This window comes from Mirounga leonina, unplaced genomic scaffold, assembly GCF_011800145.1.
Source record: "Mirounga leonina isolate KUSES-001 unplaced genomic scaffold, KU_Mleo_1.0 Mir_114, whole genome shotgun sequence".
NCBI lineage: Eukaryota > Metazoa > Chordata > Mammalia > Carnivora > Phocidae > Mirounga > Mirounga leonina.
In genome coordinates, this window is record NW_023270265.1 from 42,473,224 (window position 1) to 42,535,638 (window position 62,415).

The following is a 62,415-nucleotide window of genomic DNA, read 5'->3' on the forward strand; positions in this document are numbered from 1 at the left end:
CTTTGCTGATGTACTGTCATGACGTGAGATGCAGCCGTTGGGGGAAACTGAGTAAAGGCTGCAAGAGACCCCTCCATACTGTCTTTACCACTTGCTCTGAATCTATAAGTATTACAAAATTCAAAGTTTTTATTTAATGTGTAGGAAAATGTAAACTAAAGGAGGGAGGAAGTATGGGCATTTTGCAGGGGAACCATGTGGAAATTTTGGGTAGGGCATACGAACACATAACTACTGCAGAGGGCGGGTGGGTGGTGTCAGTGAGCTCAAACGTAAATCCAGAATGCAGCAAATAGTAAATGTTAGCTTATTATTTTTATTAGAGAATGTAGTGTTAGGTTTTAAAAACTCTGTTCTTGGGGTGCCTGGGTGGCTTGGTTGGTTAAGCGTCTGCCTTCAGCTCAGGTCATGATCCTAAGGTCTTGGGATCGAGTCCTGCATCGGGTTCTTTGCTCAGCGGGGAGCCTGCTTCTCCCTCTGCCTGCAGCTCCCCCTGCTTGTGCTCTCTCTCTCTCAAATAAAATCTTTAAAAAAAATAAATAAAAATATAAAAACTCTTGCGTGTGTGTGTGGTTTGGGGCTGGGGTGGGCTATGGAGACAGTGACGCTGCCCCTTGAATTCGGTCACGAAGTCACAGCAGCCCCCCTTCCCAGACAGAAGCCAAGCACAGTGGGAGCCATTTCTCCCCACGTCCCTGAGGTCAGGACCACACTCCTGTTTCTGGCTCCCGGTTGTTACAATGGTGTGTGCCTTGCTATCCCTGTGTGTAGGGGGTCTGTAGGAGTAGATCAGAAAGGGCCCTCTTTCTCCTTTTCCAGCTGAGGCCATTCCCTGTTTTGCTCTTTGGAACTCGTAGGTTTCATCCCTGTTTTCGGTTTTAATGATCTGTTCCCTAGGAAGCCAGGGTGTGAGGAGAGGCAGGAGAGCATGAACCTGTGGTTTCCCCAAACTTGTTCTAGCAACAGAGTCTTTCTCCCCCAGAACAAATCCTTATGAGTCACCCAAAGGCCTGAAAACAGACAACCTTTCAATATTTTTGCTATGTTATCTTGGGGAAAGCGCTTCCTCTGGGCTCCAGTGTCTTTTGCAAAGCGCTTCACAGTTTGGCTCCAGCTTTAAAGAACTGCTCCGCTCCAGGGGGTGGGCAGGCTAGGAGGTCACTGCTGTCTTGGAGCCTAGGAAACTGGGCACAGAGGGTGTGTTTTTCGCTCTGAGCCGCACGCTGGGTGATGGATGAGCCGCTTTCCTCGCTGTGTCCTCCATCGTGCTTACCGCATGGAGGGTGGGTGGGTGGTCTTGTCCCTGCGGCCCCAGAGGGCGAGCCCAGTGATGTGTGTGGGTGTCCCACCTCAAGGCAGTCAGAGCCCGACAGCCCCGAGATGGAGAGAACCACCTGGTTTCAGACTTGTCTGCCCACTGACCACCCAGGGAACGGTGGCCTGTGTGAGGGGTCTTTATTAATAAAGATAAACAATACTGAGGGTGTCATGTACTTAATGCATTTCTTACTCAATTCTCCCAACCACCCACCTCCCTATCATTATGATTATTATCCCTACTTCACCGAAGGGGACACTGAGGTTTGGAGAGGTAAAAGAATCTACCCGAAATCATCCAGCCAGGACTCAAAACCCAGGTCTGTCGGATTCCATGGGCCTCACTGTTTCTTTTTCCTTTCTTTAAGATTTTATTCATTTATTTGATAGAGACACAGCAAGAGAGGGAACACAAGCAGGGGGAGTGGGAGAGGGAGAAGCAGGCTTCCCGCGGAGCAGGGAGCCCGACGTGGGGCTCCATCCCAGGACCCTGGGACCATGACCTGAGCCGAAGGCAGATGCTTAACCGACTGAGCCACCCAGGCGCCCTTTGTCTTTTCTTTTGTGTTTTGTTTTTGTTTTGTAAAAACTATCCCCTTTACCAGTGGAAGAGAGTTTTTATTTCCTGTGACGTTCTCTGGAGATATTCTCTGCACATATATATTCCTTTCTGTCTTACTCAAAATGAGGTCTATATAGACTACTTTCCACCTCTTCTCCCTGGGCCCAGTGTCCAAAAGTCCTTCTGGTCCTCACTACAGCCGGGCATCCTTCCGGGGGAGAAGGGCGAGTGCGTGTTCTCAGTCCCCCCAGGAAGGCAGGAGGGCAGTAGGGGGCCAGCTGGTCCCTTTGCCCCCCTCCTCCGGACGGGGCTCTGTGCAGACCTCCCGGAGGAGACCCGCTTGCTCCCTTGGAAGAAGGAACACACTTGGCATAGGCAGACGGGCCCTGTGCCCTCATCACCCTCCCCTGCCCCTTCCACCTGGGCCGGAGCCTCTCACATCCACTCTTCCTGCTTTGTAATGTCAGGTCCACTTTCCTTCCTTCTGTTCCCTCCGCAGAGGGCTGACGCTGTCACAGGACGGAGCAGATGGCGATCAGTTTTCCAGGGTCAGCACTGCCTCTCCTGGGAGGTGGCCCTCGGGTAGCCTGGGGACTCTGCAGCAGTAGGCAGCCAGCCTGGGGCCTGAGACCTGAGCCGCCTGGGCACAAAGCTGTGGCTGGACAACAAGGCCACGGGAAGGTTGGCGAGTCACCCCAAACCCAGAAGCGCCCCCTCGCCCTAACCAAATCAAACCAAGCACTCACTGAAGCCCGCCGAAGCTCTCCGTAGTCTCCCCCTGTTCCTACAAAGCTTGAGAAGCAGGAAGGGGAAGAGAGAAGAAGCATCTTTCTCAGTGTGGTGCTAAAGAGCATGCACCTTGGGGGTAGAGAGAACTGGCCTTGAGTCCTGGCTCTGGAACCCACCAGCGACATGACCTGGAATTAGTTACCCACTCTAGGCCTCAGTTTTATCAGCTGTAAAGTGGGCGTAAGAATCCCAACCTCATGAATTGCTGTGACAAGGTGTATAAAGCATCTGTCACGGTGCCTCGCACCAAGGAAATACTCGATACATTTAGTACTGTTGTGGTTTGGCTTCTCGAAGTGGAAGAAGCTGGGCGAAGATGTGCTTTCAGGAGCCGTTCAGCCTCAGCCCGGCGCCGCGGGGCCAGGGGCGAACATTGCAGCGTGGAGGTGGTGCTGGTGCTGGACCGTGGCAGGCCTGCGTCAGTCAGCCGTTGGCCATGGGGGCCGGGAGGGAGAGCTGCAAACCTCCCAGGCACCCCCAGATGAGGCTGGGGGGCACCCCTCCCGAGAAGAGGCACCTGCGAGTCCTCACTGGCCAAGGCCTGCAGCACCTGGAGGGTGGACCCGGCCACCAACAGCATCGCGACGTTGCCATCGTCCCTAGCAGTGGCGGCTAGAGCGCTGTGTGGAGGCAGACTGCCAGGCTGAACGCTGGCTCCGTGAGAAAGAATGGCTCGATCGATTAGTGATGTCTGCAGTGGGCACAGGACGGGAAATCATGGCATATTTGCTCCTGAACCTGAGGGCCACCCCGCCCTTTCCAGCACTCTCTCTCTCTCTCTCTGTCTTGAATTCTAGAACCAGGCACTTGTTCACTCACCACGTAGTGATTGAGGAGCTACCAAGTGTAAAGTACTGGACCTTTGCAGGCCTTGTGGGAGCTTACTGTCCAGGAGAGAAGAGGGAAAGAGCCCAATCACAGGGCTAGTGAGCACACGAGAATAAAAATGTAACCCAATCCATCCCCGACAGCCATTCGATAAGGTCAGTCAGGAAGGGCTGTGTTTTCCAGCAATACAAACCCTTCTCAAATCTCAGCCTAAACAATCAAGTCCTGGGTTTTGCTCACTTCCTCTGAATATGTGTTCAACTCTTCGGGCCTCTCCCATTGTTCTCCAGGTGGTGTACCACATGTTTGGTACGAGATCCGGCTTTGGACGCAGAGAGAGATGGGATGGGGAGGGCTGGGATTGGGGGGCTGCCACTTACTAGCTGTGTGACCTTGGGCAAGTTACTTAATCTCTCTGAGTCTGTTCCTCGTCTGTTGAACTGATCCAACAACAGCAGCTGCCCCGTACGGCCAATGTCCCCTGCGCTGAGGTAGGAACCGTCCAGCCCCGAGGACCGTGCTTGGCAAGGAGGATGTGTCCCGAGTGGAGGAACTGTTTTGCAGCAGTGGGGACCTCCCAGCTCACTAAGGAGAGTACAGGAGGAAGAGCGGCAGGTGGGATGGTCCCCAGGGCCTGGGAAAGGGGGGCCACCTCAGCTAACGGCTTGTCTCGTCCCTTTGCTGGCAGTCAGGTGTCCACACGTGAGCGCCCCTGGGATTTAGGAGCCCAGCCCGCAGCAGGCCATGATCTTCATCACTCAGCGGTCAGGTGGGTCTCTGTGCCTGTTTCCTCGGTGCTGACAGGCTCCTGAACCCTGAGGGAGGTTCTCCAGGTAATCCCAGACCTGCAGGGGCCTTCGAGAACCCGGTAGGGCCTGGAGGGTCGCGCAACCCTGCTGACCCTGTGAGAGGGACTAGGGTGGCGGCCCAGATTTGCTTCCCTCTGGGGAGCCCCGGGGAGTGGGAGAGAGGGAGTGATTGTGGTGGGGGGCGTGCAGCTGGGCTGGAGGTGATCTGGGCTCCCCTGAGCCTCTAGGTGCCCTACACGTCTCCCGGTGGCCCTGGGAGAAGGGGTGGCTTTGTTCATTCTCCAAACTGTCTCCAACCCCCAGGGGACACGCCAGGGTCAGCGACTCCAGAGACCCCACCTGTCCCCCTGCCAGTTGCTGGGAGGGCCACTGTGAAGAGGGGCAGGACGGGTCTGAGAAAAGCCTCAGCGCCTCCTTCCTTCTCCATCCTGCAGTCTGTCTGTCCTGCTCGCCTTGTCTCTGTGTGTCCATCCCTGTCTCTGCTCCGTTCTCTCGTGTCCGCGTGGTTCTTCGGATTGTGTCACTGGCTGGGGTTCTCATCCATCTGTCACTCCCTGTCTCTGGACCCATCTCCCAAGGTCCCTGTGTGTCTGTCTTTCTGGCCCATGCTCTCTTCCCACCCCACCTCCCCTCAGCCCTCCCCTCACTCCTCTCTCTGAAAGGAAGCCCATTCCCTATGCGCCAAAACCCCAACCCTCTGAGGTTTCAGGAAGGTGGGGTTTGTGGACTCAGGCCAGGCCCCCTGAAGCCAAGCAGGGAAGCAGTCGACAGCTCCCCCAGAGCAGCGGTTTTGGCCACCCCTTCATCTGATCTATTGAACTTATTTCTTTCTAACACGTCCCTCATGGAGTAACAAACAACCAGTGAGTCCTCTCCCCCCAGGGCCCCTTCCTTGCAAGGCATTTTGTCATCCAAGAGCTGCTTGTCGCCAGAGCAGGGAGGGATAAAGCAGCCTGATCCCAGCCAGCAGGGTCTGGGGGCTGCGAGCCGGGCTTTCTGGGTGTTTCCCACAGGCCATCCAGCCCACCTTGGTTTGGGATTGGCCGAGTTGGCCACACGCTGGGCGAGAATGGCGTACTTTGTGCTGAAAATGCCCAGGGGCCAGGAGGCTGAGTTGGCAGGAGACCCTCGTCATCTGCAGAAACGTACCTGACACCCTGGCTTTCACTGGGAACGGGGACAGAGGTGATGCCCCCCGATTCAGTGGGCAGGACCGGGTCATGTCCATGGCTTCTGCGCCACCCTGTGGTATCTGGCGCCACCTGGCACAGCGGCCCCGTGCCCCAGGCACCTCTCCGCTGCTGGCCGAGATCTTCCAAGCTCGCTCCTTCGCCATGTCCAGGCCTCCAGCTGTCCAGCCCCATTTTAACTGGAAGGACGTTGGCACAGAGCAAACTGAGTGCCCTCTGCCGACCTCCTCACCACCTAGCTTTTGATCCTCTAGCCATCTTCATGCGAGCCGCACAAAAGGGAGTCCAAGCCAGCAGCAACAAAGAGGGCAAAACAGCAATAAAAGGGTGAGGGACTCCGTGGATTTTTACACCAGGTTTCTGGGGGTTCAGAGAGGTCCTTCTGTGCAGCCCGGCCTGAGCATCTGGGCTGAGTCACTGGCCCAGCTACAAAGGCCACCCTTCCCAGTGGCCCCAGGCCTCCCTGAGGATGCCAAAAACAACAAGTGGGTTTGAGGTTGGAAAGTGTAGTTCAGGGATTTGGCGTGTGTTTTTGTAAATGATAGCCGAGTATTCAGGCGAGTGAATGGGAAAAGCTTAGGTGATTTAAATATAATGTAGCAAGCTAGGGCAAGGTGGTGGTGAGGCTGGTGGGCTCGGTCCCGCCCGGGGCCCAGGCTGTGGGCGGTGTTTTCAGAAAAGGCTTTGTCCTCTCTGCGGCTGGCCTGGAAGTTGGGTGTTGGGGCCCTTTCTGGAGGACTGGGATGGATCAGGGACGTCACACCTCTCTGCAACCTAACTTGTGGAACAGTCTTAAAAGCTGAAGGACTGAGTTTTAAGAAAAATCTTTTTATTTTCTAAAGAAGAATCCATCTGAACTTTATCTCTGTCCTCCTAAATCTGCTTCATAGCTGTTTCTCTGTTCATGTCCCCCTAGATTCACGTGTTTGGCTCTCCTGAGAGCATTTGGTGCATCCAAACACCACATGGGAGATCATCGTGGGGTGGACACAAATGGCCTCTTGGGCTGGAAGTCCCCCTGATTCCCTCCAAGCCCCCAGGGTTTGGAGACACTTTCCCCTCGGCCAGTTTTACCCTTCCCCCCCACCAACCCCGATTCCCATTCCACCTTATGCCCCCTCCCCCTTCGAGGACAAACCAGAGGTTCAACAATCCTCATCAGACTGGGGACGGCAGCCAGCCAGAATAACAAGCCTTTATTTGTTTAAAAACAGAACTATAAACCAAACCAAATAAATGTATTATTTTTTTCCAGATACATAAAAGAAAATACATTCTTGTTATTGCAAGTGAAGAGTGAGGGAGAGGAAATGGGTGGTGGTCACTGAAGGAACAGACACCCCACTGAAGTGTCTGGGGTGGTGTTTGCTGGAGGGGCCCCAGCCCCAGAAGGTCATGGCCTCTCACTGTGCAGTCTGTGGTTCATGGGGTGGGGATGGCCTCGGGAAAGGAGGGAGGCATATCTGGGCTGAAGCAGGTCAACTCCGAGCCCTAGGAGGTGGCAGGCAGAAAAGGCAATAGATGTACGCAGGTGAAGGCTCAGGGACAGGGGCCTTGACACCATCTGAGAGCCTCCGAGTCCAAGAAGGTCACATGATTTAATGTAGAGATTCAACTCTACCGACCCGAGGGTGAGAAATGACCATTTGAATCGTTGAGGCAATCCCACGCCCTGTGCCATGCGGGGAGACTGTCCCTCCTGAGTAAGCACGAGGGATATGCATGGGTCTGATCAGCTGGTCCCTGCCCAACTCGGCTAGGTCATCTTGCCCCTGAGTGTAATTCCAGAGTGTAAGGAGGCCTATTTTTCACCAGGCTGGGCCCTCTTTCAGGCCGACCACTGGGCTAGGTGTTTGTCCTCTAGACCTGGGCATCTGTTCCACCCTGGTCTTCAACTTAGTGCCTTCTCAAGGGGCTTCCACGGGAAATTCTGACCAAGCATGATTTTCACCTGACGCAAAGGAGAGGGGAGACAGGGACAATGAGGCTCATGGAACTGAAGAAGGGTGGATTTAGGGGTCTGTTGGGTCTCGGGAACTTGAGAGAATAAAGCTCCATCCCTGCTGACCCAAAGTGGCCTCGGATGGACCTCACCTTGTCCATAGGGGGCTGGGCAACTCTGGCTACCAGCAGGCCCCCTTGGGGATTCTGGGATGAACCTTGGGCATTTCCAGGGGTGACCCCCCCCACTCCACCTCACCCTCACTGAGGCCTTAGCCCCTCCCCACTTTATGGCCTTAATTAAGCCTCTGGTGAAATGGGATAAAAAGATCCCCCCCAGAAAATGGGGACCCCTGAATTAGATGTCCACCGCTCCCGCAACAGATGAGACGCTCTTGGGTGGTGTTCAGACCCCGAGTTAAATAATGTAAATTGGCATCTGAGATAAAGAATTTCCTTGCTATTTATTTTTAAGTTCTTCTGGTTACAAGGAAAGCCTGTCTGCCAGGGCGACCACAAAGTCCCGTGGAACAGGGGCTTAAACAACAGATTTCTTTTCTCACAGTTCTGGAGGCTTAAGTGTTGGCAGGACTAGTTTCTTCTGAGGCCTCTTCCCGACTTGAAGATGGCCATCTTGCCCCTCTGTCCGCACACGGTCTTCCCTCTCTGCCGTGCCGTGTCCTCGTCCCCCCTTTTCAGAGGGACCCCAGTCAGACTGGATTAGGTCACTCTCATGACCTCATCTGCACTGAATCACCTCTTTAAAGGCCCTGTCTCCAAATACGGTCACATGCTGAGGCACTGGGGGTTGGGACTTCACCCTCTGAATTTTCAGGGGAGACACAAACCTTCAGACCATAACATTTCAAGAGCAGGGTCCAGCGAGCCCGGGCCCCACTATGTCCAGGCTGCGGCACGCCGGGCACGTTGTCTGAATTCCGTGTGCCTACGTCTGTATCTCACAGGGAGTGCTAAGGACCAAGCAAGCTAACCCACGCAGAGTGCTTAGCTTAGTAGGAGGTCCACAGTGAGTCCTTGATTCGTATTAGCTATTGTAACGACCAGAAAAAGAATCCTGAAAGAGCTGAATCCCATGTGTGTGTATTTATTTATTGTGTGTGTGCGTGAACGCATGCACAATGTGGGTATTTATTTTTTAAAGGAGAGAATCTAGGAACCAACAACCCATATAACTCCAGCACAGGTAGGTACTCACTCTGGGGAAGGAAAGGAACCGGCAAATAGTCGATGAGCACGCGGCCTCCATGGGCTCCTCCTGGGGCCAAGTTCAAATGCAGGTTCCTGGGCCCATCCTAAAGGGACTCTTTAGGGGGCGCCTGGGTGGCTCAGTTGGTTAAGCGACTGCCTTTGGCTCAGGTCATGATCCTGGAGTCCCGGGATCGAGTCCCGCATCGAGTCCCGCATCGGGCTCCCTGCTCGGCAGGGAGTCTGCTTCTCCCTCTGACCCTCCTCCCTCTCATGCTCTCTGTCTCTCATTCTCTCTGTCTCAAATAAATAAATAAAATCTTTAAAAAACAACAACAAAAAAGGGACTCTTTAGGATGGGGGCTTGGGCATCTGCTTTAACAAGTGCTCTGAGTAATTCTGATGTACTCTACGTGTTAGAACCACTGACCTGGAGCCAAGCTTGGCTCCCTAAGGGGCCTTTCTCAGGAATGTCCATTGTTAGGAGTATCCCCCCATACTGACTGGAATATAGAAATGCAGGGGGTTTTGTTGCTGCTTTGTTCTGTTTGGTTTTTAAGTCAACTTTTAAATTTTGAGATCATTGCAGATTCCTATGCAGTGGTAAGATATCAGAGTGAGGTCCCATGTACCCCTCACCTGTTTCCCCCAACGGTGACATCTCAGACACACGAATATAGGAGCACAAGCAGGATGTTGACGTGGATCCAGCTGCCAGAGCACATCCATCAGCACAAGGGGCCCTAATGCTGCCGTTCTGGAACCAGCCCCTTCCTCCTGCCCCACAGCCTCCTCAACCCCTGGCAGCCCCCGTAGACGTGGCAGGAAGGGAGCCCACAGCAGAGCGCACATGCTCCAAGCAGAACGACCAGTCTGGCAGTAGAAGAGCCCCAGGGCTCGGCAGCATGAGCCAAAGGGGCTCGTTGTTTTAGGAAAATACTCCAGAGACAAATCTGTTCAACAGAGCAGTGCGGATTTAGGGAAGTCCCAAGTGCGGTGCGCACGAACTTGAAGTCTACAAAAACCCAGAGGTAGAGTGGAAAGGACGCAGGACGTTGGAGGCCCCACGCTCTCTGCCGGCCTCTGTTAGGGGGCTGGGGGCACAGTCCGCAGGAGGTCATGGCATTCCTGCCTCTCGGCGTCTGAACTGAAGGAATAAAGATGCCGCTCAGCCCCGTCCCACTCTAGACCTCTGTGATACTTGAAGTAAGCTTCGTAGAGTGAAGAGCATCTTGGAACCTGTTTTTTCTCCATGAAAATAAAAACTATGCCAGTGAACTGGTTCTACCCCTAAAGAAACCGCGTGGTTTCTACAGCCTGAACTTGAGCAATGCTGGAACGTCAGGAAATTCTTTCCTTCTGTTGCATCTCGTAAAATCTTCTGATGTGGTGCCTGCTCTATTATCCCCCCTTCGATTTCACGTAGAAGCTGGGCAAATGAGTTGTCTCAAAAAATGCATTTTATTGTCCCTCGTTCTCACCCCTCTGCCCCCTTCCGGCACCCTTGCCTCCTTGGGGACCCACCAAAGGAGGTTCTTCCCAGAGGAGAGGCGTGCAGAGAGTCCTCTGAGATGAGCTGCCAAGGGGTTTGTTTGCTTTTCCTTTTCATCCAAATTCCAAATGCCTCCGATCCAGCACCTGCAAATTTTCCTGACGTATCTTTTGAACTTGCTGCGCGTGAAACGGTGGACGGGTTCATCTCTCAGTGGCCATGTATGTGGCCTTCCCCTACCCCATCTGTGTCGGAGAGACGCCCTGTTCCCCCTTTCCTACCCCACCCCGCAACAGCAACAACAAAATGGAAATGAGAAGTTCGACAGCAGGCGTGGCTCCCTGTAAACACCCGGGAGAAAATAAAGCCCCCGGCTCCCTGGGCCTGCTCCCTTTCATGGCTGAGCTGAGAACACCATCAACAGTCCCCGTGCTGAGGGGCACATCCAGGCGGGACAGATGTAATTCAGCAGCAGTGTTTCTTTGTGTGTGCAGAATAGATAGTACGTTTGCTGAAGCATTATGTGGGATTTTGCTGTCACTCATTTTCACAAACAATTCGATGAGTTTTTAAAAAGTGCCTACAACCAGCAAAGAAAGGCCCGGGGGAAAAAAAAAAAAGTGACAATTCAGCCTCGTGTTCCAAAGTTACTTGAGATTTGTTCTGGGGACAGAGAAGCCAAACCAACTTGGTGACTCTTTAGGCCAAAGTTTGGATAGATAGCCAGGTGCTCAAAGGGCAGGCGGCAGGAGAAGCACCAGATTCACGGTGAGAAAAGGAAGCTTAAATACCTGGTGTTCCTTGCAGCTGTGATATATGCCTCTGAGTCTTACTTTTGCCATCTGCTTAATGGGCACAGTGATGCCTGTGTGTTCTCCACAGACTTGCAGCGAGGCTCAAAGGACATCACTTGGAGGAGTGAGTGCTTTGTGATCGATGGGGTGGGGATTGTTGTTTAGGGAACTCGAAAGACAGTGCCATTGCCAAGGTAAATCAAGTGAGCAGAGCCTCCCTAACCACACCCCATAACCCCTCCATCATGGCAGTCCCACTTGCCTCTCCTCGTAAAGCCCAGGGATTAATAAAGTAACCCTTATAAAACCCAGAATCTACATGGTCCAGTCTCAGAGGACTGAAGAAGCACAGCCCAACGTGTTTTCTTTTCCCCCCAAACCCTGAAGGAGATCAAAATGCTGAGTTCCAGGAACTTATTAAAATCCCTGTTTCTCTCCCACGCCCTTCCCTCACCCCCTCCCCCAGTCGCCGGGCACCTCCCCCCTGCTTCTCCCTCCCTCCCGCTCCACCTTTCTGGGTTATGTGGCTCCATCTAACCTCTCTGGGCCTGAAAGAACCCTTCTTCTTTGTGTGTGGGATGGTGACCCAGCTTTTTGGCAAGGATGGGATTCTTGCAGGCAGCTGGTAACAGTGGAAGACTCCTGGGTTAATATTTATTATCTCACTGAAATTGTTCCGTTTGATGGTGTCCTCCAAGCTCTCCGGGGCCCAAACTTAAGAGCTTGTAGAAATGTTGAAATAGATCTTGCCTCTCGGGAATATTCTTTCTGTCGTAAATCTCCCCTAAGCTCACTTCCTGCTTTCCCTCAGGGTGAAAATGAAGATGTGAGCTCATGTCTGTTGAGAAGCATCTTCCAGAACATAAACCCGCAGCCTCTCAGAGTTGCCAGAGGCTCAAGGGTCAGCTAGTCGAATCATCAGTGACATGTGCACATGGCCTGGCAGGCCACATTCCACCAATACGTGCCAGGCCTCTGCCTGAGTGTCTCCAGAGACGGGGGGGCGGGGGGGCCTCTCCTGCCTCCTGAGGCCGAGCACGTGCTGCTTGGCTTCTTCCCGAGCAAATCCTCCTGAAGGGCCCCCTGGCCTTCACTGCCCAGGCTCTGCACCTTCCCACCCCACAGAGCCGGCTCCCTGTGGGGGATTGGAGGAAGTCGAAAGAGATGACCCAGAAGTGTCCACGCAGTGCCTAGTGAAACAGACGTGCCCAAAATGTTTGAGCAGATGAATGTTTTTAAGGCACATGATTGAACCTTGACCAATCAGAATTCCGATGGCTTCTTGTCGGATATGCAGCTGCAACTGTTCGTGAGCAGGGGACTGGGAAGTCGCCGCAGTGCAGAGGGTGAAGGAACAAGGGCCCCAGCTGTAGCCGAGGGCAGGTGCCGGGCCCAGCCGGCCACTTACCGCGGGGCCGCGGGGCTCCTCGTCTGTAGGATGGGGTTAACGCTCGCTGCACAGCCAGCCTTTTAATTTCAGGGGACATGATGTAGGTGTGAGCTGGAAAGAACTGTGTAAACTTATGGGATATAAACTTACTAAGGAATGAGGAAAGAAACCCTAGAAAGACCCCCCCCCCAACCTTTCCATTTAGAATTTTAAATCATTCACTCCAGGAATGTCGATAATTGCTCAGAAAAAGAGCCCCCAGATCCTCCCCCCACCAAGATTTGGGGGAAATGGCCTTATTTGCTATGGAATGGGAAGGAGAAAAATACAAGGTAGCATCAGTCAATAGCCCTGGAAAACTGTGCCAACACCATTAAGTTAAATCTCCCCTGACCCTAAGTGGTGCCTTGAAGATACATTATTTGCACCCCTCTCCCCTTACCCCACTGGGGGAACTCAAGAGCCAGGCCGGGCCTCTTCATCTCCGGGTCCCACACACCGCAGAGCTCAGGGACTGTCACGTGAGCTGTGTTTACCCTGTGTTGGGCTCGAGAGAAAAGGGGAGTGAGAAGCGTCACAAGGCCACCAAACTCACTCCCTTGGCTGGAGCAGGACCCAGGCTCTGTTGGAGGAGACTCTATTTTCCCATCTTTCCCCATTTTCTTCTCTGTGAGTGGACTCTGTGTCAGAGATGAACTAGAAGGCTTGTCCTAACACAGGGTCTTTGGATTATGGGGGGGGGGGGGCCGTGAGCTCAAGAGTGTTCATTTAAATTTTTTTTTAAGATTATATTTTATTTGACAGAGAGGTAGAGAGAGAACACAAGTAGGCAGAGAGGCAGGCAGAGGGAGAGGGAGAAGCAGGCTCCCCGCTGAGCAGGGAGCCCAACACAGGGCTCGATCCCAGGACCCTGGGATCATGACCTGAACCAAAAGCAGCCGTTCAACCAACTGAGCCACCCAGGCATCTCCAAGAGTGTTCATTTTAATACGCTTCCCAGATGTTTCTGGAGCAAAGCAGACAGGAAGCGCAGCTCTAGGTTAGAAGGCAGTGTTTCTGTTCACCTACCTGAGACACACCTGTCCTTGTTCACGTAGCCTTCAAACAACTTGGAACACTTGCAGAGGAAGTTACCCGAGACTATATTCATCCCATAGTTCCCACAGATGCCACAGCAAACCAACAGGAGTACCCTAGAACGTTCTACATTTTCAGGGAAAATACAGTGGCAGTGGATGCCGTGAATTAGCTCAAGTTAATGCACAGTTTCAACATTAGATCACGCTACATTCCTTTCCATGGAGTCCTATCTTCGCAAAGCTGGGTTTTTGGGGGTCGCTGTGACAAAAAGTCCCATACGAAAACCACTGTGGGACAGGACTAGGGGCGTCAATCTGATTCCAAGATCTGAGAAACTGGGGGGGGGGTTCTGAACAGGTGCACACATTCCGTTAGTAAGTATTCTTGGTTATTTTTGAATGAAACAGAACTATACTTGTAAATGTTCCATTTGTGTTAGGTTTTCTTTTTTTTTTTTCCAATCAGCTGCTAAGTTGTGAGACAAAAATGCTTATGAAGTTGTTTGGACCTGTTTAATAAATGGAATAAATTTTTGTTTGTGTAACTTTGGGACACTGTGAAATTTCCTGAGACCCCAGTGCCATCGTGAACTGAGAAAATTCAGGAGCCTCTGGGCTCACGGGAAAGGTCAGGAGAAGTGGTGTTCTCTCCTCCTCAGAAGCAAAGGAAATATAAGTTAGATGACACCAGGAAGAGACAAGAAATGAAAAAAAAATGTAGGGCATTTTACACTACACTTAGCCTGGTTTCTTCATTATATAAAAACTTAAAAAGATGGGGAGACCGGTCTAACTGAGAGACATTACAATGCCTCCTCCTCGATTGGATCCTGGTTTGGAAAAAGGACATTTCCAAGTATGCTTTAGCTCGGGAAGTTTGAATATGGAGTAGGTATTAGAGGATCTTGGGAATAACTGTTCATTTTATTAGGTGTAATAAATACTCTTTTAGGTGAACCATCCTGTCTAATTTTTTAAAAATCTTTCAGGGAAAAATATGAACAGATAGAGGAAACATGGCAGAGTGCAATAATAAGTACAGACGATAATTCTATTATAATCATAATTAAACTTTTACAAATATTCTGAAATTATTCCTATAAAACATTTTTTTAAAGTCCTGGTTTAGTGATAAGCTGAGCGAAACAATTTGTCAGCACTGAAGAAGCTGGGATGTAAAGACATGGACAAGTGCCCTGAAAATCCCTCCCAAATTTGCCACAAAATTGTACAAAGGTAAAATGGCACCTTGGCTGCTAAAGGTTTTGCCATGTGACTGATTTCCCTAATGGCAAAGAATCAGAAGAAAGTCTGAAAGAGCTCTGTGCATGGAGGAGAGGCCACTTGGTTCTCTGCGCAGCTAGACAAGGAGTTGGGGACAGGGCATGGACACTCTCCATCTGCTGAGAGCCATAAAATATGGAAGGTAGGAAGGAGGAGAAGCAAGGTGGGAGCTCTGGCTTCCTCGATGCCCCCCTGGTTTCAGGGCTCAGGTCAATGTTCCTGTGGGTTCCTGGGCATCTTAAGAAGATGCCCCTTAAAAACTATACCCCAGGGGCACCTGGGTGGCTTAGATGGTTGGGTGTCTGCCTTTGGCTCAGGTCATGATCCCGGGGTCCTGGGATCAAGCCCCACATCTGGCTCCCTGCTCAGCGGGAAGCCTGCTTCTCCCTCTCCCTCTGCCTCTCCCCTCCTCATGCTCTCTCTCTCTCTGTATCTTTATGTTTCAAATGAATAAATAAAATCATAAAAAAACTATACCCCAGATGCTGGTGGTGCTTCCATATTCCCTGAGCTGCCCACTTAAGATTTGTCTACTTTACTGAACATTAGTTTTATCTCAATTTAAAAAAAGCCCCCCCCCCCAAAATAATCACTCCAGAGAGTAGGGGAAGAAAGAGTAAAATTTTAGCTTCTTATCTTGGCAGCTTCAGAAATAATAACTACATTTCAGAACAAATACCAGAGCTGAAAGACGGGGATTTGGAGATATATTTTAAAATCCAGCCATGGGAGAGGGAGAGACTTAATAGCTCCACTATTTTAAACCTTTAAGCCTCTGCACACACAGTCATTTCTTGATCTCGTTGTTAATATAACTTTTTAGTAGCAGGCAGTTTATTGCATGAAGTCTTAGAGTTCTTTAAGTAATAAACTCGCATCAAAACATTGTTACCAAGGGTTTAAAAAAAATTAGCAGTGACTTTAGAAATGAATGAAATGAAGAAAACAGTCTCCCACTGATGGCCCCGGGGGGGGGGTTATCTGGGGTCTCTAGAGCCAGCAGAGACCAAGGTAGGGGCATGGGGGACAGGTGGGAGGTCAAGAACGAGTGGAAAGAGAAAGAAAACCTCAGTGCAAGCCTGAAAGGGCCTCGTCCTCCTGCCTGAACAGCCCTGGGACTGTGGGAGCTAGGAAAGGTAAAGCAGCTACCCCACCTTCCTGCCCAGTCTCAGCCTCGGTGCCACTCACACCTGGATGCCAAGGTGGTGGCCTTGGTCAGCTGACACACAAGTCGTATTTCCAGGGCTGCCCCGTCCCTGGGCCCGTGCTCTCTGAAGCTGATTGGCACAGAAACCCCTTTAGGGCTGGACCTGGGGAGGAAGGACTGCAGTGCACCTGCGGGGGTGGGGCTGGGGGTGGGGTGAGGGGCCCAGGGCCTCAGAGGGTCCTACACGGCTCTCTCCCTCCACAGCTCACTAGCTCCCCCGTGAGCCCAAGTCAGGAACTTCAGGAAGGCTATCCTGCCGGGTTCCTCGGCCTCGAGGACTCTGGGGCGCCCTGGCCATCCTGCAAAGCACCAGGGCAACTCCTCCCTGGCATGCGAAGGTAAAAATGGACCCACATTTTCATGTCTCCAGATCACCCACCTAGAAAAATTCAGAGAAATGCTCCCTCTGGGAGGGACAGGGTCAGCCTTCCTGGGGGATCAGGGTCTACCCTCTGTAATCATCAGGATCTGTGAATGCAGATGTTTATCAAGCAGCCTACAGCACTGTATTTCTTCCCCCTTCTTTTTAGGAGGGTTGGGGTGGGGGGGCATGTGGACCAAAAGCCACATACTTGCAAAGGCATCCTTCCTCTGGAGACCAAGAAGCAGCAAATTCTTTTCCTGGGAACATCTCTATCAAGCAGACATCTGTTACTCTTAGGCGATCTGTATGCCATAACAATTTAAAAAACAGTGTTTAAATGCTTAAATAAGAAGAAAACAGTTTGCCCGTGTTGCAAAACAGCTTATAAACCGTACTGGAATTAGCACAAGGGAAACATTTATCTTCCCTAGATAATCTTGAAACTGGACTTTTTTGGGGGATGGTGTATAATTATGTTTACTGGCATAGAAAGATGGTCATGATGTATCACTAAAGGAAAAAACTGGTGGCAAATACAAAACCGGTCTATTTAAAGGAGCATTTGACTCTTACTTCCCTAGTTGGGGCAAAGCCCCTTCTGCATGTCCTGCAAAAGAAAAGGAAGAATAGGCCAAGAGCGGCTGGGTGGTGGCCTTCTCCCTGGGAGAAAAGAGAATTTCCTCTCTGTTCTCTAGTTGGAATGGCCAAAGATTGGCCCAAGCTGAAATCTGGCCCCACTCAGGACCATGACAGGCAGTGTCCTGTGGGGTCTGAAAGACCTGCATTCTAATCCTGCCACTATCCGCCATGAGCCGTGGTCCAGGTTTGGTGCCTCTGAAGAGCATTTCCCCCGGGATACAGTGGAAGTGTCCTACCATCTGCAGTGGGCCTCACCCAATGCCCAAGCTCTGGGAGGCACCCAGAAAGTGGTGGGTCTCTCCCATCCTCCCAATTCTGCATTTTTATGACCATCACAAGAGTTGGCCATTAGCCATGGGCAACAGCAAGGTGCCAGACTGTGCAGGAAATCAACCAAAATTCAAGATGCTGATCCATTTGGCATTTCATTCGCTCATTCAGGAAGCATTTACGGAGGGCCTGGGGCTATGTGGCTGCTCTGGGCCGGGCACTGGGCTCACAACCCAGAACACAGTGAAACACAGGGGTCCTGTTCCTTAGGGAGAGAGGTCACAAACCTGTAACAGATAAATAGTCATGTGCCAGGCTCCGAAGGGGCTGGGAATGGGCCTACAGGTGGAGGACAGCTTAGCGGGGTCCTCAGGAAAGGCCCCTCCCAGGAGCTAACATGTGGCCTCACACCAAGGACGAAGCCAGCCACACCAAGGTCACGAGGGCACAGCCCATGAGAAGCCGTGGAAAGCAGCATCTCGGATCAGAAAGTAGGTCCGGGAGCCGTGGGGGGGCAGAAGGTGAGGGGGGCTGGGCTCGGCTCTCCTGGCCTCTGATTTTTTTCTTCTGCAACCAAGGAAGGCCTGGCAGGGGCTTGCACAGGGGAGCAGCACGGGGAGGTTTGTGCTTTTACAAGATAGCTGCTGGGTGTCGTTGGGGAGCAGGAGTGCAGGGCGGAGGACGGGCCATCGGGAGGCTGTCTCGGGCTTCGGGGCTGGCGAGGAGGGAGGCAGCTGGGCCTGGCTGGGGCCGGGCTGTGGACATGGGGAGGCATATTTGGGCTCGATTTTGGAGAGAACCTAGAGGACCAGCTGATGAATCAGACATAGAAGTACAGGAAAGGGGAGGTTCTTAGGCTACAGCCAGGTGCCCCTACCTGGGGGCATTGTGGGAATTGGCCAAGGTCCCCCTATCCCCAGACGGATGCAGCACCGTGAACGCCCCCCCGCCCCAAGCACCAAGGGAGGACACGACCCACAGGCCCCTCACTCAGAAGTACCAAGACAGTGGCCCCCCAGGTTTCTGCTTGGGCAAGTTTGGACTCACAAAGCGCGGAGAGCCTGTGGGAATCCAAGGAGAACTAGCCTGCTCTGCCCAGGGTCTGGGAGCCACTTGGGCAGTGATCCTGCCCCCGGCATGAGCTTTCTGCCCTCCTCACCCCGGCGCCAGCCCTCCCTCAGTGCCCACTGCCTTGGATGCAACCAACCTTGGGAAGAAGCACAAGTTTAAAAAACCTGGACGCTAATGGTACAATAAGACCATTTAGCACTTGAATAAATGCACGTTCTAGAACATCTGCAGCCAGAACGAAGGTAAATAATGAGACACTATGAGTCATGACTGTGCTTGCCTAGCAGTTTACAAAGCTCATAAACAAAGCATGCTCCCAAATTCAGAGCCGGGACCTGGCGGTGGGTACCAATTCGTCAGGCCTCGACGCTGTAACACAGGAAGGGGCCTGTGTCCTTGTGAGCAAAACCACAACGGGAAACTTGGCCAAACTAATTCTTCACTTCCCAGAAGTCACCTGAGACTGGAAGGAAAAGCTTATGCTCACAAGAACAGAGCACCCATTCTCGTGTTTTTGGAAGCAGTGATTTCCCCAGAGTCAACATAAAGCCTGACGTCCTGATATTTAGGGGAAAGATAAAATGACTGAGCTTGCAAACTGAAGAGGAGCACAACCAGCCAGTCCCGTCCCAGTGGCCCCTCTCCCGGGGTGGGGGGTCGGTGCTGGTCACTCCTGGGTCCAGTATTTGGCCTGGGATCTAGCAGGGGGTCATTCAGCCTCTGTCCAGGCAGAGGGAGGGCCTGAAAGGGAGCTGGGATCAGGGGCCAGAATGCTTGGTTCCAGCCTCAGACTCTCCCACTCACAGGCATGCTCCTGTCTGACTCAGGTCACTGGTTCTTGTTTCCCTTCTCTAAAATGGGGGAAGTAGCTGTTCCCCTCCCCCTCCACTTTTTTTTTTTCCCCAAAGGAGGCTCCACACCCAGCATGGAGCCCAACGTGGGGCCCAAACTCATGACCCTGAGATCAAGACCTGAGCTGAGTTCAAGAGTCAGATACTTAACGAACTGAGCCACCGGGGTGCCCCTAGTTGCCCTACTTTTTAAGCTTTGGTGTAAGAGGCAGTGAGAGCGAAGCACTTGAAGGGGGGCTCTGCATGTATGTTAGGTGCCCCCCATGCCTAGGAGGGAGAGCTGCCCGTGAGAAGGCAGGGCAGTGAGGACCGTGCAGAGGACATGGACCACAGCCCCCTCCTGGAAAGGCAGCCAGGTCAGAGAGTGGATCCAGGGGTGTCCTTAAGGACTGCGAGGTCACAGAGGAAAATGCCACCCAGGCCGTGCTCTCTGCACAAAGGAAGGCGAGCTCAGGGCACAAACTCTGCAGTGGACAGAGCGTGTGTGAATGGCCTGACACAGGCAATGGGGAGTGACGGGGCCTGCAGACACCTGGTGCGGACGCTCACGCTCTGTCCTAGGCATTTGCATGGAAAGATTTAAAACACCTGCCCTGTCACACGCATCTATGGCCTGCAGGTTGGGAGTGGGAGACCCCACAGACTGTTGTACTAAGCATTTTTTTTTTAATTTTTTTTCTGATGTCGGGGGCCTTGCTGACCCTGGAGGGGTGCCCTTCCCAGGGCTCGCCCGTTCCTGGAGCTAGCACATCACTGGGGCTACCTAACCGATGCAGAGCTCCTCTCCCAACCACATCCTTTCTCGGGTTCTCACCGGGCTCTCACCCTCCGGGCCACCTGCCCTCATCATCTGGGCCCAGGTACCGGACAACCAGGGACAGCCCCGGGGCCCCAGAGCCTGGGGAGGTGATTCAAACCAGCCAACCCCACGCCTGCTTACCTCGCTTGGCCTTTCCCAAGGAAACCACAACAGATGCCCTTGCCCACAGCTTCCCGCTGTTCCCTCTGCTCCCCAGCCCCAGGCAGCTCTGCATGGCACGGCCTGCCCTCCTCTCAGGACCCGTCACAAACTCCCTTTGCAATGGTCATCATCTCCCGATCTCCTCCCCACACCTGAGTGAGAACAAAACCTCCATTTGGTAACACCTGTGCATGCCACGAGCGCATGACTCCTCGCGGCTGCCTCCCCCCCCCCCCGGGCCCCCCCGGCGCCCCCCCCCCCCCGGCCCCCCCCCCCCCCCCCCGGGGAATCTCGGCACCCAGCCTGGTCGCTGGCCCCCTGCAGACACGACTGAGATCCTAATCAACACGTGCCTGGATGGTCAGACGGGGGTGGTCAGGGGGGTGAGGGTGAAAGCTGGGGGAAGCGTCTATCTGGCTGCCTGGATTCCCCACACTTCGGCTTGCTTCCGCAGTAGCTTCAGGAAGCTGAGTTCTGTCCAGGCCTCAGCTTGGCAGTTGGTGGAGGGTGGGCAGCCAGGCGGGAGCAAGCCAGAGGAAGTGGCGGGAGCGCGCGTTAAACATCCGTGGCTCGCATCCCCCTGGTGCCCAGCTTTCCAGGCAGCTCCTTCATGACCGGCTTCCCTTTGCTAGACCATCTCCTGGCTGGCTCTGTTTCCTTTATTCAAGCGCTTATAAAGCGGCCACCACTCTAAAGGGTCTCGGAGCCCGGTAAGAGGTTCCCGGCCCAGCTGCAGTGCCCCGTACAAGGCTCTCCAAAGGGAGCACCGAGCCGCTTGCTCAGCTCGCTGGTGACCCCAAGTTACCCTCTCTCCACAACGGTGCGGTGGGTGTGCAGCCCTGCACTTTTCTGGTTAGGAAACTGCAAATTGCAAATAGAGGATGGCGTGTCCCTTGCTTGTCCGTCTCAGCGACAAGACCTCGTCCCAGGCAGAGAGAAGGCCTGTCTGGGATGTCCTAGGGAAGGCAGGGAACCCCTGTAAGGGGATCAAACATTTGCCGTTTCTGATGAACGCTCAGTCGGGTGACTCGGTTCTCAGCAGTGAATGGCTCCCTGAAGGCCTTCCCTTCCCCAGGCCCGAGATAGATGGACAGGAAACCTTCGACCACAGCAAGTGGACAATGACACTGGGGAATCAGGGGAACAGCAGAGGGCTTCACGTGAGGGGAGGGTCATCGTCGCAAACTGGCTCACTCAGAACAGAACCCGTCTCTGCCCGTTATCCCGTAATGACTAAACTCTGTTCCCTTCTCTCTCAAAACTATCCTGGTGTGATTAATAAACTACACAGTCCCCCTCAACATCAGGGAATTTTGCAAATGGAAAAGTCTGAGTGGGAAAGCTCACAAGTAACAGTCTGGTTGCTCTGTTTGTACAAACAGGAGCTGAAGGTTTGGCAAACATGCTGGAGAGGTCTGGCAGCAGCAGATGGTGGGAGCAAGCAGCAGAAGGGAACCGTGCCTGACCTTGGGCTCTGCTCGCAAAGGGGAGGCGGGGGGGGCGGTGCGGGTAACCTGGGCTGGCTGGCACAGCCCTGGCCAAGCAGGGCTTCACTCACAGCCTCTCCACCGAAGACGAGACTTTCAAAGAGCATTTCTTTCCCCTCGTTGGAGTGCCAAGCCTGGAGTTAACAAGTCCAGTAAAGGGTAGGGCAGAGGAGAAAGGGTTCCAATGTGTCCCCAGATGGGCTATGGGAGAACGGAACATCCCCCCAACTCCGTCATCGGCACAGGCCAATTCATTCAACACCACCTTGCGTTGTCGCAGGGACCCTGAGTGATTTTGCATTTATCTTTCTTCCTGGTTGAGATCTTGTTTCTGTCAAGATGAACTATTTATCTGTGTTGCATGACATGTCACGGACTGTAGGCAAAACCAGGACAAACCCACACATAAGAAATAAGAACCCTCCGAGGGTGCTCATACACTGCTCCCCAAATCTGTAGAGGCTGTCAGTGATGACTTTTCTTTTCCCAGCCCTGAACTTACTCTCGACAAGTATTTAACCAAAAGGCGCCTGACAGACGACACTCCCAGGGGCCTGAGTTTGTCAGATCAACTCATTCTCGAGCTCATTTGCCAAGTGAATCTGTGGACATGCATGACCCCTCCCCCAGAGGCCGGGCAAAGACTTAAAAGGTAACAGGTGGCTCTAAGTTTCACCTGGTGGCCTCAGAGGACATTTAATCAAGTTACAAAATGCTCAAAGTATCCAGTGTTTAAGGACTCTTCTGCTTATGTGTGCTTGTGTGTGTGTGTGTGTATGTGAACTAAAACTTCAAAGCTATTTGTTTTTTTATGTAAGATTAGCCATCATGCAAAACTCACTGGTCAAGCAGTTAATAAAATACACATATCCCACGGAAGGGTTTTGTACATTTCAGTCCTTACAGATAACAAAGCAATTATAAACCCTGCGTGGTCCTGAGAGGGAGTTCCTTCACTTCTGAAAGCCGCCAGTCCTGCCAGCTCTTCGGAGACTCATGTGTTATAAATTCTTGAAGCCCTTTTAGCTGCAGTTTGGGCATCGGGGGGATCTTCTTCCTCTTCCTCGGTTCGCTTGTGTTTTAAAAACAAGTCAGACTTCAAGAAGCGGCTGTAGCTGTCATACTTCATGAGGTTGAAGATCTAAGGAGAAAAGGAAAAAAGAGTCTCAAAGTTGAGGCTAATCAGACCCTGAGTCATTCTATCAAATGTTTATTAAATACCTATCACACGCCCAAGAAGGCAACTACGTGCAAAACACACAAAGCAAGTAAGTCATGTGCTGGGCAAGGAAGATTTCCTGGATGGTTTTGGTAATTATGAGACCGTCTCAACGGAATATAATAGCCACACGAGCGAAGCTGCCTTTACCTTCCTCGGAAGTATAAATGCACACAGCACTGATTCATACCCTTGTATCAAGAGGTCCGTTAAGAATCTCTACTTTATTTAAATAGATGACACAGGGACGTATTTCTCCAGAACTTGAGGTGGCAGAACAGAAACCATTCCTGTAGGGAGGGTGGTTATTGGAAAGGCCACCGTCCTCTCAGATGATGCCAGTATTGTTAAGAACCCCCCAGAAGTCCGGCATCCAAGATCTCAAATAAACCTGTTATTATGCCAAGAAACAAAATGGGGCTACTTTAATGCAGGCAGGGGAGTGAAATGACTGTGTTAGCGAGGAGAGGCTCTGGGAACAGGCCCTAATTAAAGGAGCAGTTGGCTGCAGCGTGTGGACCCTGCACACTCATTCAGCCCAGGAGCATGGCTCTGGGAAAGCAATGACTCTCGGGTATGTTCTGCAGGCACGAGGGGAGGACCCCTAATGGAGCCTAAGTCTCCTGGATTATAGGGCTGCCTCGTGTACCGCAGGTCCTCAGAGAATTGCCCCCTCTCCTTAGCCATGGTCCCTATTCCCAGCATCCCCTCTCCCCCACTCCTACCCGATCCTTTGCCACCCTCCTCCCTTGCCCTACAAAATCGGTGGAGAAAAGAGAAGCATTTTCCAGCTGTTGTGGAGTACATTCTCTTGAGAAATCTTCCTCCTTGTCTCTCTCTCAAACCTTTCAACTGAATTTTCAGGACATTCTGCAGATGAAAAATCCACGCCGTGCACCCTGGTATCTTCGCTTCCTGCACTACGATGGGCTCAACAAGTGGAAAGTTCCAGAGGTGTCTAGAATGTCACTCACAGCCAGGAGGGGTTATCAAGTGGGTGGTAAAACCCTGACACCTTTTAAATTCCACCTCTCCCAACACACACGCAAACTATTTTGAAACCGAATGTCTGATGGAGTCTAAGGACTCAAAACATCTCCCAGGGGGATGGGAGACCTGGAACCTTCTGCCTTTGTACCTTCCTTCCCCCAAGACGGCTTCACCCACAAAGAGAAGCGCCTAAATCATTCTGCTATCACCAGAGTCCACTGCTCAGGGAAAGATTTAGGACTTTGTGTTTTCCTTAAACTCTTACACTAGTGCCTGCCCTTCCTTCCCTGGGTGTCCCCCCAGTCCTGCCTCAGATCTGCAGCTGTTCAGGAAGAGCACGCCTCCGTAAGTCTCCACCTTGTGCCTCTCCTTGGCCATCACCTCTTTTACAGCAATCTTGCAATCCTAGACTGATTTGCTGAGGTTTGGAGAAATGATTCATTTTAAAATAACAACAACAACAAAAAAAAAACCCTCCCAGAAAACACAAAAATCAGAGGCAAGGGCAAGGCGGGGGATGAGGAATGCCATTATCAGTCCAAGGCCACCCACAGATGTGCTGTGCAGGTGTGACCATCCCTCACCACCTGCATTATTCAGCTTTTCCAGGCACAGAGCTCCCAGAGGGCACTTTGACATGCGCACCTAGCTGGGAGGCTGGAGCGAGGCTCCGAGTGACTCACAAAAGCCACCTCGTGAGGACCCCTCCTTGCTCTCAGCCCTGCACCCTCTCCCACGCCAGGTCCGCGGCAGATGGGACCCACCACTGCCAGCAGGATGCGGTTCGACCCAAGTGTCTCGTCTGAAGTCTCTGCGTGTGGGAGTGGGACATCCTGTTTGCCTGCCGCAGCTCGAAGGCTCACACTTCAAAGAAGAGAAGAAAAAGGCACCCCGGGACGGAGGAGGCGGGGGACAGAGGGCAGGGGGTTGCTTGGGCTGGGCGGTGGGCAGGACTCGGCCTTCGGGAGATCCCCAGAGGCCGCAGGCTCTCGGCACTCCGCGGTGCCAGCCAGCTCGAGGGGACGGGTCTGCCAACTATTTAACAGGAGCGTAAGGGCCACTCCCTGCCATGGGCAGGTGTGAAATGCCCATGAAGGCTTTCGGGCTAGGGGTCCCTCCGCCAGGGGCCTTCGCCTGCCCCTTGGAGCTGTGCAGTCACCAGGTGGTGGCCGCAGCCATCAGACCCCTATGGGAAAAGGAAAAAGGAAAGTGATTTTCTGGGGCTGCGAGCTGCCTAAATAGCTCATCGCTGTCACCAGCAAAGGGGCTCCTGGGCACTGGCCTCGGAGCATATGGCAACAGGGTGCTCCCATCCCAGGGCCCCCCATGGGGGGTGCTCAGTGAAAACGGCTTGGAGGATAGAGAATGCTCCTAAAAGTCCCTTCCCAGAAAGTGGCCAAAGGCAGCGTACCCCACTGCTGACCGCAGGCCACACCCTTATTTGTCACGGGGCAAATGGCCACGACCGGGGTCCAGTAAATACCTGCCCAGTGAATGAACAGAAACCACCCAATGTGCAGGGACAGAGGGCTGGCGAAATGAACCAGGGGGGTACCAACCCCGCCGAGAGCACCTTCCAGCCCAGCGCCAGGCCGCGCACAGAGCATTCTCTTGTTAAATCCTGAGACCCTATGAGACCTGATTGCAAAGAGAAGAAACTAGGCCTCAGAGGTTCGGTGCTTTGCCCCCGTGGGTAACGTATCCATCTGCGGGGGCTGCCGAAAGAAGTAACACAGACTGCGGGACTCAAACAACAGAAAGTTCTTTCCTCGCCTTTCTGGAGGCTGGGAGTCTAAAATGAAGGTGTTGGCAGGGTGGGTTTCTTCTGAGGCCTCTCTCCTTGGCTTATTTAGATGGCCCCCAACTGAGGAGGGTTCAACTTACGATTTTTTGACTTTATACTGCTGCAAAAACGACGCACATTCAGTACAAACTGTACTTCGAATGTCGAATTTGGATCTTTTCCCGTGCCAGCAATAAGCGGTCAGATCCTCTCTGGTGATGCTGCCCCGTGATCACAGGCGCAAACAGCTCATGCTGACAACCATCCTACTCGCATACAGCTGTTCTGTTTCCACTTCCAGTACGGTATTCCATAAACGATGTGAGATATGCAACCCTTCATTGTAAAACAGGCTTTGTGTTAGACGATTTCAACGAGCTGTAGGCTCATAAGTGTTGGGAGCACGTTCAAGGGGGCCAGGCTAAGCCATGAGGTTTGGTAGGTTAGATGTGTTTAATATCATCCTCAACTTGCAGTATTTTCCATTTACTGTCAGGATGCACCTCCATGTTGAGTCGAGGAAGATCTGGACATGGTGGTCTTCCCACTGTGTCCTCACACGTTCTTCCCTCTGTGTGTGTCTATGTCCTAAACACCTCTTCTTAGAAGGACACCAGTCATATTGGATTAGGGGCTACCCCAATGACCTCATTTTATATTCATTATCTCCTTAAAGGTCCTATCTTTAAACACAGTCATATTCTGAGGTACTGGGGCTTAGGACTCCAACATCAGATTCTGGAGAGGACACAGGCCATAGCAGCCCAAGAGAGATGGGCGGGATGCGAACGCGGGTCACCTCGCTCCCGAACCCATACTCCGAACCACTCGGCTGTCCTGCCACCCACCTGGCAGACCAGGAGGCAGTCACTGAAAATGAAGTCTACAAAAAGAGTTAGACGTGGAAAGAATGCAACATGTGATTATTACACGTCTAAACACTAAATTTAAAAAACGTGCTAAAATGAAAAACAATCCCAAATATGTTCCTCAAGAGTGTATCTGTGGGGGCGCCTGGCTGGCTCAGTTGGAAGAGTGTGTGACTCTTGATCTCGGGGTCATGAGCTCAAGCCCCATGTTGGGTGTAGGATTACTTAAAAAAAATAAAAAAATCTTTTTTAAAAAAGTGTATTTGTGTGTATAATGGGAAACAAATATCCCTAAAAATCAGTGTGGTGGGTTGAACGGGGGACCCGCAAAGTGTACGTCTACCTGGAATCTCAGAATGTGTGACCTTATCTGGAATAGGGTTAGTTGAGGATCTCGCGATGACATCTTCCAAAAAGTGGTGTCTTCCTAAGAAGAGAGGACACACAGAGGGACACAGAAGGGGTCACATGAAGGCAGAAGCAACAATCAGAGTGATGCAGCCGCAAGCCAAGGTACAGCAGGAATGCCAGCCCTCACCAGAAACCAGGAGGAGGCAGGGAGAGAGTCTTCCGTAAGCCTACCGGAGGAACACAGGCCTGCCGACACCTTGACTTCAGACTTCTGGCCTCCTGAACTGAGAGAATAGATTTCTGTTTTAAGCAACTCAGTTTGAGATCATTGGTTAAGACAGCCCTTGGAAACTAACAGTCGGCTTCTTGATTTCAGCTCACTCCTGCTTGTGCATAGACAATGAGATGGCCCTAGGTGTTCCAGAAGATTCTACAAGAGGAGGACTCTCTGATGGGGAGAACTGGCCTCACAGGGCCTGAACTGAGAGCATCACCCTTCCAACACACCTCAAGTTGTCCGCGGGGAAGAGAAAGCAGAAGGTGGAGACAAATCGGGGGTGGGGGTGAGGCTCCAGATGGGCAGACGGCATCGGAGCAGAGCGATATGGCAGACAGACGGTCCTTCTGAGAGACGGGCAGCCGATGAAGCAGAAAACCCCAGTTGGCAGCTAAGGGGCATTCCATACCTTTTTTTTTTTTTTTTTTGGCCAAGACAGCTGGGGCTCAGCAGGTTGCAGGTTTGGGCAGCCCCACATCTGTCAGCGGCATGCCTCGACTATAAACCATTCAGCCTCGTTGCCTTGGGCTCCACTCCGGCAGGTGGCCAGAGGTGGAACTCTCAGTGATACAGGCAAAGGGAGCCTCCTGCCCACGGGCATCGATGCGCTGGGTCCCATCACACAACCAGGGCCCCTCCCTCTCCAGATCCCGGGCCACTGATTGATTAGGATTGGCCTTTCTGTGAGGGAGAATATCCACGCGGCGACTCCAGCTGGAGGTTGTTCCGAATCTGCTGCTCCCAGAAAGGACACCCTCCCAGAAGCACGCTCGGCTGTGGAGAAGACCGGACGCTTACGCAGGCTTGAAGGCCCCTCGGGAAAGATTTCATCGCTGTCTCCAGTAAGTGCATTTCAAGCCTAATCTTTTAATGCCTCTCAGACAGCGGGAACATGAAAAGACCTAAATGAGCATCCTCCCTCCTTTCCAAACCCCTCTGCCATGTTATTTCAACTGGATGCAAGGAGGAAAAGAAATCCTCTAATGCAGCAGAAAATTTTAGTAGTGAGATTTCATATTTGCTTCAAGAACTGGGTTCTTGAAAGAAGGTGGCAAATGCCACCATCTCTGAACTGCGCCTTCTAGAACATGCTCTCTTCCCACACACCCAGACCACAGACATGCTTTCCTACCCACACGTACAGATAGAAAGTGCCAAGAAAGCGAGCTACCTCCCTCCAGCCCTGAGGCCACGAAATGATCAGAGGCCATGGGGCAGGGCACACACAGGGATGTCCCCACCACGGAAGTTCTAAACCGTCTCCCCATCTTCTGAGTGGAATGCATCCAGAAGAAGGTCTGAGGGCAGCCAGCAAAGAGCAGCTCAGCTCAGCCCTTGTCCCAACCTGCCAGGCCAGGCCGTGGAAGTTTCTCTCCTGCTTCCCAGACAGGCTGCCAGAGAAGGACGCCATGCTGGGTGGGATCAAAACTCCAGAAGGAGGGTGGACATGGGCAGAGGAGGAGAGATCCCTGCTCAAGGGTGATACCCCTCACAGGCCCATGGGTCTGGTGCTGTCGCACGGAGCAGCGGAGCACTTGGTCCACTTTTTTTTTTTTTAAGATTTTTATTTATTTATTTAACAGAGAGAGAGAGAGAGAGAGAGAGAGAGCACAAGTAGGCAGAGCGGCAGACAGAGGGAGAGGGAGAAGCAGGCTCTCCGCCGAGCAGGGAGCCCGATGCGGGGCTCGATCCCAGGACCCTGGGATCATGACCTGAGCCGAAGGCAGACGCTTAACGACTGAGCCACCCAGGCGCCCCACACTTGGTCCACTTTTTCCTGGAGTCCATCACACTCAAATCCAAGGCTCAAATGACATGCTTTCTACATGGAGTGAAGGTATTTTATTTTTGCCTTAACTCAGGAGAGTTAAAAGCTATTCTAGCACCCACCCCACCTTCTTCCCCTAAATACCTTTTTAAAGGTATAAAAAAAAAACAAACAAACTCAAAGTATTTCAAATACTATCCTTCCTGCCCCGCCCCATCCCTCCTAAGGCTGTGGTAGACGCAGGGAGCCAACTTTTCTTCCATTTGAATGAAAACCCACGACCTGCCCTCTCGGGCTTTGCACACTGGACAATGCCAATTTCGGAACTGGACTTAATCTTCAGGGGCAGATGTCAGCAAGCACCCACAAGGCGGAGGCGCCCAGAATCCCCGGGCACAGCCACCACTGCGGACTGGGAGATACAGGGGGTGGGGGAGGGAGTGGACCCCCACCTGACCCCGGAAGCACGGCAGCCCCTCCCCCACGGCCGGGTCCTCCCCCACCGGCCCACCCCTTCTTGATGTCTAAAAAGGAAGTGTTTCTCACTTCTCGGTTTCTGGGGAAATTCAAAGTAAAGACACTGCCAACAAGGGGCCGGACGCATGGTTCCTTTCTCTGTCAAGGATGTGGCTGGGAGCACTGACATCTCACTGAAGTCGTTTCTACCTTTTTTTTTTTAAGCATCAGGGGTCGAGGGCTTCCTTTCCTGTGGAGAAGGCCACCTGCATTCTGCCTTCCCCAGACCAGACTTAGCACCAAGCCTGGGGGAGAGTGTCCCGGCAGCACTTGCAACCTGCTTTAAGTGTAGGCACTGGGATCCCTCAGGTTTAAGAAAGAAGAATGAGCAGCCCTGCTCCCCCTCAAACCTCTTTCATGGTCCCAGAAAGCAATGATTTCAAGGTGCCATGTGCAATGACCTTGACCCTCCCATCACCTCCAATCTCCGCGTTGTCCCAGAGGGAATCAATCTGGCTAGTCTGTGGAATTCAAACCAGAGGCTTCAGAGCAAGAAAGGTGGTAGAATGGTGCAGAAGAGACACTTCTAGGAGCAGAGTTGTGTTTTAAATCATTAACATGGCACAATCTCAAGTCACTGAGCAGATTTCAAAGCATTCCATTCTTACACCTTCAGGGAAGGGTCTGGAAGGATATGAAACATACGGGCGTTATTGTTAGGGAGGGAGAGGGAAGGCACGGCCTGAGGTGTTTTAACGTCTTACTTCAGACCCTCCTGGGTTATGTGAATTTTCTTTTCTTCTCAACAATGAACATGTAGTTATTTAACAATTAAAATTCATTTTCAGGGGCGCCTGGGTGGTTCCGTCGGTTAAGCGCCTGACTCTTGATTTCGGCTTAGGTCGTGATCTCAGAGTCTTGAGATCGAGCCCCACATGGGGCTCCGCACTCAGCATGGAGTCTCTCTCAGCTCAGATTCTCTCTCTCCCTCTGCCCCTCCCCCCACCTGGGCTCTCTCTAAATAAGTATACAAAATCTTTAAAAAAATTAATTTTTAAAATTAACCTGCTCAGAATCTGAGGTGACACAGTAACGGGATGTGCTCACGGCTCGTGCTGGCCGAGGGGGTCCCCGGGCCGGCCCTCCTCCCTGGATCTCCCAGCCATGTGGCGGAGCGGCCCGGTATGTTCACCCTGCTGAGCTGACAAGGCCAGCAGGGACAGGCACTGTCATCTCTTGTACAAAGGAAAGCATGTTAGGCTGCTGAGACCGATTTGACCCCTTCCTGTCGTAGCTGACTCGGTGCCTGAGGGACCGACAGGGATGTTCTAGAATCAGCCAGGCTGGGGGTACACGAGAGCCCGGCGGGGCAAGGGAGACGGGTGAGGGAAAGGAGAAGGCGAGAGCCCTGGCGGGTCTTTCAAGGCCAAAGACAGCACTGCTGTGAAGCATGTGTGGAAGGAAAGAGGCGGCCCAGACCAGGAGGAGGACGGCAAGGCCAGGTCCCACGGGGCGGCAGGCCAGCAGGTCGGTAGGACGGGTCCAGGTGCACAGGAAGCCCCGCACCCACGCGGGGTCCCCTCTCGGGCTAGTCGGGTCGCCTTCCCCTGGGGTGAACTTTCTCACTTGCAAACCGAGGTGCCATCTTGAACCTCCCAGCTTCAAATAGATGCACCATGAAAGCACTGTGGGAGCAGTGAGGAGGCTCAGCCCCAACGTCTTCCCGAAGTCACGACGGTGCAGAAAGCTACACGTTATTGGCTGTTTCTAGGTGGGGACCCGAGGCTCGGTGAGGGCAAGGCACGGCCACTCTGCATGGCTTTGGAAGCCGGGGTTTCTCAACCTCAGCACTGTTGACACTTGGGGCCGGATAATTCTGTGTCGGGCGGGGCTGCCCCGTGCATTACATTTACCAGCATCCTGGCCTCCACCCACGAGGTGCCGGTGGCGCCCCCACCCCTGTTGTGACAGCCAGAAAGGTCTCTCCAGACATTGTGCAGGATCCCCTGGGGAGGGAGGCAAAATGGTCCCCGGTTAAGAACTGCATGAAGTTAAAGTTTATCTTCATGTGACATTCTAAAGGACACGTGCAGTAACACTCACGGAGGGCCCTGAGTAAACACGCCACAGATACGCCTGCATTTCGCCTCCCAAGCGTCTTATCATAACCTCCATTTCACCAAAGAGGAAGCTGAGGCACAGAGAGGGACTGCATCCTGCCCAACATTTCACAGCTACTAAATTCTAAAGTCAAAGGAAAGGGGGAAACGTCAGGTCTAAGGAAATAGGGGTGTGACGAGCAGGGAGCGACTTTCTAACATCAGGGCACTGGAGGTCTGCAGACGGCATCTGGTTACCACAGCTTCAGGGCCTAACCCCAGCCAGTCCCTCCTGACTTAGTTTCTACCATCTTCCTCACTGACTGTATACTCCAGCCATACTGACCTCCTCCAACACACCTAGCAGATCCCCACCCCAGGGCCTTTGCACTTGCTGTTGCTGCTCCCTGGCAGGTCCTGCCCCCTTCTCACCTGGCTTCCCCTTGCCACTCAGGGCTCAGTCACCTCCTCAGGGAGCCCTCCTTGACCATGAGATCCAAAGTAGGCCCCTCCCAGTCACTTTTAGCCCACCACCTGCTGTATTTACTTCATAGCATTTATCTTTTTCTGTCCTCATGGTTGGACGGGGGCTGATTTCTTCTCTGCACACACAGTTCCTAGCATGGTCCCTGGTACACAGTAGGCTCTCCATCAAGATCGTAGCATAAGGGAGTGAATGAAAGAACAAATACCAGCAAACCGACCAGAACTGAAATAGACCTGCCAGCAGAGGATTTTTATAAGAAAAAAAAAAGACACTGCAGGAAATTGCAATTCATTCAAAAAACCAACTCTTTGTAAGGTCGCCTCCTCCTTCCTGCTTCCCACAACTTAAATTTGTCCTTTGATTCTAGGCTAAGGTTCCAAGGAAACAGCCACCGTCCAACCCCCACCTCTCACGGCCTTCCCAGCCTTGTGCTGAGCACACAACCAGGCCACGTTTGCAGAACTGAGTTAAATCAGAGAACAATCTCTCCACTTCCATAAATTTTCAAAGTGATGGAGTTTTAAGCCCCCAAACTTCTCTTAAGATAGCGAAATGTCTAACACAATCCTTCGCAGAACACGTCAACCACAAGTTCAGCCTGATGGTTTGGGGGATCGGGATCACTAATGGTGTCACCATCCCATGGCACAGGGATGCCCCTGGGGTGGTGTGTGGGGCTGGGGGCCCCCACACTCGGTGGCTCCAGATATCGCTGTGCTGGGGGGGGGGGGTTGAAGTTTAGTTTCATTTTTCTGTCTCTGCCCTGCCTGTCAGTTGTCGCTTCTTGCTGCCCATCCCTGCCGGGCCTCTACCAGCATCTCCAATCCGCCGTGACCTGAGAAGCCGAGGCCGCTCGAACTGTGTGTAAACCAAGAATACACAGGACTTGAAGACCCAAGAAGCTCTCCTTTAAATCAGATGCGTGAATGTGGGGTCATCTAATTTAATGCCCATGGAGGATTTTCCCACCTTTCTAGGCTCCGGCTGCACCCCTGAGGAGGGGCTGAGGCTCCCTGAAGTCTCCCTGGTGAACGGGGTGTGGGGGGAGCACAAAGCAGGTGCTCAGACAGCTCTGTCTGAGCCAAGTGGTACTCAACACAGAACCACTGAGGGGGGCAGGGCTCGAGTTAGGTGAGCTCTATGGTTCCAAACATGCTCCTCTCGGCTTCAAACTCCTGCACTTAGAAACACAGGGCCCGGGCGCCTGGGTGGCTCAGTTGGTTAAGCGACTGCCTTCGGCTCGGGTCATGATCCTGGAGTCCCGGGATCGAGTCCCGCGTCGGGCTCCCTGCTCGGCGGGGAGCCTGCTTCTCCCTCTGACCCTCCTACCTCTCATGCTCTCTGTCTCCCATTCTCTCTCTCAGATAAATAAATAAAATCTTTAAAAAAAAAAAAAAAAAGAAAAGAAACACAGGGCCCTCCAGGGGGCCCTCTGGGGCACAGAGAACTACAGGCCATGCTGAGCGCACATTTTGATGGTTACCAGCAAGGCTTTTGAGAGGCAGAGTTTTCCGAAGTGAAACAGAACGCAGAAGCCCTTCCCAGGCACTCTCTGCGGAATCAGCTCCAATGCCAAATACCTTGTTTCCGCCCTGTTGCACCTTTGGAAGATAGTGCCTCTTTCTCCCTCTCAAGTAACTGAATTTTTAGCAACAGGATACACACAAGTGCTTTCTTCACATTAAGTACTTTGAGCTGCACTGTGGCACATCGGTACTTAAAGGAACGAGAAGGATGGAAAATCTAGAAATCAAATATTATCTGTGGTTTTTTTCCAGGTATGGAATTATGAATTTTTTCATCTTTATATTTTGATTTCCCAAACTTCTTTTGTTAAGCATGTAGGATTTTTATAGTCAGGTAAATAGAAGTAATTTTAAAAAATATTTTTCTTTGGGGGTGCCTGGGTGGCTCAGTTGGTTAAGTGTCTGCCTTCGGCTCAGGTCATGATCCCAGGGTTCTGGGATCGAGCCCCGCATCGGGCTCCCTGCTCGGCGGGAAGCCTGCTTCTCCCTCTGCCTCTGTCGCTCCCCCTGCTTATGCTCTCTCTCTTTCTCTCATGAATAAATAAAATCTTTAAAAAATATATTTTTTCTTTGTCATTTAAAAAAAGATTGGTCTCTGTCCCTTGTGTTTCCTTCTTTCCATGCATCCAGGAGAGTGTGCCCAGTCACAGGGGTCCAACTCCACCTGGGGACATGCTTCAGGCCTAACTGCAGGACATCTGGGTCCTTGGGAGCCCGAGGTCCTGGCAAGTGGAGTGACGTCTGCCTGCTGCATTCCTCCCTACTACCTTGGCTTCCGCGGTCCCGGAAAATGGGGTTGCCGGTATTCACCTGGCCCTTCCAGTCCCTCTGCTCCAGCTGGTCTTTTGGGGCTTTGAGGAGCTATGAGGGGCCCCCATGAACCCAGGCTGTGAGCATGGCAGAGACTGTGTGGTCTTTGAAGGCAGGTGGACAAGAATACATCTGGTCTCTAGCACTTCCTGCTCCGTTTGTGACTTTGTACTAACAAACCACCGAGTCTCCCTGAACCTTGTTTTTTGCATCACCAAAATGGGAATAATAATAATCGTGCTGGAGATTAATGAGATGGTACATGCCAAGTGGGCATCAGACACTGAAGGGTACCCCTGAACAGTAAATACTGTTCTTATTGAAAATATCTAGGACACAGGGGGTTCAGTCCAGATTCTCAACTGGCTGTACTTTAAAGTACCCTGGGAAGCTTTTAAAAGACTCCGAGGTCCATGAGGCACCTGGGTGGCTCAGTTGGTTGGGCATCCGACTTTGGTTTCAGCTCAAGTCATGATCTCATGGGTCATGGGATCGAGCCCCAAGTGGGGCTCCATGCTTGGTGGGAAGTCTGCTTCTCCCTCTCCTTCTGCCCCTCCCCCCCTCTAAAATAAATGAATAAATCTTTAAAAGAAAAAAAAGCCTCAGAGGTCCAGGTGGGGCAGATATCCTCATGCAGCTATGGACACAAGAAGTGCATTTTCACCATACATTCTATTTCCTTTCCGGCCACAAATCCATGCCCATGGCACCCTTCCCATTGGCTCAAAACCACCACCTCCAGGAAGCCCTCAACAAGTCACCCACAGCCACTGGAATTCCTTCAACACCTAAATTTGGTTCAGGATTCAATTCACGTGGAGTTTGCCCTTTCCACCGTGTCAGCTGGAAAACATTCTTGAACTACTTTCCATCTTTGTATTTGCTACCTGAATAACTGTTCCTAATCTCACTCTGAGCAAAGATGGGGCACCGTGGATGCTGGGACAGGCTCTGGGCTCTGTGCCCACTCCAGATGATCCAGAAAAGGCCAACCGAGGCACTGTACCAGTTCCCTGAGTGTGGTGCCAGGACCTGAAGCATCCGCATCACCTGGGAACTTGTTAGGGAGGCAAAGTCTCAGGCCACCTGGGAACCATCACATTTGAAGGTTAACTCTGGGGGTGAGGCCTAGCGTCTGTTTGCACAAGCCCTCCAGATGGGTCTGCGCTTGCTCACCTGCGAGGGCTGCTGAATGAAGCTAAAGACTCATTCGCACCTGTGAGCCAAGGAAGGCCTTTGCTCCCTCGATAAGGATGGAGCAAGGAGAAGCTTGATATTGGTCTGTGTTCCATGTCAACGAGGGTATAGATAACATTTCGTAAGTGCACTCTGAATAGTCACATCTGCAAATTCATGTCTAAGAAATCTCTGGAGTGCAGTTTCGTCCCTTTTCCTATTACCACCGGCATATCTCATAAAAAAGCTTGCCAGAAAACTAATTTACCCCTTATAGGTCCATTTTTTAAACTCAATTTTTCCTGTGTTAAGTGGAATAAAGTGCCAAATGTTAACCTTTTCCTTATAATTCAGGAGCCTCACTATGAACTAGCTTACAGCCTTGGGCCACCAGCAGTGGGTGGCCATGTTTAGATATTTGCACAAAAACAGCCCCAGTTTCCCTACCACTGTGAGTCCTTATGCTTGCTTTCTAGAATTTTCTCTCTGTTCCTACCTTCAGCAGTTACATGTTGCTTCTTCAGTGTGGGCTCCTAGAATAGCTCCAGCCTCCTTTCTAATCTGGGTTGAGAAGACAGATAACCCTGCTGGTTCAAACTGTGTGTAGACCAAAAGTAGGCAGGCCTGAGAGAGCCTCCTACAGATCAAATCCCGAGCCTGGCATTCCAGTCCCCTCTCGTTTACCAACCACAGCCCTTCAGTGTACCTCAACTTGCCCAGCCAGAGGGGACGGCTTCTGGGGTGTCTAACATTCTTCCAGCCTGGGAATAGGTGTCACATCCAGGGGCAGGTAGGGAAGTCAGGTTACCTGGTCCTGGAGTTTCTGGAACATCAGTGGGTGTGGTTCTTCCAGTATATTCTCATTGAGCCGGGACTGCCCCTCGACATTGACTTGGGATGAGGCCTTACTGGACAGGAAGGTCATGTAGATCTCTTTTGCCTTTTCCTGCATCTGGAGGAGACACAGGGAGCCTGTTACCTGGGAGCCCAGCCCTTCCCGCCTGAGCCCAGTTCTCTACTCCAGCCAGACCCAGAAGCAGCTCCGTCGCCCCTGGGGGCTCTGGCTGCCGCCCTGGGGCTACGCTCTGTGTTGGGAGGGCTCGTGATGGGCCTAGGCCCTACTCCCACCCCTGCCACATGTCTGTAGCCATAGCTCCTGTCACGAAATTGCGACATTATCCATTTAGAAATGAAGAGAGAAAGAATCCCGGCCCAGAGTGAATGACAGTCTGCACCATTCAGGACCATCCTGTGAAGCCTCCGAACGAAGGACTCGAGGGAATATTGTTCAGTCATAAAAAGGAGCAAAGCATGGACACACGCTACAACATGGTGGAACCTTGCAAACGTTGTGCTGAGGAAAGAAGCCAGGCCCTAAACACTGCACGGTTCCATTCACGTGAAATATCCAAAAGAGGCAGATCCACAGAGACAGAAGACTGAGTGGTGGCCCAGAGCTGGGGGAAGGGGGCAAGGGGGAGCGACTGCAAATGGGTAAGGGGTTTCTCTGCAGGACAATAAAAGATTTCTGGAACTAGGGGCGCCTGGGTGGCTCAGTTGGTTAAGAGATTGCCTTCGGCTCAGGTCATGATCCTGGAGTCCCGGGATCGAGTCCCGCATCGGGCTCCCTGCTCAACAGGGAGTCTGTTTCTCCCTCTGATCTCCCCCACTCTTATGTGCTCTCTCTCTCTCTCATTCCCTCTCTCTCAGATAAATAAATAAAATCTAAAAAAAAAAAAATTTCTGGAACTGGATAGTGTGAACGTACATAATGCTGCTGAACTGTATACTTTAAAATGATTAAAACAGTAAAAATGAGAGCCCTAAAAAATGGTTAAGTGGTAAGATTTATGCTATGAGTGTTTTACCACAATTTAAAAAATCAAGTTTGGGGTGCCTGCGTGGTGCAGTCGGTTAAGCGTCCGACTCCTGATTTTAGCTCAGGTCATGATCTCGGGGTCGCGAGATGGAGTCCCACATTGGGCTCCATCCTGGGTGTGGAGGCTTCTTAAGATTCTCTCTCTCCCTCTCCCTCTGCCCCTTCCCCCTCTAAAAAAATAAAAGTTAAAAATAAAAATAAAAAAGATAAAAAACCAAGTTAAACCATGCACACATATCCTAACCGGTCATTAAGCACCTACTATGCCTGAGACACATGCTAGGGGTTTTACAGCTATGATCCCATTTCCTTAATCCCCTGATCATCCAGCAAAGGACCATTTCCTGTTGATGTCACTTCCCTGATGAGGACTCAGAGGAGAGGTGATGTGGCTTATTCAAGGAGCCTGCAGGGAGACTGAGGGCTGTTTGGCTCCAAAGCCTTGCATCCCCCCACCCTCCCGGCCCCAGTCCACGCCTGTGAGCTACATCACCCCCCCTAGGGGTCCAGTCAGTCCACATTCCAGGACAGGGATTTTTTTGGTACCGGGATATGAGCCTAAGCAAAGGGGAGAAGGCTCGCTGCCCACCCTGAGTCCCAAGTGCCGACCTGCTGGAAAGTATCAGTCCTAAGTAGATACAGGCCCTTAAAATGCTTCTAAGCACAGTTGGAAAAGATATGCCCACGTGCATTCAGGTTGCAGCGAAAACCTAGAGCAAAAACACTTAGGGTAAGTGCTCTCTGTCTTAAAAAGAGCATGCCTCCTTGCTGAGGCTGCACAAGGCAGCCTGGTCCTCCAAGGCATCCCCTCAGGGTTCTATTTTCTCCTAGAGAAAGGAGGCACCTCGCTGGTGGCCAAGATGGGGGTCGGTTCTCTGAGCATTATAGCCTCATCTAGTACCTCACCCCACAGAGCAAGTCGGGAGACCACTGCTTCTGATCTGCAGCCACGGAGCCATGATGTGGGGGGTGGGGGGGACCTGGGGGGCTTCATGGGGCCCAGAGAAGAGCCATTGTCTCCAGAGAGCCCACCTGGGACCCTGAACAGGCTTGCAGAGCCCGGCTCAGGACAGCCCAGGCTCTGGAAACATTTGGCCTTCTAGAAACCACCAGAAGGCTTCAATACTTGGTGCTTGAAAGGAGGAGAGTTTAACTTATTTTGGTTCCAGGGACTAGTTGACAAAAGATGCCATGAGGCCAAGGTTTGACCATCCTACCCCCCCTCCCCGGAAAGAAAGTCTTGACAGTACATGCAGGAAGACTTCCCCAGGTGGGAGATCAACGCCCCAGGCCATGGTGTCATTTCTGGATCAATTATTGCCATGGACCATTAATTGATGTCCAACTCAACAACACAGGAACATCTTAGGCTAAATATGGCTACTCCAAGGGACAAGTCTGGAGGCCATTGCAGAGATCCAGGAAGGGCAGCACTTTGGAGTTTCTTGCTTTCCAAAGACCCACCGCTCCATGAAGTCACGAGCCCCACTTCCACCACCCCTTCTGTCCGTGAGGAACAATTTGGAAAACCACCTCCTGTTTTAACAATACTTCATGAGGGTGCCTGGGTGGCTCAGTCGTTAAGCGTCTGCCTTCGGCTCAGGTCATGATCCCAGGTTCCTGGGATCGAGTCCCACATCAGGCTCCCTGCTCAGCCGGAAGCCTGCTTCTCCCTCTCTCTCTCCCCCTGCTTGTGTTCCCTCTCTCGCTGTGTCTTTCTCTGTCAAATAAATAAAATCTTAAAAAAAAAAAAAAAAAAAAGAAATGACCTCTTAAAAAAAAAAAACAAAAAACAAAAAAACAATACTTCATGAAAATACAATTCCAACTAGTCTGATCAGCAAACTCCATGCAGAGCTCTGGAAATAGAAATCACTTGGGTCTCTCCTCCCCCTTGAACATTCACACACACGTTTTCCAGATGAATCCAGGATATCTTGGGTGGTTCTGCAAAGGAGAAGTGTACCGAGTAGCCTAAAGCTTGGAGGTGGGGGCGGGAGGGGCCTGGAGGAGAGGAAGCAGGTTGGGGGGCGGGGTGTGAAGGTATGCTAGCCTCTGGGAGGCTCAGCCCCACCCTGAGGTCCCCAGCCACCCCTCCTGAGTCTGTCTGGGAAGTGTGGGGTCCCCGAGGCACCCAGTCCAGGGCCGACCTGGTGCATGGCTGCCCCCACCCCTGGCTGAACACAGGGCAATGGCTTCAGCCACAGAGCTTATCTGGGCTGGGATAGGAAGCGTGACTGAAAAGGGAAACCCTTAGACTGCAGACCACAAGCCAGTCACGGGAAGGCCTGGTGCCCATGCCGAGAACTCTTAACAAAAAAGAAGAACCGGGTCTCTCGAGTTATTTTGGTAGATTTTCCATCGCTCTGTTAACCCTCTTCTAGCCCCGCTGGGACGGGGACAGAACGTGCACCACCAGACTGGTGGAGCTGCCCGGGTCTACGGTTCTGGGTGTGAGCTCGAAGGATGGCCAGCTTCTCTTCCCCAGCCCGGCCAGCTTCCCCTAGGACACCTGCTCTGCGGAGAGCCAACAGGCCCAGCATCTGACCCTGCCTGTCCAGAAGGTGCTAGAAAAGGATCCCCCAGGGCCCATGTGATGACTCCTGGCATCAACCTGAGGACCGCCTGTGGGAGTGTTTGCACCCAGATGAGCTTCTCCCAGACACCCCGTGAGTCTGGGGCCTTCACTCCAGCCTGGTAATGCGTCAGTCATAACAACGCCCAGGCAGAAGTCAGCGCTCAAGCACTGCACCCTCAGCACATGCGTGTGGAAGGGAAGCAATTCGTTTAGTATCAGCCTGAGACACAGCAATCTACCCAGAAGAAAGACAAAAGCATCAGCATCCCAAAGCTCCTTGCTCTTTCTTCTCTCCCCCATCCATTAAGGGGCTGAAACCTTTTCCACTGGGAAAATAAAACCTCCTTCCACTCCACGTGCCCTTATCGCTAATGACCTCCCCACTCCTGACTTCTTCCTGAAACATCTCAAAGGAAAAGCGTGCACTTTGCATTTCCATCGCCCCCCTCCTCGGCCCACTCAGCCTGGCTTCTGCCCACCTGCTGCCCACCTCCCAGCAGCTCACTGACATGCAGCAGTGCCTCAGTCCCTCAGACCTTCTCCTGGTCTGCTCTCTGGCCCCTGGCTGCCCTCCCAGGATCCTCCAACACCTTCCTGTTTCTATCTGTCTCCTTTGTAGGTTCCCGTCTCTCTGTTCCCCCATAAATTCTGGGATTCCCAGACTTTTGCCCTAGCAAGGATGCTTTCCTAACCACGTGCTCTCCCAAGATTTCAGCCCAACCCTCTTTCCCAAGCTACTGACCATGGAGCCAACTGATTTCTAGAAATGTGGGCTTGGATGTCCCACAGACACCTCCAACTTAACACCAAAAAGCAAAGTGGCCCCTCCTGGCCAGTGGTCCTGCCATCTCTACTTCAGGAAGCTGAGAGCCACGGTCCCCAACACCTGTCTCACCCCACACTGCACCTGTCACCGAGATCTGTTCACTCAGTTCACTCTGCCTCCTTCACGTGCCTGCACAGTCAGTCCTTGTCCACTCCCAGCATTTGGCCGGAGATAGACCACAGGAGAGGACACATGAGAAAAGTTAAGGATTGAGCCACTACCTTTATTCATATCAGCTTCAGAAAAAGAAGGAGGCAAAGAAAATAGCAAGTAGACGATGCGAGAATATTTCTGAGAACTGGCTCAGGAAATGGAAAGCAGTTGGAGGGACAGCGGATGACTCCGCAGAGAGTGTGACAACAAACGTGCACCTGCATGGGTGGGGAGGAGGGTGCCAACAAGGAGCATCCGAAAATGGCAGGAACTCAGGGGGCATCAGGTGGCCCAGACAGAAGGGACGAGGAGGGCAGCAGAAAGAAGCCATTAGACCCCCAGGGCCCCGATACCCCCAACCCTGAGCAGTTATCCCCCATCCCTTCTCCATGAGAGACCAGAGTTTTTCCACTAGAGAAACTGACTCAGGGAAGCTGCAGAACAGAGGCACGAGGAGGGGAAGGATGAGACACCAAATGGTGAAGCGGACCTCTACTTTGGACCCCCAGCAAAATCCTCCCAGTGCCGCGCACTGGACGTACGTGCGGTTTATGAGCGTATCAGGCTTGTGGCCACCAGGAAGAGACTACAGGGCCCCAGGCTAGAGAAAACAAAAGCAAAAAGGAATTCCACAGAAGGATGTGGAAGTCAAGTTGAAATCTCCAAAAGAGAAATGGGAACCAAAAGCCAAAGAGATTAAAAAAATGGGAGGGAAAAGAGGTAAAAGTGAAGGTCTCGCTCTGTCCAGGGGAGGAGGGCCGTCACTGGGAAAGAGGCCAGAGAAAATGGAAGGAAAGGAGTAACCAGAAGTCACGACAATCGTAACAACCTAACATTGCCCAGAACCACACATTTCCAGATTAAAAGGCTCCACAAAACGCCCACGTGGTGGATGAACCCCAACCCCCCAAAGCCTCTGACTATATAGTTGTAGAATATTTGTGATGAAAAGAAGAACATATGCTATTCCAGAGGGAAAAGAGCAAAAGAAACAAAACAGCTTACATATAAAATACTAATTCTTAACAAAAATGGAAGACAATGGGGCAGGTATGTTCCAAGGTCTAAAGGAGTGTCGACCTAGAATTCATTTCTGTTCCATCACAGTATCAGTGAAGTGGGAGAGTAGGGGAAAAAATAACATTTTCACTCAACAAGATCTTTAAATGTCCACCTGCCATGTCCCCTTCCGCAGGAAGCTACTGCTGGCCGTGTCGCCCCAGGATGAGGGAGCGACTCGGGATAGAGGAGGTCCCAGGTCCTGGAAGCAGGCAAGGGGCTGAGGAATGCCCATGGTGGCAAAGGAAGGCCTGGGGATGCCCCGGTGGGAGCTGTGGCCAGAGGGCTCCCCAGGGGATGGTCCCCAGGTGAACCCCAGCTGCAGAGGCGAACCGAGAGGCCTGAGCCCATGCGACACCGTGTCGAGAGGCATTTTAGAGGGCTGCTGGAGGTTATAAAAATAAAAAAAGCACAAGATGGTCCAAGAAGAAAAAACATGGAAGCATCCCCTTTGGCTCAGCAGCAAACAGGAAAGAGACTTCATCGTGAAAATACAGTAGACAGGGATGTGAGTAAGTGAAAGCTCGGTTATAGCAAGAGGAAGCTGGTAGATAACATCTAGAAGTGATGAGTTAGCTTGGAAGGAACAGGAGCGCAGGGCCAGCCAATGCTGGGTCTAAACCACACCGGGAGCAGCTGAGCTCTGCTCGGGCCAGCCTGGACCCAGCCAAACCCATGCTGAAAGGCCCAGCAAGAACCAGAGGGGGAGTGAAATCTGGAGGGTGCTGCGGGGTGAAGGGCACCAGCCCATCTTACTCCAGAAGGAGCGTGGGTCACTTGGGGATTTTTGAATATATATATATATATTTTTAATAAAGAAGATGGTGTTGTAGCCTTTTAGGAAAACCTTTACTTTGGTACTTTTTTTTTTTTTTAAGATTTTATTTATTTAAGAGAGAGCGAGAGCGAGCACACGAGTTGGTTGGGGGAGGGGCAGAGGGAGAGGGAGAAGCAGCTAAGCAAGAAGCCTGATGGGGGATTCCCTGCCAGGACCCTGGGATCATGACCTGAGTTGAAGGCAGACGCTTAACTGACTGAGCCACCCAGGTGCCCCTGCTTTAAGTACTTTAAATAAGAACCTCAAACACTCTAAATCCTGGATCAGGTTGTAGTGTTAAATAATATGTAATTGAAATCATAAATACCATAGATCCCTTCCCCTATAACCCTGTTAACTCTAAAATGCTATAAAAAGGCAAGGTACCATTATATTTAAATATCAGTACCAGTCCCTCTCGGAGCTATGATTATTAGAAACCTGCACTGCGGGGTGCCTGGGTGGCTTAGTTGGTTAAACGTCTCTTGATTTCAGCTGGGGTCATGATCTCAGGGTTGTGAGATTGAGCCTCATGTCGGATTCCCCATTCAGCTCAGAGTCTGCTTGAGACTCTCTCTCTCTCCCTCTGCCCCTCCCCGCCACACTCGCACATTCTCCCTCTCTCTCTCTCAGACAAATAAATAAATCTAAAAAAAGAAGAAAGAAAGAAACCTGCACTGCCCTTCCCCTCCCCCTCCCCTCCCCCTGGCTTGGTTTTTACAAATCTGCACAACCTGCCATGTCCATCTCCACTCTGTCACAGAGTGAACAAGCCCAGTATGCACATGCTGCTGAATGAATGAATGAGTGAATGAGTTCAGGGATACCCAACACCTCGTTGGAGCTTTTCCTGAGGTTTTATCACTCATAAACACTGCTCAGTTTTAGAAAACAGATCCATCTCTTGTGCGAATTCATGAATTCATGGGGGAGAGGCACTTTTCAGAAAAATTTCAAGCCATAAAGAAATTGAGAAGGGAGAGAAGTGCTTTGAAAGCTGTCTGCTGAGTATGAACACCCTGAAAGGTACAACCACCCTAGGTTCCCCAAGGAGGGCGGGGGTACAGGGCGTCATCCTCCCAACTTCCTAAAGCCCAGCATCCCTGCTGCACATGCAGAGTGTCAAGACCTTCCCGTTCCCTTGGCGAAGCACGGGCCAGGAAAGAGAGCGGGACACAGTGCAGGTCCACTGTTGGAGCTTCTGAGAAAACATGTCTGTCCCTAGGGCCATCACCACAGCAGGAGGGGAGGGCGCTAGGACCCCGCCCTAGGTGGGTCCTCAGGCGCCAGCTGACCTGAGTGGGGAGAGCAGGAAGTAAACAGCACCAGGCTGCTCTAGGCACTTGAATACAGTGGGGAGAAGACAGACAAGGATCTCAGACCCACGGAGCCTTCGTGATAGAGGGAAGACAAGACAGTACAGAAAGGAAATAAAGAAATCCTACACACAAGAGACCAGAGAAGTTGTAAGTGCTCTGGAGAGATCCAGCTGGATAATCCTAGGGAAAGAATGAAAAAACAAGCCAGCACAGAGCCTATTTAAAATAATGGAGGGGCGCCTGGGTGGCTCAGTCAGTTAGGCGTCCAACTCTTGGTCATAATCTCAGGGTCGTGGGATGGAGAGCCCCATGTCGGGCTCCACGCTCAGCATGGAGTCCGCTTGAGATATTCTCTCCCTCTGCCCCTCCCACTCGTGCTCTCTCTCTCTCTCTCTCTCAAATAAATAAATCTTAAAAAAAATAAATAAAGCAATGGAGGCAACGTAAGATTCATACGGATCCCACCACCGCCTCTGTTCACTGTAGAGATACACCCTCGACAGACTCCCTGCTGGACCAGACAGGGCGAGTCTTATTGTGAAACTTGGTTGGGCTCACTTCTCCCCCTGCCTCCGTCCTCCTCCACTTTTTAAAATTAGTGATTTGGAACTTACTCCTGGTTTTACTTCCCCTGTAGCCAGACCCACTGGAGAATACACAGGCCCCGCAGTCAGAGACCTGGGTCTGCGCTCTGGCCCCGTCCGCACCAGGCCGGGCAGCGTGGGCAAGCTGCTGCGTGCCCTCCCAAACCACAGCCCACACATCTGGAAGGATGGGGACAGTCATGAGGCTCAGGGTGATAACCCAGACGAGGTCTGGGCGCCACGGGCCTCACGGATGCTTGCTTGCTTGCTTCCCAGCACTGTCTGCCTTCTCAGGCGGCTGGCTGGTGAGGCACTCACTGCATGTTCTAGGCTTCAGGACACGAACCTTCAAGGGGTCATATGCTGGGTGTCGGGGTGGGGGTGCAGCGAGGGGCTGCCAGAATCTGGAAGCTCTGCCTGTAGGATGCGGATGGGCCAGGGCAACCCAACTCCGTGGCCTTCCAGTGTTCACCTGGACTCCCAGGCTCTCCAGGTGTGAGCTCCCCTCCCTCCCAGCCTCAAGCCCAGAAGAACTGGCCTGCCCCTCATGCGCTACTCTCCCACCACCTGGCCTTCCTTCGGCTCTTCTCTCCAGGCTGTCCTCCCCACAAGCTACCCACACCCCCAAACTCCACTTCAGGTGTCAGCTTCCCCACCGACCCCCACCTAGGCTCCCATGGAACCCACACTTCCATTTCTCTGCTTAGCACACTTGCAAAGGCTTGTTTAACAAGCTGCTTTCCTTCTCCATGCCTGTTCCCTAAAGAAGCTCATCCGTCTTTGTCCCTGTGTGTCCCCCACACACTTTACAGGGCCTGGCCCTAAACAGGCCCTCCACAGAGATCTGGTGGACTCAACTGAATCTAAGGACACACAAGCATGATGCAGGGAGAGTGTCCAGGAGACCTCAGAATGTTGGTCCAAGTCCCAGCTCAGCTGTGGCGGGGTGGGGGGGGGCTCAGCTTCCCGATTAGTACAATGTGGTGGCAGAGTGGTGGAGGGAGGGCCGGCCGACCTGTAGGCCCCTCTTACCCCTAACACATAAAGAATATGGCAGAAGAATGGACATCTGTTTGCCTGCTGGGCTCTCGCCTAGGGTTTTAGCCTGAGGCTGGACAAATCAAATTGCACAGTCCAGCATTTATGGACAGTGGCCCCTGGGCCCTGTCTTGGGTGCTGGGGCCGAAGGAAAACAATGCGCACTCCTGTCTCCAGGGTGGAATCCCAGCTTTCCAGGGCAGGCAGACTCACCTGCTCACTTTTCCCCAGAGGCCATTCACCGCCTAGTAGGCTCAGACAAAGTCATCCAGGGAAGAGAAGAAGCCCAAAGGAAGCAAATGCCAAGGGTCCTGCTTGGGAAGGCTTTCTAGGCTGACCTAGGAAATTCAAGCTAAAGGGAACCTATCTTAGCATCCACCCTCAACCTCACAGAGAGGAAGGTGGTAGAAGGAAGGCCCCGCTGCTCCATCTTGGGGGAAGTGTGTCTGAGTCAGGAAAAGGCTCTGAACACACCAATGACGAACATTCTCCAAGCTGTTGTCTACAAACACGTGCGTAACGGCTACTGGCTTCATGGAATCCAGGTTTTAGAGACAGAGGCTCAAAAGCTGGCAGCCCACGAGCTGCTTCTGCCCATGGATATGTTTTGTTTGGCAGGCAAGGTTTTACATTTTTTTTACAAATTAGTTCCAACATTTATTCCTAAGAATCCAAACGTCCAACTTCTCTGGAAAACCAGGCAGTGCTGGGCTGAAGATGGAAGAAGGTGCCTTAGGAAGAAAGGCCCGCCCCTTAGGGTTCTGGGGGCAAGGGTGGGCAAGCGAAGACCTGGGTGGGCAGAACTCAAAGCACGGAAAGCCCAGACAGCCACAGGCCCCAAAGTCAGCTAAAGAATCAGCCACAGCTCCTAGAGGCGGGGCCAGCTACCCACAATGGTCCCAGTCCCCACCACTCCCTATAGCCTCACACCAAAAGCTTCATGGATTCATGTTTACTCACCGGCCCCTGTAGGCATTTAGCTGGTAGCCTCTTAGACATACACAGGCATAGGCCTCACAAACGTACCCAATCCATAGGCCTTCCTCCCCATAATCTCCTTCACCTCCCCTCGCACCCAGCCTTCAAGGACAGAAAGTCTGCTGACATCAGAATGAAAGGTTACCTCCTGCAAAGAGCACACATCTACCCAGGAGAACAGTCAGAAACTTTCTGTGCGGGATGCCTGCCAACTACAGGATGTTTTGTAAAGATACATTGAATAATTGACAATCTATCTGATTCGAGTTGCGCTTTTATCGCCGCACATCTGTTTATCGTTTTACTACATCCGTACAAAATGCCGACATGTCAAACTCTGGGGAAGCATCCTCATAACTTATTTATGAAGAAAAAAATCGGGCGCAATGATAAACTCGAAATGACAGAATCGTTATTTTTACTTTAACTATTTGTCCATTTAAACAGCTCCATTTATTTTATTTATTTTTTTTAAAGATTTTATTTATTTATTTATTTGAGAGAGAGAATGAGAGACAGAGAGCACGAGAGGGAGGAGGGTCAGAGGGAAAAGCAGACCCCCTGCTGAGCAGGGAGCCCGACGTGGGACTCGATCCCGGGGTCCTGGGATCAAGTCCTGCAATGGGCTCCCTGCTCAGCAGGGAGTCTGCTTCTCCCTCTGCCCCTCCCCCCCGCTCGTGCACACTCTCTCTCCCCCTCTCTCAAAAATAAATAAAATATTTTTTAAAAAATTAACACACTTTTTAAATTATTAATATTTGATCAACACAAGATACCTAATTTGAAGCTTCAGTCTTTCCCTAAATCCAATATGGCTCAGATTTCTTCAGGCAATTTCAAAGTCTACTGGAAAGGCAGCTGTAACTTTATAATGAGAGGAAAAAAAAATTATCAAGAACGTGATCACAGACTGGAAGACATACCTGCTTCTTATCCTGTGTTTTCTTAAAGTCTTCACATGCTAGCCAAAATAAAACATTTTCTTCACTGAATTCCTTTTTTAAAAATTCCTATGGATAAAAAGAAGAAAAAACATCAAGCAGTATTCCACTTTAAGGTAAGAAAGAAACAAATAATGCATTTTCCTTCAAGGGCTGGTTTGGCAAAATGCAACTAATGAGTATGGTTCGGTCACCCTTCGAAAACTCCATCCTGAAAAACAAAGCGTATGTTTAATGTTAAAGCTAGAATTTCATATGCATTTGAACTTAATGACTTGGACATCATCAGGAAGAGTAAAAATGAAGCAGGAATCTCCTCACAAGTCTAAGCTGACAATAAATTACCAAAGAGTAAATTTAAGTGGGAGATATATTAGTTCCTTCCAGACAGTGTTTAAACAAAGTACATTCCTCTAAAATCAGGCCCATTTTTTTTAAACAAAAGAAAAAAAAACATATTAAGCATGTCTAAAAATGTCACGATGCAAACTATTTTAAGTTGGAGGTGTGTTTTCTTTTGTCAGCTGTTTGGGGGTTAGCAGCACAGCCCACCATCACGCTGTGTGCAGAATGGGGCCCTTCCTGAGATCTAGATGGTGCTCCCAGCGGCCTGGTGTCCAGGAATGTTAGCAGCCCAGCCGGCCACCCCCTCCCCTGGTGCTGCAACAGGGACCAACAGCATCAGGGCTTATGCTGACCTGAGCCAAGACTTAAAGACAGGGAGGGTATGTGCTCTGGTAAGCGCTGTGAATTGTTCAAGACTGTTGAATCTCAGATCTGTACCTCTGAAACAAATAATGCAATGTATATTAAGAAGAAAAAAAGAGGAGGAAGAAGGTAGCGGGAGGGGAAGAATGAAGCGGGGGAAATTGGAGGGGTAGACGAACCATGAGAGACGATGGACTCTGAAAAACAAACAGGGTTCTAGAGGGGAGGGGGGTGGGAGGATGGGTTAGCCTGGTGGTGGGTATTGAGGAGGGCACGTTCTGCATGGAGCACTGGGTGTTATGCACAAACAATGAATCATGGAACACTTCATCTAAAACTAATGATGTAATGTATAGGGATTAACATAAGAATAAAAAAAAAAAGAAAGAAAGAAAAAAAAGACTTAAAGACAGAAGACAGTGGGACTCAGGCAGATACGGGGCATTCTCGAAATTCACATGTGGTTCTTCTGACACCTGGGGTTTCTGCTAGCCAAAACAGTTCTTTCTAGGCAGCGCCGACACGCCCCATCCATCAGCCCTCCTCTTGTCGTTCAACTTCACTTCTCCAGCTGTTGTCCACCTCTCTCACCGGGTTAATAAGGAGTCCCGAGAATCCCCGACACACAAGAGAACCAACTTTCACATCAGAGAGACCCAGACCACCCCCTCCCAGCTGTCACAGAGCTAGGAATTCTTTGTGGATTCTGCCAATGAGCAAAGTGCCTCTTTTCCCATCACCGCCTCCCCCTCCCATCCAACTATATAAAAACCAGAAACAGTCGGTGCGTGCCCCTCCGCTCTGGTCCAAGGCTATCCGCGAGAGCGTCTCCACCTTGGCCATGGCAAGTGAGAAGTCCTTATTCTCAGGTTGGGACACACACAGTGAAACCAGCCTGTGTTTCCCCCACAGATGTCTACACTTCTTCATGTGCTGCATCGATCCCGGTCAACAATGAAAAAGGCAAACCCTAAATCTTTTCACGCCTTCTGGGTCTTCAAGCAGATTCTCCAGAGAGGCCGCCCATTTGGCTGTGCTCTTGGGGTTCTGCTGGCTACTGCTCGAACTCCCGTCGCTGCCGTGGATGTCTGCAAAGCAAAGTTCAGACTGTGTATGTGGTCCAAAGATACTTCCATGTAAAAATATCTGCAAATAACGGTCATCGTCATCACCACTGTGGCTAATACAGGTTATGTGGCAGAATCTATTCCAGGCATTTAACACAGGGAACTCGTTCTAGTCCCGATGATAACCTTAGGAAGGAGGCACTGCCATTTCCTCCATCTTACAGCTGAGGGAAACTGAGGTGCAGAGCAATGACAAGAGGGCCGTGTCCTTGCCCACCACTCTCCACCCATCCTTCCCCCACCCAGGGTCCTCTGGCCAACCCTCAGGCAGCCTTTGAGTCTCACTCAGACCATCCTCCCCGGGACCCTGACACAATGGCAGCTGCTTTCCCATTACACTTTGTGCACAGTCTTGTAATTACCATGCTGTCTCGTGAGGGGATTTGCACGACTGACGCACTAGTCTGAAAGCTTCTGCGTATCTTTCTGTTGTATTGGCAATATGTAGCTCATTGCTTGGCACATGAATAAAAGTTTGCACCAGGGTTGGGCCAAGGGTGGGAAAAGGGAGACACTGCCTACAGGTGCAAGGTTTCAGGGGGTTGCTAAAAAACTCAGGCATCAAGATAAATGGTATTTTCATGCAAATTTTGAGAAATCAAAATATGCAAAGAATTCCATAACATGGGGCACCTGGGTGGCTCAGTTGGTGAAATGTCTGCCTTCGGCTCAGGTCATGATTTTGGGGTCCTGGGATTGAGCCCCATGTTGGGCTCCCTGCTCAGTGGGGAGCCTGCTTCTCCCTTTCTCTCTGCCTCTCAACCAGCTTGTGCTCTGTCAAATAAATAAAATCTTAAAAAAAAAAGAATTCCATAACAAACAAAATACCAAAATTGTAAATAAAGACAGGATCGGTATTACTTTTTCCTTTGCCTCCAATATGGCTCAGCATCACACCGTTACTGTGTGTGTAGATTGAATGAATGACTCTTTGTACCCGCACATCTGCTGCCTTCTCTTCCTCAAGACACCTGAAAAGTCTCTTGACTAAAGTAAAGGGGACAGGGGACCTCCAACTAACACACTCTGACTACTTGCCCACAAGGAAGTGACAACACAACACGCCTCATTCTACAGAATTTGGTCCCTTCCTGGAGTCAAAGGAAAAAACCATGGAATGTCACTTCGGGTGGGCCCAGGTTCCAAACCCAGTTTAGCCAATTCAAACTGGGTGGTAAGGGGCAAAATTCTGTGTGCAAGATAAAGCTAATCCTCCTATCTGGCTGGTTATCCAAAAGACTAAAAGGGGAAGCACATCAGGCATCTAGAAGCTCACAGTGGACTCAACAAATGTTAGTTCCTCTCTCCTCTTGCCTAAAATAATGATTTATCAAGTGAACTCTTTTCATAGCTAATGCTTTGTCTCCATTGCCTTTTTTCATTTAAAGGTAGAAACCTGTTTCTATAAAGCAAAGTTTGAATGTAGGAGAAAATACGCTTTTAACTAAAAAATCAGCAAAGCAAACCATTTGAAAAGGATAAATGAAAAAAGTCCTATGAATATTAATTGCTGCAAACAGCTAGGATGCCACACAGGTTAAAATGTTTTTGGAAGAAAGTTGTATCCGAAAACATTGGCCTTAACAGAAACTCAGCTTGCATGATCTTTCATGTTCTATTGGGGGTCCCGCACGTGTTAATTTCTCAAGCAGCTGGGACCCTGTCTCCCAGCATCTGGGAGAACTACCTGGATTTTAGACATTCGCTGGCTGACTGGGGCTAAAAAGCAGAAGCCAGAAGCCCCGTGAGGGGTTGGGGACTGTGTTTCCATACACACTGGTGATAGAGCACATAAGAGAATGACCCAGGACAAATCTATTCCTTCCATCGAGAAGCAAACTCACTCAAACACAACACAAATGGACCTGATGCTTCTCTAGAGTGCATCTTCAGTCTGTGGATATTACATTAGTTCCCTGCTCTCTTTGCAAATGCTAGAACGGCAAGCCTCTGAACACTGAGTTTCTTCCTGACAAAGTACAAATCGAATCAAGAGATCACCATTATAAGAAAGTTCTGCGAGAGGGTTCATTCTGCCAAGCATTTCACCAATTTACTCTCCTGTTCGTGAATACAGCTTGACAATTTGCTTCCCTCCCTCAGCAGATCTTCTGTGACGTAAATACACGCGGAGACACAAGTGGGCCACTCCGGGGAACAGTCTTAGGCAGCCACAAATTTCTCCTGCTATCACGCACCACCTACTTTGCCCATAAGTTTTCAACCTTGGTCTGAAAGGGTTCCAAAGCTCCTGACATTCTTCTCAATAATAAACCAGACCACATTTGGGTTTTTGCTGCTACGCTCTCTTGCAAATAAATACACTTGGTGGATTCCCATTTAACCAAAATGGGAGATAAGATACCTGGCCCCACCATTTGATAGTTGTCACCTCCCCCAACCCTTAATTTGTACTCCAATCATTTTGCATATTAGATTTCTGTTCCAGCTTTCACTTGATCAAAGACTCTTATAACTCAATACAACTAGTCTGGTATTGTCCCCCTATTTTATAGACTGGGAAATAAAGGTTTGGAGGATAAAATAAGGGTTCAGAGGGTAAATGACCTACCCAAGGTGACCCAACTAAAGAACTACTCGATGGAACCTGTATTGGGACTTCAATGTGAAGGTGACTGTCCCTCCCAGGGCCACCTCCACAGAACCCCAGGGGCTCCTCCAGAACACAGGACTTGGCAAATAAATGGCCCTTCCTCTCAGTTCTCAGCTGGGCTACCATCTCCCTGCCATCAAGAGAAATGAAATACATTGACCCCCCACACTGTTACTGAAGGGCACAGAATTTCTAGGGCTGGCTCAGGAAGTCCACCAAGATGCAGCTACTCTCCATAGCCATAGCCACTGGTGTCTGGCTTTGGTGCCCTTGATAAAGACAAATTCCTTCTTGCCTTTTTGCCCACTTCTGCCCCCACCATCCTTACCGTGGTTATCTTCTTCCCACACTCTGATGTGTGTTTTTGCTTTTCCCAGAAGTATTGGTTTGAATTTTTCCAAGATTTCTTGATTGCCTTTCAATTTTGACAAAAGCTTTTGGCTATGCCCTTTTTTCCTTAATCCTTCTTGATTGTTATCAATATAGATAGATAGCTCTAAATAGAAGCACATTTGCAAACTCCAATCATTTAATGGTGTATCTCTCTCTTTTTTAAAGATTTTATTTATTTTTGACACAGAGTGTACAAGCAGGGGAAGCAGCAGAGGGAGAGGGAGAAGCAGGTTCCCGCTGATCAGAGAGCCCCATGTGGGGCTCGATCCCAGGACCCCAGGATCATGACCTGAGCCGAAGGCAGACGCTTAACCGTCTGAGCCACCCAGGCGCCCCTAATGGTGTATCTCTTTTCCAAGTCATGCTCCTGACCTCCAGTGAGACTGAGCAGAGGCCCCTGCATCTGGCACTGCCCTAGAGATCACCCCTCAAGTCAGGTCATTTCTATTACTCAGGGTCCCCCCACTTAGGAGACTTTCACTACTTCTTAATGCATGTAAGCAAAGGCTTCCTAAGACAAATTTATCTTAAATGTTACAATCAGTCCAGCAATTATAAGAAAAAGGAATAACTTTTTCTCTATAGTATGCAGGTTTACTTCTGAACTTAAGAATAAAGCAAAACCAAGAGTTCCCAGCTTCCTAACTCCTGGCACCTGGGGCCATAAAGGGATAATATTCTTTGTTTTTTCATTGATAAAAGTTGCCATTTTAGATGGATTACAACACAAGAAGGTAAGCTCGGAATGCACAGGAGGAAAAAGAAGTCAAACGTAATTTTCCAGCAGCTTTAAGATCAGTCAAGCTAGTAAGGAACTATCAGTGACACCATTTGTTTCAATTTTGTCCAGCTGTTTATCTTGTCTTGTTTAGTTTACCTATAAAATATTTTTACAATGAAAAAAATTTTTTAACCTCCTGAGGTCTTTAAAGCATTTTAGATCAGATTTTTGTAGGCACAATACTTATTTTTCAATACCTTTATATTCAGATTAATCTATCATTAGCTAATAACAGCAGCAAACACTTATACATTGCTTACAGTGTGCTGGGGACAGTTCCAAGCTTTTTCTGTGGCTTAAATCATTCATACCTCACAATGACCCTGTGCTTAATATTGTCCCCACTTCAGATGACGAAGCACAGATGCAAGGGTCACCCAGCTAGGAAAGGGGGGGACCATGCTCCAAGCACAGCTCCAGAGCCCACTCTCTTTATCATGAGGCTCTCCTGCCATTTTTGTTTTTGATAACTGCTGATCTTCACACTCACAAAGGCCAGAACACAACGGCCTTGAAGAGAAGGACAAAAACTGCACCGTGGGAAAAGACTGAGAAAACCAAGAGGGAATTCAGCGCAGACAAAAACCCACACCAGACCGGGCCAGAATCATCTAGCATGCAAACACAATGTACATACGTTTTCCATTTACATTTATGCTGTTCTGTGTGGTTTCTGACTTCAGCAAAAGCCATTATTTCAAAGATACAGATGGCTGAGGCTGGTTGCTTGCAGCATATTTTGTAATGCATTATTTATAGATGCTATGATGTCATATCTACCAGAGACTTTCTCCAGACATTAATTCCTTGGAAATCCATACTCAAAAGGCATCTGTAACACTCATCGCAACTGAAGGCTTACAGCATGGATTCCTGCTATTAGTCTGCAGGAAGGTCTGGATAATGATCCTGCATAGACAGTTTTTCCAAGTCAAATAATGTCCTAGTAAAATCTCAATACCCAACTTCCTCAAAGCAGAGTCAGTGTACATTATCAAAGAGTTTATCCTAAGTACCCCCAAAACTTAGAGCATTATTAAAGAAAACAAACCAAACATTCAAGCCCAGGAAGAGGCCGAAATGTTCACTCGAAATTCTGAAGCGGTTTGATGGAACACAAACACACACACACACACACACACACCATACTCCCATAAATATTCAAGGAAAAGTGCACACCCCGAGAACCTTATTTAAAACCTCACATCAGGGGCACCTGGATGGCTCAGTCAGTTAAGCGTCCGACTCTTGGTTTCAGCTCAGGTCATGATCTCAGGGTTGTGAGATAGAGCCCTGTGTGGGGTCCACACTCGGCACAGAATCTGCTTGAGATTCTTTCCCTCTCCCTCCCCCTCTGCCCCTCCCCTCCCTCTCTCTCTCCCAAATAAATAAATAAAACCTTTAAAACCTCATACCAACTATACCACATCAAACATATTACATTTTTTTAAAAAGTCATCCAAACTTAGAAGCAGAGAATCAGTTTGTCACAACTGGTGATCTATGTAAGGTTCCGGAGAAAGTGGGTCATGGAAACGCTCTATCTAAATATTACTTAAGTGCTTATCGGCTCCAGTATCTAACTTCTGAGAATAACTACCCTTCAAGGATGCAATTCCCTTGGTGGGGAGTTTTGCGTGAAGTGCAATTAGCAGAATATAATAATAAAAATGAAAAAGTTTTAAAATGATCATAATAATAGCAAACATCAAAGACCAGAGAAGGCGAGCAGGCTACAGAGGGCTGGCTGGACCCAGAAAAGGCATCATGGCATTTTTTTTTTTTTCCAAGAAGCCAGAGACCTCAGAGAAAGCCAAGGGCTCGGGCGGGGCCTCCCAAGGGCACCTGTGTCCCTGTGTCTCCACTCCACTCTCCCCCCCAGCCCCTGCCCTGCGCCGCTGTCAGCAGGGCAGTGGGCAAGCTGAGGACATCTGCCCAAGGGGGGTGGGGGCCAGTCCTTACGTTCCATGCTCTGGGGTCCACCTGAGGAGTCTCACAAAGCCCAGGAACCCACTGCCTTCTCAGAGACGCTTCGTGGGAGACAGGCCGGGGGCTGCGGGGCTCCTGAGCACCCTTGGGTCTGGAGGAAAAACAAGACTCCACATCCTCTTTTGAGTGGACTAAACAACAGATGGCCACTGGCTTCCAGTTTCTACCAGAGGGAAGGAAATCAGAACGCCAGACTGTTATTTGTAGCCTCCCTAGAATCTCTACTTTCTAGGCAAAGGCCCAGAAAAAAATAAAATTACCCAGGAGCTCTATCCTGGGGGTGAAAATGAAGACCCTGTCCTGATTTCCTTCACTTCCCAGAGGCCCCCCACTCCCCACCCCCAGGGCCTGACATTCGTGCTCAGATGTGCCCTCACCCCCGCCCCCGGGGCCCCTACGGCCAGGCGGGCAAGTGACCTTCTCCCTCCAGCATCAGAGGGACTGTGCATTTCTCGGGGAGGAGCTGTGTCTCCCCTGCAGTCCGCCATGTCTGGCACTCATGTTCACGTTTACATTGATGGATGTTTTCTGATAGATTGGGGGCGAGACAGCGAGCAGGACCACTGTCAAAACAGCTGCCTGACTGAGCGCTTGCTATAGATCTCGGCTCCACCTCACAGCGACCCGCCCAGGTCGGGCTCATCGGGGGCCCATTTTACAGAGGAGGAAACTGAGGCACGGTGAGGTTAAAGAAGGGGACGAGGTGGGACTCAGCCCCAAGCCCTCTGGCTGCAAAGCCTGGGAAGGGAAGGGCGGTGACAGACACAAGAAGTGAAAGGCGGGGCCCTTTTTCTCACAGAACTTAAAATTAATTGAGAAGATGAGACCAGGAGCTCCCACATGGCTATCTGCCCACAATGCCACAGGCTGGCATGAAGTTTTTTTCACTGGTTCATGTAGAAATGAAAATAAGGATAAGGAAATAGTTACCACTTAAGCTGTCTTGATACCATCAAGGCGGCCTTGGGTTGTTTTTAGGAAAGAGATCATTATATTTATTTACATGGTACAAAATTAAGAGACACAGTGGGAGCAGAGGGGAGAGCAGGGCTTCCTGTCAGCTCTGTCCGTCAGCCACCCAGTGCCTCTCCCTGGACACAATAACCTCTAGAAAATTCTGGTGGATCAGGACATTTCCTTACATGAGCTTCTGTCTTTACTCTCTGGGGTGTTCAAATGCCCTTTCATTCATGGAATGATAAAGATGGCTGATGATGGCATTGTTTTTAATGTCCTGACTGGAGAAAGGAAGAAAGGGGGGGAAAGAAAGAAGGGGCGGGAGGAGAGGAAAGGGAAAAGTTGTCAGCTCCATATTCATATATATATATGAATAAAAATATATATATATATATATGTATTTTTTTTTTAACTCTAAATATATCTTAACAAGATGACTAAATGGATACCGTGTGAACTCATGCAGGTAGCTCTGGGCTTGGGTCAGAGATTTGAGTTCTCTGGTCTGTCCCTTCTGAAATGGGTGGTTCCGGACAAGTCCCTGCCCCTTGGTGGCCTCTACAGCTGTCCAGGGAGAGACAAAACAGGCTGCATTTCAGGGGCAGAGAGGGAGGGAGGCAGGAGGCTGGGGAGAGTGGCCCTGCTGGGGCAGAGGGGGACCTAGCTGTGGGAGAAGACAGGACAGAGGACACCCTCGGATGCAAAGGGGCAGAAGTGGGAATGCGCAGCCCCCCACAGGCAGAGTGAGAGCCGGGGGGCTGGGCCTGGGAGAGAAGGCAGGCCCGAGGAGGGGTCCCTGAGCGCCGCACAGAGGGGACAGCACAGCTGACCCGCAGACCCTTGGCAAGGCCCTGGAGGGATGGGAACTTGCTTAGAAGGGAAATGAGTCCCCGGAAGTCTGCAAGGGTCTGTTCCCCCCGCAGGGGATGCCTCCTGACAGCTCTTATCAGGGAGCTGCTGCTGTCGCCTGCCCGGGGCCCCCTCTGCCCCCACCGCCCCTCTCGGGCTGCAGCAGAGGAGAGCTATCTGGGGGAAGCAGAAGACAACCAGCAAGAGGAAATTTAGTACAATTTAAACAGCAACTTTCTGAGCCTGGAGCCCTGGGCCGAGGGGATTACTCAAGCGCATGGAGGATGCGCCTCAGTCCACCCAGGAAGCCCCAGGAAATGGCCCACCAGGCACCTGCCAGGTTCGCCAAATCTCTAACAGTGCGGGAAGGAGATGTCAATCACATACAAAGTCAATGAAGGCAAATAGAGCTCCAGTAGCCCCTGACACCCACCCGTCTAGAGGGTGCCCTTGGTGGCATTCAGAGCTGGTGGCATTCAGAGCTGACACCACGGACTCAGTCGGCTCGTGGGCTGACCACACTGGTCTTAAAACAACACCCCTCAGCCCAGCCCGGCCTCTCTGTCCTTGAGCTGCTCTCCCTGAAACCACAGGATGGCCGTGATGTTCCGCAGAGACAGTTTCCCCAGAGGCCAAGACTGCCCCGCTGCTGGGTTGTTAAAACAAAGACATTAAGTTGCTATGTTGACTGTCATCTTTAAATAAAAACTTAAGCCCAGCAATAAATCCGAAACTGGTCCCAAGGGTTTAATGGGATAATGTACAACAGACCCCCTCCACGGGTCGCCCCTCAGTCTGCTCGCAGCGGGAAGGTTGTGGCTTTGGCTTTGCTTTCCAGGTGAGCGGCATCACGATTACCATCAACAGTGTGAGCCGTTGTGGGGGGCGAGGAGGTGGGCAGACAGACTTCAGTGGCATAAGAATCAACCTGGGAACTTATTGAAAATGCAGCTTACTCTCCCTCCCACCTCGGGTCCCCAAGACTGAGTCAGTGGGTCCAGGTGTGGCCTGGAAAGCTGCATTTTATCCAACCCCTTCGCACCCCCAGTGGGTTCATGAACACACTTTGAGAAATCTCCAAAAGGAAAAACAAGGGAATTGCACTTTGAACCTTGGAATTAGGGGTTAGGAACTCCAAACTCTGAGCTTGAAGACATGGTCTCCAATAAGGTTTTGCTGAAAAGCAAGAGAAGTCTAGACAGTAGAAGGTTCTGGGAGGCAGGACTGCGGCTGGGTCCATATCAGGAGTCTGCAGGGCTGGATCCAGCACTGGTGGGGCTGGAAGCTTATATAATTTGGAGAGCCAGTTTAGGAAAAATAATTCGGAGTTACCAAATAAAAGTGTAGTACAGGGTCCCATGGATCACTTGGCTAGCTTCCCAGTACCTCTGCCTCGGGGCCCACGTTCCCTTTCTCACTTGACTCCTTTTCTCACTGCTGGATGGTGATGCCCAAATGGCAGGGCCTCATTTGCCCTTTCCCGTCAGTGGGGTACACTTTAAACCTAAAAATCCAATGGCGTTTGGGCTCTTGGAGGCCAGGCACCCAATACCAATCCATGATGCTTAGCTACTAATCTTTCTGTCACCTAATCCCATGTCGTAAGGCTGAAAAGTGGCTGCCCCCAAAGAGGTACACTTCACGAGTGTCCCCAAATTGCCCCAGTCTTTCTGGGGTACAACCCTCACCCATATAACACCCCCCAAACCAGGGATGCTCTAAAACGATGCAAAGCAATGAATAACCAGGCAGAGATGTTCAGAGCAGCTCTGTTTATAATACGAAAGGGGGAAACCAACCGTTATTACTCATTTATTACGTGCCAGGCATTGCACTAGGGACTTCATATGTTCTGATGTGTCTAATCCCAGGACTCTATGAAACCCACTTTATAGATGGGAAAACAGACACAGAGGTATGTCAGTAAACCAGCTCTCGTAGAAAAAAAAAAAAAAAAAAAGCTTGATCTTTAGCATTTGCCCATTTCCATGGTAAAAATATCCACCAACAGCCAATTTCAAGCTATCTGTGATTTAGCACCCAGTTCTCAAATTTCCCAATAATTTAGCAATTGGCTCAGAGGTCAGGAACTTGCCCAAGGTCACTGAATGATAGAGTCAGGGTGGGAACCAGGAGTTGAACTTGAGTCCAGGCTCTGACTACAGCTCCACAGGCCTGTGAAGAGCCACCAAGAGGGAATGGCTAAAAGGAACATCTGAAGCAATCCTTTGACCCACAGACAACACAGCAAGATATACAAAGCCCATGACACAAATATAAGCTCTTTACAATGACCCTATGAAGTCCTACTTTATTAGGGGTGTCCTGAGTATTAACACAATGATTTGCATCAGTTGATGGATGGGAAACCAGCTCCCTTTAAGGGCTCACAGAGGGATAGCTGTTTTATTCCCATCTTGCAGATCCTCATTCGCACAGACTCGAAGTTTTCACAGTGGTGGAGGTGGGATTTGGTCCCAGCCGGTCTGGTCCCAGTCCATCCTCTTAACTGCAATGTCCCTCATAAAATATGATATTCAGGGAAAACAGGACACGGACCAACATGTCCAGACTCCTAGCACTAGGAAGAAGTGAGTCTGCGAGTGGAAGGCAGCAGAAAAGCCTCTGAACTCCACAGTCAGGCCAACGCGGGTTTCAAAGATTCTCCATCACTCCCTAAGTGTGACTTGGGGCGGGTTACCTAACAGCTGCCCGCTTCAGTTCCCTCTTCTGGAAAGTTGCCTTAACAGTACCTATCTCACAGCCTTGCCCCTAAGGGTGGAGAGAGAACACAGAACTGAGTGAACAGAGACCTGGGCCCACATTAAGAGCTCAAAGGAGCAGAGCCATAATTGTGAACGAAAAGGGTAAGGTGGTTGGCATCCAAGGCACGGTCTCATCTTCACCGTGGATTCTTTGTCCTATCAAATTGCTCCATATTGTGGCTCAGCCTGGTCCATTGTGACAGCCAAGCCGAGTCCACGGTAAGGTCAGCGCTCCCCTGGCGCGGACTACAGATGTGCCTTCTCCACCCTGGTGTTCACCCTCCTCGGCGGCCCCACATTTCGGCCCCGCAGCGCAGAACTGAAGGCGCCGGGCGGCCGGGGCCCCGCTGCCAGTCCGATCCCGGGGGTCCAGCCCTGCCTGCTCTGGGCGCCGCGCGGGCATCATTCGCACCAACATCCCGCAGCGGAGGGAGGCAGAGAACTGCAGACGGGAAGGAGCCCGCGCGACTTTCTGCTTTCGGATCTAGAGCCCGTACTCCCTCCAAAGTTTGGGGGTGTATGGGATCTCCTTTCTTCTCCCAGACCATCACTAAAAAGAAAACTCCTGTTGTTCCCCCTTTGCTCCAAACTTCCCGTCGCAGCGCCGCTCGGGGCTCTGCGCTCCCGCCGCGGCTGCGACCGCAGGGACGCCGGACGGAGCGAGGAGAAGTGGCGCGGTCCGCGGGGACCCTCGCCGGTGGCATCGCCAAGCCGCGCCCGAGCACAGGAGGGAGGGAAGGATGCCCGGGACCCTGGGCGGGCAGCGTCGGCCGAGGCGGCTCCTCCGGGCGCCCCGATCCCCAGCCCGCGGGGCCGGGAGCCGCTTACCTGACGGCGGCCGCTTCCTGCTGAGCCGGCTCACGGCGCGGTTAAACATCGCCGCGGTCGCCCGGGGAGGAAGGAGGAGCAGCCGGGCGGCGCGGCAGCTGAGCCGGAGGACGGCGAGGAGGAGGAGGCCGAGGAGGAGGAGGAGGAGCCCGCTCAGCACCGCCCCGGCGCGCCCGCGCCCGCCCCCGCCCCGCCGCCCTCCCCACCGCCGGGCGCCGCGTGGCGCGCTCCGTGCGCCCTGCCCGCCCGCGCCGGCGGGGGCCCCGCAGTGCAGCCTCGGGGGCCCGGGCGGCCCAGGGCGGCCCCGGGTGCCCCAACGCCGAGGCCCGGCCCCGCGCTCGGGATGGAGGGCACTGGCCTGGAGGGAGCCCGCGCCGCCCGTGGCTTAGGAACCCTGCCCGGGCACCCGTGCGCCCCGGGGGGCCCCCGCCGCCCCCACGAGCTCGCCAAGGCAGCCGCCCCGGGCCCCGCCCCGCCCGCCTCGAGACTCGGCGTCCATCCCGGCCTCCCGCCCTCTTCCTGCAGCCGCGAGAAACGGGCACGGCGCCGCGGGCGCACCGCGCTCCGTGGCTCCGTGCGCCTTCGCGAGGCGGCAGGCCGGGGTCCCCTCCCGCTACACGGACGCGGACGCCGAGGCCTCGAGGTTCTGCAAAACCCGGACGCGGCCCACGGCCTTCGCCTCCTCGCCCCCGGGATCCAGGATCCCCGCGGGCCCGGACCTGCCCGCCCCTCCACGAAAGCCGGTGGGGCACGGCCAGGGTCCGGGCCGCGGGGAGCGAGCCGAGCTGCGCTGCGCGGGCGCCGGGAGAACTTGGATGCCTTCTCCCCGTGGCCCGGAGGCTCCAGGGGCCTGCCTCGGTGGAATTCTGCAGGAACCCTTAGGGTTCCAGCGCCGAGAGATGCCTCTGCCCCGCACAGCGACTTGTTGGGGACACTTCTCTAACTTTGGGGACACGTGGCGCAGCTTCCGGCAGGGCCTTTAGCTCAACTCTCGGAGTCACTCAGGTCCACACTGCGCTCCGGCTTGATTTCTCCTCTACCGCCACCAGTCACCTGCTCAGCGCGGCGCGCCCCGCCCCCCTACCTATTGTCTCATTTCTGTGCAAAACAGCCCCCAAGGGGGTGTCATTAGCCTCATTTTCTTGAGCGTTCGGTTTGCGAAGAATTGTCTTTCTGGAGAGTCTTATTTTTCTCCTTGTGTATCTGGCTTTGTCTCCAAATTGGTCTTTTATTTTTAGCTGTGCTAATTGCTATTTTTCTAAACCGCTCCCCAGTCGTCGGGCCCTGCCACCCATCCTTTTGCAGTGTTTTCTCTAGCTGGCACTTTCTTTTATATCTTCTATTCTGAGCGGCCCGTTCTGCTCATTTTTTCTCCTTCCTTCTACCCACCCGCTCCGTCCCAATTCCACCCCATCGCTGGCCTTCTGTGCTTCTTGTTTCTGGCCCTACCCTTGCCCTCTCAAAGCCACTTTTCCCCCGAGTATTTCTGAGCACCCACTCTCCCCTCCTGCCAGGAGAGCTTTTTCTGGCTCCTGAAGATAGTGAAGATTACGGGGGTTTTGAGCTTCCCTGGAGGATGGTCACTACGGGGACCAGGAACAAACTTAGAACCCAGCAGAAAAGCTCAATTTAAAAAACGCCTCCTCCTGTCCTTGGCCTACTCTGGGGGTGGGCTCCCCACCTGCTTCCGCACCCTTTTTTTTTTTTTTTTTAAGATTTTATTTATTTATTTGACAGAGAGACATAGCGAGACAGGGAACACAAGCAGGAGGAGTGGGAGAGGGAGAAGCAGGCTTCCCGCCAAGCAGGGAGCCCGATGCGGGGCTCGATGCGGGGCTCGATGCGGGGCTCGATGCGGGGCTCGATGCGGGGCTCGATGCGGGGCTCGAT

At 51.6% G+C, this 62,415-nt stretch overlaps 1 protein-coding gene across 2 annotated transcripts; it reads right to left on the reverse strand.

Annotated features, from left to right (window-relative positions):
- Positions 1-22,321: 22,321 nt before the first annotated feature.
- On the reverse strand, positions 22,322-60,670 carry RGS10 (regulator of G protein signaling 10). 2 transcript variants are annotated; one of them, XM_035030146.1, is made up of 5 exons: positions 60,526-60,670; positions 49,192-49,310; positions 47,497-47,583; positions 36,151-36,294; positions 22,322-22,672 (listed from the first exon to the last, which is right to left on the reverse strand). In XM_035030146.1, the coding sequence occupies exons 1-5, from the start codon at positions 60,572-60,574 to the stop codon at positions 22,526-22,528; spliced, it is 546 nt and encodes a 181-aa protein (XP_034886037.1). In that variant the 5' UTR covers positions 60,575-60,670; the 3' UTR covers positions 22,322-22,525. The 2 variants fall into 2 exon arrangements, with proteins under 2 accessions (XP_034886037.1, XP_034886045.1); XM_035030154.1 differs by lacking the exons at positions 49,192-49,310; positions 60,526-60,670 and adding an exon at positions 49,057-49,179.
- Positions 60,671-62,415: the final 1,745 nt, after the last annotated feature.

What these genes read in the sequence shown, in the direction of transcription:
- RGS10 (XM_035030146.1), bottom strand. Translation starts at nt 60,574, where the DNA reads ATGTTTAACCGCGCCGTGAGCCGGCTCAGCAGGAAGCGGCCGCCGTCA. An exon ending in AAACACAGGATAAGAAGCAG is followed by an intron (nt 36,295 to 47,496) that starts GTATGTCTTCCA and finishes TGTCTCCTCCAG; the next exon opens with ATGCAGGAAAAGGCAAAAGA. An exon ending in TCCAGAAACTCCAGGACCAG is followed by an intron (nt 22,673 to 36,150) that starts GTAACCTGACTT and finishes TTTTCTCCTTAG; the next exon opens with ATCTTCAACCTCATGAAGTA.